We start from the raw sequence: 72,089 nt of genomic DNA on the forward strand, positions 1-72,089 counted from the left end.
TTATTAACATTTGAAAAGTTAATAAGCAAGAGATTTGAAAAACTAAATTTGTTTACTGAATAAATTAAAATAGTTATGACTATTTGAACAATTATCTATTTAAAATCATTATGAACTTTTGTTTTGTCATAAAATAATTGTTTTAGTTCATAAAAGCTTATCAAAAATAAAATAGTACTACTTTATTAATATTTCAAAAATTAATAAGAGATTTAAAAAATAAATTAGTTTACTGAATCAATTCATATAATTATGGCCATTTAAACAACTATCTATTTCAAATTATTATTACCTTTTGATATCTTAAAACAATTATTTTTTAACATACAAGCTTATTTGAAATAAAATAATAATAATTTATTAACATTTCACGAATTAATAAGAGATTCAAAAAAAATTTATTTACCAAACTAGTTCAAATAGTCATAACTATTTGAACAATTTTCTATTTCAAATTGTTATAACTTGATGCTCTACCATAAAACAATTGTTTCTGTTCATATAAGCTTATTTGGAATAAAATAATACTAATTTAGTAAAATTCTAAAAATTAATAATTAAGAGATTTAAAAAATAAGTCCATTTGCCGAACTAGTTGAAACAGTTAAGACTATATAAACAATTATTTTATTTCAAATTATTATGATCTTTTGTTTTGTCATAAAACAATTATTTCAGCTTATACAAGCTTATTCGTAATAGAATAAAACTAATTTATTAATATTTCAAAAATTTATAAGTGAGAGATTTAGAAAATAATTTTATTTATCGAATCAGTTCAAATAATTAAAACTATTTCAATCATTATGACCTTTTCTCTTGTAATAAAATAATCATTTCAAGTCCTATAAGCTTGTTTGAAGTAAAATAATACTAATTTATTAATATTCCAAGAATTAATGAGTAAGAGAATTTAAAAAAAAGAATCTATTTATTGAATAAGTTCAAATAGTTATGATTATCTAAATAATTATCTATTTCAAAATATTATGACCTTTCATTTTGTCATAAAATAATTGATTATGTTCATGCAAGTTTATTTAGAATAAAATAATATAAATTTATTAATGTTCCAAAAATTAATAAGTAAAAATTTTAAAAATAAATCTATTTTCTGAACACATTCAAAAAGTTATGACTATTTGAACAATTATCTATTTCAAATCATTATGACCTTTTGTTTTGTCATAAACCAGTTGTTTTAATTCATACAATCTTATTCAGAATAAAATAATACTAATTTATTTATTCCAAAATTAATATGTAAGAGATTTAAAATTTAAATTTGTTTACAAAGTGAGTTCAAACAATTATGACTATTTGAACAATTATTTATTTCAAATTGTTATTATCTTTTGTTTTGTCATAAAACAATTGTTTCTATTCATACAAATTTATTAGAAATAAAATAATACTAATTTATTAATATTATAAAATTGATGAGTTGGAGATTTAAAAAATAAAGTTATTTATTGAACAAGTTCAAATAGTCATGTCTATTTAAACTATTATCTATTTCAAATCGTTATGACATTTTCTTCTATCGCAAAACAATTGTTTTTGTTCATAAAAAATTGTTCAAAATAAAATAATACTAGTTTATTAATATTTCAAAAATTAATAAGAGATTTAAAATCAAAATTTGTTTACTGAACCAGTTCAAATAGTTATGACTATTTGAACAATAAGCTATCTCAAATCGTTATGATCTTGTTTTGTTATAAAACAATTATTTTTGTTCCTACAAGCTTATTCAGAGTAAAATATTGCTAAACTAATAATATTCTAAAAATTAATAAGTAAGAGGTTTAAGAAATAAATATGTTTGCTAAATCAATTCAAATAGTTAAGACTATTAGAATAATTATCTATTTCAAATTGTTCTGACCTTTTGCTTAGTCATAAAATAATTGTTTTAGTTCATACATGCATATTTGAAATAAAATAATACTATTTTATTAACATTCATAAAATTGATAAGCAAAAAATTTTAAAAAATAAATCTGTTTACCAAACAAGTTTAAATGTTATGACTATTTGAACAATTTTCTATTTAAAATCGTTATGACCTTTTGTTTTATCAATATATAATTGTTCCAAAATTACTTTATTAATATTTTAAAAATTGAGAAGTTGGAGATTTAAAAGATAAATTAGTTTGTCGAATCAATTTAAATAATTATGGCCATTCGAACAATTATCCATTTCAAGTTGTTATGAACTTTTTTTATCATAAAACAATTATTTTCATCATACATGCCTATTCAAAATAAAATAATACTAATTTATTTATATTTCAAAACTTAATAAGTAGGAGATTTTTCAAAAAAATCTGTTTACTGAACTAGTTTAAATAAGTATGACTATTTGAACAATTATATATTTCAAATCTTTATAGCCTTTTATTTTGTCATAAAACAATTATTTATGTTCATACATGCTTATTCAGAATAAACTAATACTAATCTAATAATATTATGAAAATTAATAACTAAGAGATTTTAAAAAATAAATTTATTTACTGAACCAGTTCAAATTGTTAAGGCTGTATGAATATTTATCTATTTCAAATCGTTATGACCTTTTGTTTTGTAGTAAAACAAATGTTTTCTGTTTATATAAATTTGTTTCAAATAAAATAATATTAATTTATTAATATTTTAAATATTAATAAGAAATTTAAAAAATAAATCTATTTGCCAAATCAGTTTAATTGGCTATAACAATTTGAACAATTATTTATTTCAAAATGTTATAACTATTTGTTTTGTCATAAGGCAATTGTTTCTATTGATACAATCTTTTTTGGAATAAAGAAATCCTAATTTATTAATATTCTAGCAATTAATAAGTAACAAATTTAAAAAATGAATCTATTGACCTAACCAATGTAAATTGTTATGATCGTTTGAACAATTGTCTACTTTAAATCGTTATGACCTTTTGTTCAGTCATAAAATAATTATTTTTTTCATACAGGCTTATATGGAATAGCATAATTCCAATTTATTAATATTCCCAAAATTAATAAGTAAGACATTTAAAAATTGAATTTGTTTATCAAACAATTTCAAATAGTAATGACTATTTGAACAATTACCTATTTCAAATCGCTATAACCTTTTGTTTTGTCATAAAATAATTTTTTCTCTTCATACAAGATTATTTCAATTAAAATTATAGATATTTATTAATATTCAGACACTTAATAAGTAAAATATTTCAAAAATAAATTTGTTTACTGAATAAGTTCAAATAGTTGTGACTATTTGAATAATTATCTATTTCAAATCATTATCACTTTTTGTGTTGTCATAAAAAAATTATTTTGGTTCGTTTAAGCTTATTTGAAATAAAATAATTCTAATTTATTAATATTCCTAAAATTAATAACTAAGAGATTTAAAAAATGAATCTATTTATCGAATAAGTTCAAATAGTTATTGCTCTTTGAACAATTATCTATTTCCAATTGCTAGAACCTTTTGTTTCATCCTAAAACAATTTTTTCTTTTCATACAAGCTTATTTCAAACAAAACAAAATAAATTTATTAATATTTAGACAATTAATAAGTAAAAGATTAAAAAAATAAATCTATTTTTTGAACAAGTTCAAATAGTTATGACTATTTGAACATTTATCTATTTCAAATGTTATGACCTTTTTTTGTCATAAAACAATTGTTTCTATTCATATAAGTTTATTTTGAATAAAATAATATAAATTTATTAATATTCCAAAAATAAATAAGTAAAAATTAAAAAAAAAGTCTATTTATAAAACATGATCATTTATGATTGTTTGAACAATTATTTATTTCAAATAGTTAGACCTTTTGTTTTGTCATAAACCAATTGTTTCTAGTCATACAAGCTTATTTGAAACAAAATAATACTAATTTATTAATATTCCAAAATTAATAAGTAAAAGATTTAGAAAATAAACCTATTTACTGAGCAAGCTCAAATAGTTATGACTGTTCGAACAATTATTTAGTTCAAATAGTTATGATCTTTTGTTTTGTCATAAAACGATTATTTCTATTCATACAAGCCTATTCATAGTAAAATAGTACTAATTTATTCATATTCTAAAAATTAATAGGTGAGACATTCAAAAAATAAATCCGTTTACAGAACAAGTTCAAATAGTCATGTCCATTTGAATAATTATATATATCAAATCATTATGACCTTTTGTTTTGTCATAAAACTATTGTTTTGTTCATACAAAATTATTTAGAATTAAAATAATACTGATTTATTAATATTTTAAAAATTAATAAGAGATTTAAAAGCTAAATTTGTTGTTTATCGAGCCAATTCAAACAGTTATGACTATTTGAATAGTTATTTGTCTCAAATCATTATGATCTTTATTTTGTCATAGAACAATTGTTTCTTTTCATATAGGCTTATTCGAATTAAAATAATACTAATTTAATAATAGTCAAAAAATTAATACGTAAGAGATTTAAAAAATAAATGTGTTAATCAGTTCAAATAGTTAAGACTAATAGAATAATTATCTATTTCAAGTTGTTTTGAGCTTTTGTTTAGTCATAAAAAAATTATTTCAATTCACACAAACTTATTCGAAATAAAATAATACTAATTTATTAAAATTCAAAAAATTAATAAGGAAGCAATTTGAAAAAATAAATCTGTTTATCGAATAAGTTCAAATAGATATGAATATTTAAACAATTATCTATTTAAAATTATTTTAACCTTTTGTTTTGTCAAAAACAATTGTTTTAGTTCATAAAAACTTATTCAAAACAAAATAATACTATTTTATTAATATTTAAAAAATTATTAAGCAAGAGATTTAAAAACTAAACTATTTTCTAAACCAATTCAAATAGTTATGACTATTTGAACAAATGTCAAGCTTAAATCGTTATGATCTTTGTTTTGTCATAAAATAATTGTTTTTGATCATACAAGCTTATTTAGATAAAAATAGTACTAATTTAATAATATTTAAAAAATGAATAAGCAAAAAGTTTAAAAATATAAATGTGTTTGCCAAATTAGTTTAAATAGTTAAGATTGTTAAAATAATTATCTATTTCAAATCATTTTAACCTTTTGTTTTGTTATAAAGTAATTATTTCAATTCATACAAGCTTATTCAAAATAAAATAATACTAATTTATTAACATTCAAAAAATTAATAAGTAGAAGATTTGAAAAAATTAATCTATTTATTGAACAAGTTAAAATAGTTATGATTATTTGAATAATTATCTATTTAAAATCATTATGATCTGTTGTTTTCTAATAAAATAATTGTTTTAGTTAATAAAAGCTTATCGAAAATAAAAATAACACAACTTTATTAATATTTCAAAAATTAATAAGTAAGAGGTTTAAAAATAAATCAATTTACCGAATTAGTTCAAATAATTATGGCCATTTGAATAGTTATCTATTTCAAATCACAATTACTTTTATTTTTTTCATAAAACAATTATTTTTTAGCATACAAGCTTCTTTGAAATAAAATCATTATTACCTTTTGTTTTGTCATAAAATAATTATTTTTCAACATACAAACTTATTTGAAATAAAATAATACTAATTTATTAATATTTCAAGTAGCAAGAGATTTGAAAAATAAATCTATTTGCTAAACTAGTTCAAATAGTTATGACTATTTGAGCAATTATCTATTTCAAATTGTTATAACCTTTTGTTATGCCATAAAGCAATTATTTTTGTTCATACAAGTTTTTTCAGAATAAAATAATACTAATTTAATAATATTCTGAAAATTCATAACTAAGAGATTTAAAAAATAAATTTGTTTCCTAAACTAGTTCAAATAGTTAAGACTATATGAACAATTATCTATTTCAAATTGTTATGACCTTTTATTTTGTCATAAAACAATTATTTCAACTCATAAAAGTTTATTTGAAATAAAATAAAACTAATTTATTAATATTACAAAAATTTATAAGAGATTTAAAAAATAATTTTAATTACTGAACATGTTCAAATAATTATAACTATTTGAACAATTATTTATTTCAAATAATTATTACCTTTTGTTTTGTCATAAAACAATTATTTCAGCTCATAAAAGTTTATTCAAAATAAAATAAAACTAATTTATTAATATTACAAAAATTTATAAGTAAGAATTTAAAAAATAATTCTATTTACTGAATCAGTTCAAATAATTATAACTATTTGAATAATTATTTATTTCAAATCATTATTACTTTATGTTTTGTCATAAAACAATTGGTTTTGTTTATATAAGTTTGTTCGAAATAAAAAATACTAATTTATTAATATTTAAAAAATTAATAAGTAAGAGATTTAAAAAATAAATCTGTTGATCGAACCATTTTAAATAGTTTTGACTATTTGAATAATTATCTATTTCAAATCATTATAACCTTTTTTTTGTCATCAAACAATTGGTTTTATTGATACTATTTTATTCAAAATAAAATAATACTAATTTAATAACCAAGAAAATTAAAAAATAAATCTAATTGTCAATCCAGTTCAAATAATTAAGACTATATAAGCAATTATCAATTTCAAATCGTCATGACCTTTTTGTTTTGTCATAAAACAATTAGTTTGTTTGTACAAGCTTATTCGGACTAAAATAATACAAATTTAATAATATTTTAAAAATGAATAAGTAAGAGATTTTAAAAAACAAATTTGTTTATCGAACCAGTTCAAATGGTTAAAATTATTAGAACAATTATCTATTTCAAATCGTTTTGACCTTTTGCTTTGGCATAAAACATTTGTTTCAGTTTATACAAGCTTATTTGGAATAAATTAATACTAATTTATTAACATTAAAACAAATAAGAAAGAGATTTTAAAAAAATCTATTTACTAAACAAATGCAAATAGTTATTACTATTTGAAAATTGTCTATATAAAATTGTTTTGACATTTTGTTTTGTCATAAAACATTTTTTTAGTTAATACAAGCATATATGAAATAAAATAATATTAATTTATTAATATTTATAAAATTAATAAGTAAGAGATTTAAAAAATAAAATTGTTTACTGAATTAGGTGAAGTAATTATGGCCATTTGAACAATTATCTATTTCAAATCATTATGACCTTTTGTTTAGTTATAAAACCATTGTTTTTTATCATACAAGTTTATTCAAAATAAAATAATACTAATTTATTAATATTTTGACAATTAATAAGTAAGATATCTAAAAAATAAATCTATTTATCAAACCGGTTTGAATAGTTTGACTATTTGAACAATTATCAATCTTAAATCATTATGATCCTTGTTTTGTCATATAACAATTGTTTCTGATCGTAGAAGCTTATTTAGTTAAAAATAATGCTAATTTAATAATATTTTAAAAATTAATAAGTAAGAGATTTAAAAAATAAATGTGATTGTCAAACCAATTCAAATATTTAAAATTATTAGAACAATTATCTATTTCAAATCATTCTTACTAGTTATAAAATATTTGCTTCATATCATACAAACTTTTCAAAATAAAATAATCCTAATATATTAACATTCAGAAAATTCGTAGGCAATAGATTTGAAAGAATAAATATGTTTATCAAACAAGTTTAAATAGCTATAACTATTCGAACAATTACTTATTAAAATCATTATGACCTTTTATTTAACATAAAACAATTGTTTCAATTCATAAAAGCTTATCCAAAATAAAATAATACTAATTTATTAATATTTCAAAAATTAATAACCAATAGATTTAAAAAATAAATATATTTTTTGAATAAATTCAAATAGTTACAACTATTTGAACAATTGTATATTTAAAATCATTATGATCTTTTGTTTTGTATTAAAACAATTGTTTCAATTCATACAAGCTTATTGAAAATGAAAAAAAATAATTTATGAATATTCTAAAAATTAATAAGTAAGTGAGTTAAAAAGTGAATATGTTTACTGAATTAGTTCAGATAATTATGGCCATTTCAATAACTATCTATTTCAAATTGTTATAAACTTTTGTTTTGTAATAAAATAATTGTTTTTTTATTATACAAGCCTATTCGAAATAAAATAAAACTAATGTATTAATATTTCAAAAATTAATAAGTAGAAGATTTAAAAAATAAATCTATTTACCGAACTAGTTCCTATCTGAATAATTACTTATTTCAAATCATTATAACCTTTCGTTCTATTATAAAATAATTGTTTAAGTTCATATAAGCTTATTTGAAATAAAATAATACTAATTTAATAATATTCCAAAATTAATAACTAAAAGATTTAAAAAATAAATCTGTTTGCTAAAGCAGTTCAAGCAATTAAAACTATATGAACAATTAACTATTTCAAATCATTATGACCTTTTTGTTTTGTCATAAAACAATTATTCAGTTCACATAAGCTTATCTGAAATAAAATAATACAAATTTATTAATATTTCAAATAATACATGATTTAAAAAGTGAATCTACTTATCAAATGATTTCAAATAATTATGGCTATTACAATGATTATCTATTTTAAATTGTTATTAACCTTTTGTTTGGTCATATAACAAATGTTTTTGATCATTCAAGCTTATTCAGAATAAAATAATCTTTAAAAAATTAGTAAGTAAGAGATTTAAAGAATAAATCTATTTATCGAACTAGTTCAAATAGTTATGACTATTTGAACAATTGTATTCTTCAAATCGTAATAACCTTTTTTTCTATCATAAAACAATTATTTCTATTCATATAAGCATATTCGGAATAAAATAATACTAATCTAATAATATTTCAAAAATTATTAACTAAGAGAATTAAAAAAATAAATTTGTTTGCCAAACTAGTTCAAATATTTAAGACTATATGAGCAATTATGTATTTCAAAATGTTATGACCTTTTGTTTTGTCATAAAACAATTTATTCAATTCATACTAGCTTATTTAGAGTAAAATAAAGTGAATTTATTAATATTTCAAAAATTAATAAGTAAGAGATTTAAAAAATAATTTTGTTTACCTAACCAGTTCAAATAATTATACCTATTTAAACAATTATCTATTTCGAGTCATTATGACCCTTTGTTTTGTCATTCAACAAATGTTTTTGTTCATATAAGTTTGTTTAGAATAAAGTAATACTAATTTATTAATATTTGAAAAATTAATAGGAGATTTAAAAAATAAATATGTTTATCAAACAGTTCAAATAGTTATGACTATTTGAGAAATTATTTATTTCAAATCGTTATGACTCTTTGTTAATTATAAAACAATTGTTTCTATTCATACAAGCTTATTTGGTTTAAAATAATACTAATTTTTTAATATTTTGATAATTAATAAATAAAAAATTTTAAAAATAAATATGTTTACAAAACTAGATCAAATAGTCATATTTGAATAATTATTTATTTCAAATTGTTATGACCTTTTGTTTTGTCATAAAAGAGTTGTTTCAGTTCATATAAAGCCTATTCGAAATAAAATAATACCAATTTATTAATATTCCAAAAATTAATAATTTAGAGATTTAAAAAATGAACCTGTTTACAAAACAAATTTAAATAATCATGACTATTTGAACAATTATCTATTTGAAATTGCTATAACCTTTAGTTTTGTCATAAAATAATTTTTTCTATTCATACAAGTTTATTTCAAATAAAATAATACAAATTTATTAATATTAAGACAACTAATAAGTAAAATATTTAAAAAATAAATCTATTTATTGAACATATTCAAATCATTATGGCTATTTAAACAATTATTTATTTCAAATTGTTACGACTTTTTGTTTTGTCATAAAACAATTATTTCTATTCATACAAGGTTTTTTGGATTAAAATAATATTATTTTATTAATATTTTGACCATTAAAAAGTAAAAGATTTAAAAGATAAATATGTTTACCGAACAAGTTCAAATAGTCATGACTATTTGAATGATTATCTATTTCAAATCATTATGACATTTTGTCTTGTAATAAAATAATTGTTTTAGTTCAAATATGCTTATGTGAAAAAAAAAAAAAACCAATTTATTAATATTCCTAAAATTAATGAGTTAGAGAATTAAAAAATGAATCGGTTTATCAAACATGCTCAAATAGTTTTGACTATTTGAACAATTATCTATTTCAAAAATATTATAACATTTTGTTTTGTCATAAAACAATTGATTATATTCATGCAAGCTTATTTTGAAGAAAATAATATAAATTTCTTAATATTCTAAAAATTAATAAGTGAAAATTTTAAAAATAAATGTTTTCTTAACATTCAAATAGTTATGACTATTTGAACAATAATCTATCTCAAATTATTATCATCTTTGTTTTATCATAAAACAATTATTTTTGTTCATACAAGCATATTTAGAGTAAAATATTGCTAAAGTAATAATATTCTAAAAATTAATAAGTAAGAGATTTAAAAAATAAATGTTTTTGCCAAACCAATTCAAATAGTTAAAACTATTAGAAAAATTATCTATATCAAATCATTTTGACCTTTTGTTTAGTCATACAATAATTGTTTCAATACATACATGCTTATTAGAAATAAAATAATACTAATTTATTAACATTCAAACAATTAATAAACAAGGAATTTTAAAAAAAATTTGTTTATCGAACAAGTTCAAATAGTTATGACTATTTGTACAATTATCTATTTAAAATAAATATGAACTTTTGTTTTATCATAAAAAAATTGTTTCAGTTCATAATAGCTTATCCAAAATAAAATAATATTACTTTATTAATATTTTCAAAATTGATAAGTTAAAGATTTAAAAAATAAATCAATTTATTGAATCGGTTCAAATAATTTTAGCCATTTGAACAATTATCTATTTTAAATCATTATGAACATTTGTTTTGTCATAAAACAATTGTTTTTCATCATCCAAGGCTATTGGAATAAACTAATACTAATTTATTAATATTTCAAAAAATAATAAGTAGAAGATTTAAAATAATAAATATATTTACCAAACCATTTACTATTTGAATAATTATCTATTTCAAGTAATTATAACATTTCATTTTGTTATAAAATAATTGTTTTACTTCATATAAGCTTATTTGGAATAAAACAATACTAATTTAATAATATTCCAAAAATTAATAACTAGGAGATTTAAAAAATAAATCTATTTGTCGAAGCAATTCAAACAGTTAGGATTATATGAACAGTTATCTATTTCAAATCATAATGACCTTTTGTTTTGTCATAAAGCAATTGTTTTAGTTCATTCAAGCTTATTCAAAATAAAATAATACTAATTTGTTAATATTTTGAAAATTAATAAGTAAGTGATTTAAAAAGTAAATCTATTTACTGAATCAATTCAAATAATTATAGCCATGTCAATAGTTATCTATTTCAAATCGTTTGGTCATATAACAATTGTTTTTGATCAATCAAGCATGTTCAAAATAAAATAATACTAATTTATTAGTCTTTCAAAAATTAATAAGTAAGAGATTTAAAAAATAAATTGGTTTACCAAATTAGTTCAAATAGTTATGACTATTTAAATATTGTTTACTTCAAATCGTTATAACTTTTTGTTTTGTCATAAAACAATTATTTTTGTTCAAAAAAGCTTATTCGGAATAAAATACTACTAATTTAATAATATTCCAAAAATTAATAACTAAGAGAATTAAAAAATAAATTTGTTTGCCTAACCATTTCAAATATTTAAGACTATAAGAACAATTATCTATGTCAAATCTTTATGACCTTTTTTTTTGTCATAAAATAACTTTTTCAATTCATACTAGCTTATTTGGAGTAAAATAAAATGTATTTATTAATATTTCAAAAATTAATAAGTAAGAGATTTAAAAAATAATTTTGTTTAGCTAACCAGTTCAAAAAATTATGACTATTTGAATAATTATCCATTTCAATCATTATGACCTTTTGTTTTGTCATAAAACATATGTTTTTGCTCATATAAGTTTGTTTGGAATAAAATAATATTAATCTATTAACTTTTCAAAAATTAATAAAAGATTTAAAAATAATCTATTTCTCAAACTAGTTAAAATAGTTATGACTATTTAAGCAATTATTTATTTTAAATTGTTATGACTTTTTGTTCTATTATAACACAATCATTTTTTTTTCATACAAACTTATTCAGATTAAGATAATACTAATTTATGAATATTTCAACAATTAATAAGTGAAATATTTAAAAATAAATATGTTTACCGAACTAGATCAAATAATCATGACTATTTGAATAATTATCTATTTTAAATCATTATGACCTTTTGTTTTGTCATAAAAGAATTGTTTTAGTTCATATAAGCTTATTCCAAATAAAATTATTCTAATTTATTAATAATCCAAAAATTAAAATTAAAGAGATTTAAAAATGAATTTGTTTATTGAATAAATTTTAATAATTATGACTTTCTAAACAATTATCTATTTGAAATTGCTATAACCTTTTTTTTTTGTCATAAAATAATTTTTTCTATTCATACAAGCTAATTTCGAATAAAATAATACAAATTTAGTAATATTAAGATAATTAAAAAATAAATCTATTACTGAACAAGTTCAAAATCGTTATGACTATTTGAATAATTATTTATTTCAACTTGTTATGACTTTTTATTTTGTCATAAAACAATTATTTCTATTCATACAAGCTTATTCGGATTAAAATAATATTAATTTATTAATATTTAGACAATTATTAAGTAAAAAATTTTAAAAGTAAGTATGTTTATCGAACAAGATCAAATAGTCATGAATATTTGAATAATTATCTATTTTGAATCATTATGACCTTTTGTTTTGTAATAAAACAATTGGTTTAGCTCATATAAGCTTATTTGAAGTAACATAATATTAATTTATTAATATTCCAAAAATTAACGAGTAAGAGAATTAAAAAAAGAATTTGTTTACCGAGTAAGTTCAAATAGTTATGACTATCTAAACAGTTATCTATTTCAAAACATTATGATACTTTATTTTGTCATAAAATAATTGGTTCTATTCATGCGAGCTTATTTCAAAGAAAATAATATAAATTTATTAATATTCCAAAAATTAATAAGTAAAAATTTAAAAAATAAATATGTTTTCTTAATACATTTAAATAGTTATGACTATTTCAATAATTATCTATTTTAAATTGTTATGACTTTTTGTTTTATCATAAACCATTTCTTTTTATTCATACAAGTTTATTCGGAATAAAATAATACTAATTTATTAAAATTTTAAAAATTAATAAGAAAAAGGTTTAAAAAATAAATCTATTTACCAAGCAAGTTGAAATACTTATGACTATTTGAATAATTATTTAATTCAAATCATTATGATCTTTTGTTTTCTCATAAAACAATTGTTTCTATTTATAAAAGTTTATTCAAAATAAAATAGTGCTAATTTATTAATATTATAAAATTAATGTGTTGGAGATTTAAATAGCATCTTTCCATTTATACTATCTTAGAAGGTATGTATAGGTAAAGGAAGCAATCTAGGACTGAAAAGTGCTTGGTTAGCGAGAGTAAGAGAGGGTTTCAAAGCTTTTTTTTAAAATCTGTTTGGTAAACTAATTTATTTTTTAAAGTCGCTTGCTCATTAATTTTTTGAATGTTAATAAATTAGTATTCTTTTATTCTAAATAAGGTTGTATGAACTGAAATAATTATTTTATGACTAAACAAAAAGTCAAAATAATTTGAAATAGATAATTGTTCTAATAGTCTTAAATATTTGAACTAGTTCGGCAAACATATTTATTTTTTAAATCTCTTACTTATTAATTTTTTGAATATTATTAAATTAGTATTATTTTAATTCGATAGGCTAATAATTTTTGAAATATTAATAAGTATTATTATTTTATTTCATGTAAGTTCTTATGAACTTAAACAATTGTTTTATGACAAAACAAAACGTCAAAAGAATTTTAAATTGATAATTGTTCAAATATTCATATCTATGTGAACTTGTTCGATAAACAAATTTATTTTTTCAAATCTCTTGCTTATTAATTTTTTGAATGTTAATAAATTAGTATTATTTTACTTTGAATAAGTTTGTATGAACTAAAATACTTGTTTTATGACTAACAAAAGGTTAGAACGATTTGAAGCAGATAATTGTTCTAATAGTCTTAACTATTTGAACTGGTTCGACAAACACCTATATTTTTTAAATTTTTTACCTATTAATTTTTTGAATATTATTAAATTAATATTATTTTAATCTGAATAAGTTTGTATGAAAAGAAATAATTGTTCTATGACAAAATAACGATCATTATAATTTGATATAGATAATTGTTCAAATAGTCATAACTATTTGAACTGGTTTGATAGACATATTTATTTTTTAAATCTCTTATTAATTTTTAAAATATTAATAAATCAATAATATTTTAATTCTAAATAATTCTTTATGAATAGAAACAATTTTTTAATGCCAAAACGAAATGTCATAATGATTTGAAATAGATAACTATTCAAATGGACATGACTATTTGAATTTGTTTGGTAAATAAATTTATTTTTCAAATCTCTTACCTATTAATTTTCAGAATATTAATAAGTTAGCACTGTGTTATTCCGAATAAACTTGTATGAATAGAAACAATTGTTTTAAGACAAAACAAAAGATCATAACTATTTGAAATAAATAATTGTTTAGATAGTCATAATTATTTATGCTTGCTTGGTAAATAGATTATTTTTTAAATCTTTTACTTATTAATTTTTGGAATATTAATATATTAGTTTTTTTTTTATTTTCAATAAACTTGTATGAACAAAAACAATTGGTTAAAGACAAAATAAAAGGTCATAGCTTTTTAAAATAGATAATTTTTCAAATAGTCAAACTATTGAATGTGTTCGTAAAATTGATTAATTTTTTAAATTTTTAGTTATTAATTTTTGAAATATTAATAAATTTATTTTATTTTATTCAAAATAAGCTTGTATGAACAAAAATAATTATTTTATGACAAAACAAAATGTCATAATGTTTTGAAATAGATAATTGTTTAAATAGTCATAACTATTTGAACTTATTCGGTAAACAAATTCATTTTTTAAATCTCTTACTCAATAATTTTCAAAATATTAATAAATTAGTATTAGTTTATTTTGAATAAGCCTATATGAACTGATACAATTGTTTTATGATGAAACAATAGGTCATAACGATTTGAAATATATAATTATTCAAATAGTTATGACTATTTAAACTTGTTAGATAAACATATTTATTTTTAAAATCTTTTACTTATTAATTGTCAAAATATGAAGAAACTAATATTATTTTAATCCAAATAAGCTTGTATGAACAAAAACAATTGTTTCATGACAAAACAAAAAATCAACAATTTGAAATAAATAATTATCCAAATAGTCATAACTATTTGAATTTATTTCGTAAAAAGATTTATTTTTAAATATTTTACTTATTAATTGTCTAAATATTAATAAATTTGCATTTTTGCATTTGAAATAAACTTGTATAAATAGAAAAAAATATTTTATGGTAAAATAAAAGCTTAGTGATTTGAAATAAATAATTATTCAAATAGTCATAACTATTTAAACTTTTTCGGTAAATAGATTTGTTTTTTAAATTTCTTATTAATTTTTAGAATATTAATAAATTAGAATTATGTTATTTTTAATAAGTTTGTATGAATAAAAACAATTTTTTTATGATAAAACAAAAGATCATAATGATTTGAAATAAATAATTATTTAAACAGTTATAACTATTTGTACTGGTCAAGCCAACAGTTTTATTTTTTAAATCCATAATAAATTAGCATTATTTTTATTCCAAATAAGATAGTATGAATAGAAAACAATTATTTTATGACAAAACAAATGATCATAATGATTTGAAATAAATAATTGTTTACATAGTTATAAATAATTGAACTAGTTTAGTAAATAGATTTATTTTTTAAATCTCTTACTTATTAATTTTCAAAATATTAATAAATTAATATTATCTTATTTCAAACAATCTTATATGAATAAAAACATTTGTTTTATGACAAAAAAGAAGGTCATAACAATTTGAAATAGATAATTGTTCAAATAGTCATAATTATTTGAATTGGTTCAACAAATAGAATTAATTTTTAAATCTCCTACTTATTGATTTTTGAAATATTAATATTTTTTTATTTTATTTTGAATAACTTAGTAAGAACTGAAAAAAATTATTTTACAACAAAATAGAAAGTCATAAAGATTTGAAATAAAGAAATGTTCATATAGCCTTAACTATTTGAACTAGTTCGGCAAACAAATTTATTTTTTAAATCTCTTAGTTATTAATTTCCAAAATATTATTACATTAGTATTATTTTATTTTGAATAAGCTTATATGGACAAAAATATAATTGTTTTATGATAAAACAAAATGTTATAACAGTTTGAAATATATAATTGAGCAAATAGTAATAACTATTTGAACTGGTTCGATAAACAAATTTATTTTTTAGATCTCCTACTTATTAATTTTTGAAATATTAATAAATTAGTATTATTTATTTTGAATAGCCTTGTATGATGAAAAACAATTATTTTATTACAAAATAAAAGTTCATAACGATTTGAAATGGATAATTGGTCAAATGGCCATAATTATTTGAACTAATTCAATAAACTGATTTATTTTTTAAATCTCTAACTTATCAATTTTTGAAATATTAATAAAGTAATATTATTTTATTTTTGATAAGCTTTTATGAATTGAAATAATTATTTTATGATGAAATAAAAAGTTATAATGATTTTAAATAGATAATTGTTTAAATAGTCAAAACTATTTGAACTTGTTCGGATACTGATTTATTTTTTTAATTTCTTCCTTATTAATTTTTTGAATGTTAATAAATTAGTATTATCTTATTTCAAATAAGCATTTATGAATGGAAACAATTATTTTATGACTAAGCAAAAAGGTCAAAATGATTTGAAATTTGTTCAGTAAATAGATTTATTTTTTAAAATCTCTTTCTTATTAATTTTATGAATGTTAATAAATTAGTATTAATTTATTCTTAATAAGCTTGTATGAACTGAAACAATTGTTTTATGACTAAACAAAATGTCAAAATGATTTGAAATAGATAATTGTTCTAATAGTCTTAACCAATTGAACTAATTCAATAAAAAAATTTGTTTTTTAAATCTCTTACTTATTAATTTTTGAAATATTATTAAATTAGTATTATTTTAATCAGAATAAGCTTATACAAACCAAACAATTTCTTTACGACAAAAGAAAAGGTAATAATGATTTGAAATAGATAACCGTTCATAGAGTCTTAAGTATTTGAACTGGTTTGACAATTAGATTTATTTTTTAATTTTCTTGGTTATTATGTTTTGGAATATTATTAAATTAGTATTATTTTATTTCAAATAAAATAGTATAAATAGAACAAATTATTTGATGACAAAATAAAATTTTATAATGATTTGAAATAAATAATTATTTAAATAGTTAAAACTATTTGAAATGGTTCGATAAACATATTTACTTTTTAAATCTCTTACTAATTAATTTTCTAGATATTAATAAATTAGTATTATTTTATTTCAAACAAACTTATATTAACAAAAGCAATTGTTTTATGACAAAACAAAAAGTAATAACAATTTGAAATAGATAATTGTTCAAATAGTTATAATTATTTGAACTGATTCAATAAATAGAATTATTTTCTAAATCTCTTACTTATAAATTTTTGAAATATTTATAAATTAGTTTTATTCTATTCCAAATAGCCTTGTATGAGCTTAAATAATTGTTTTATGATAAAACAAAAGGTCACAACAATTTGAAATAAATAATTGTTCATATAATTTTAACTGTTGGAACTGTTAGGCAAACAGATTTATTTTTTAAATCTCTTAGTTTTTATTTTCAGAATATTACTAAATTAGTATTATTTTATTTTGAATAAGCTTGTATGAATAGAAACAATTGTTTTATGACAAAACAAAAGGTTATAGTAATTTGAAATAAATAATTGTTCAAATAGTCATAACTATTTGACCTAGTACAGTAAACAAATTTTTTTTTTAAATTCTTATTAATAATGATTTGAAATAGATAGTTGTTCAAATAGCCATAATTATTTGAACTGCTTTATTTTTTAAATCTCTTACCTATTAACTTTCAAAATATTAATAAAGTAGTATTATTTTATTTTGGATAAGCTTTTATAAACTAAAACAATTGTTTTGTGACAAAACAAAAGGTCATAGTGATTTTAAGTTGATAATTGTTCAAATAGTCATAACTATTTGAACTTGTTTGATAAACAAATTTATTTTTTCAAACCTCTTACTTATTATTTTTTCAAATGGTAATAAATTAGTATTATTTTATTTCGAATAAGCTTGTATGAACTGAAACAATTATTATATGACTAAACAAAAGGTCAAAACAATTTGAAATAAATAATTATTCTAATAGTCTCAACTATTTTAACTAGTTTGGCAAACACTTTTCTTTTTTAAATCTCTTATTAATTTTTGGAATATTATTAAATTAGTATTATTTTTATTCAAATGAGCTTATATAATCAGAAACAATTGTTTTATAAGAAAACAAATATCATAACAATTTAAGATTGATATTTGTTTAAATAGTCATAACTATTTGAACTAGTTCAAAAAGCAGCTTTAGTTTTTAAATCTTTTACTTATTAATTTTGAAATATTAATAAAGTAGTATTTCGAAAGAGTTTTATGAACTAAAACAATTGTTTTATGTCAAAACGAAAAGTCATAATGACTTCAAATAGATAATTGTTCAAATAGTCAAATCTATTTAAGTTCCATAAATAGATTTATTTTTTTAAATCACTTGCTCACGAATTTTTTGAATGTTAATAAATTAGTATTAATTTATTCTGAATAAGCTTGTATAAACTGAAATAATTGTTTTATGACTAAACAAAAGGTTGGAACAATTTGAACTAGATAATTGTTATAATAGTCTTACTATTTGAATTGGTCCGACAAACATATTTATTTTTTAAATCTCTTTCTGATTAATTTTTGGAATATTATTAAATTAGTATTATTTTAATTTGAATAAACTTATATGGAAAGAAATAATTGTTTTATGACAAAATAAAGATCTTAATAATTTATGATAGATAATTGTTCAAATAGTCATAACTATTTGAACTGTTCAATAAACAGATATAGTATTTAAATCTCTTATTAATTTTCAAAATATTAATAGATTAGTATTATTTTATTTTGAATAATTTTGCATGAACAAAAATAATTTTTTTATGATAAACAAAAGGTCATAACAATTTGAAATAGATAGTTATTTAAATGGACATGATTATTTGAACTTATTTAGTAAATAGATTTATTTTTTAAGTCTCCTACCTATTAGTTTTTAGAATTTTAATAAATTAGTATTATTTTATTATGAATAAACTTGTATGAATAGAAACAATTATTTTATGATAAAACAAAAGATCATAACTATTTGAAACAAATAATTGTTTAAACAATCATAAGTATTTGAACTTGCTTGGTAAACAAATTTATTTTTTAAATCTTTTACCTATTAATTTTTGGAATATTAATAAATTAGTATTATTTTATTTTAAATATGCTTGTATGAACAGAAACAATTAGTTTATGACAAAACAAAATGTCATAACTATTTGAACGTGTTCAAAAAATAGATTTATTTTTAAAATTTTTTCTTAGTAATTTTTGAAATATTAATAAATTTATATTATTTTATTTGGAATAAGCTTGTATGAACAAAATTAATTGTTTTATGACAAAACAAAATGTCATAATGATTTGAAATAGAAAATTGTTCAAATAGTCATAACTATTTGAACTTGTTTGGTAAATAGATTCAGTTTTTAAATCTCTTACTCAATAATTTTCAAAATATTAATAAATTAGTATTATTTTACTTTGAATAACCTACATGAATTGATACAATTGTTTTATACGAAACAAACAGTCATAACGATTTAAAATAATAATTATTCAAATAGTTATTATTATTTGAACTTGCTTGGTAAACATATTTATTTTTAAAATCTTTTATTTATTAATTGTTGAAATATTAATAAATTAATAATATTTTAATCCGAATAAGCTTATATGAATAGAAACAATTATTTTATGGCTAAACAAAAAGTCATAACAGTTTGAAATAAATAATTGTTCAAATAATCATAATGATATGAACTTGTTCAATAAACAGATTTATTTTTTAAATCTTTTACTTATTAATTATTTTAATATTAATAAATTTATTTTATTTTATTCAAAATAGGCTTGTATGAATAGAAAATTTTATTTTATAACAAAAAAAAGGATATAGCAATTTCAAATAGATAATTGTTCAAATTGTCATAATTATTTAAACTTGTTTGATAAATAAATCATTTTTTAAATCTCTTAATTATTAATTTTCAGAATATTAATAAATTGGTCTTATTTTATTTCAACAAACTTATATGAACTGAAACAATTCTTTAATGATAAAACAAAAGGTCATAATGATTTGAAATGGATAATTATTCATATAGCCATGACTAATTGATCTAGTTTGGTAAATATATTTATTTTAAAATTTTTTTACTTATTAATTGCAAAAATATTAATAAATTAGTATTATTTGAATTGAATAAGCTTGTATGAATAGCAGCAATTGTTTTATAATAAAACAAAAAATCATAACAATTTGAAATAAATAATTTGTCAAATAGTTATAATTATTTAAACTGGTTTGATAAATAGATTTATATTTTAAATTTTTTATTAGTTTTTGAAATATTAATTGATTAGTTTTATCTTATTTCGACCAAACTTATATAAACAAAAACATTTTTTTTATGACAAAACAAAAGGTCATAATGATTTGAAATAGATAATTGTTCAAATAGCCATAATTATTTACATTGGTTAGGTAAATAGAATTTTTTTTAAAAATCTCTTAATCATTAATTTTTGAAATATTAATAAATTCATTTTATTTTATTCCAAATAAGCTAGTATGAATTGAAATTTTTGTTCTATGACAAACAAAAGATCATAATGTTTTAAAATAGATAACTATTATTATAGTCTAAAATATTTGAATTGGTTCAACAAACAAATTTATTAGATTAGTATTATTTTATTTTGGGTGAGCTTGTATGAATAGAAATAATTGTTTTATGATAGAACAAAAGGTTATAACAATTTGAAGTATGCAACTGTTTAAATAGTCATAACTATTTGAATTGGTTCAATAAACAAATTTATTTTTTTTAAATCTCTTACTTATTAATTTTTGATAAATTAAAAAATTAGTATCATTTTATTCCGAGTAAGCTTGAATGATTAAAAACATTTGTTATATGACCATACAAAAGGTAATAATGATTTGAAATAGATAATTATTGAAATGGCCATAATTATTTGAAACGATTTGGTAAATAGATTCACTTTTTAAATCTCTTACTAATTTTTGAAGTATTAATAAATTTGTATCATTTTTTTAATATACTTGTATGAACTGAAATGATTGTTTTATGGAAAAACAAAAGGTCGTAATAATATGAAATAGATAATTGTTCATGTAGTTAAAACTGTTTGAACTGTTTCAGTAAACAAATTTATTTTTTAAATCTTTTAGTTATTAATTTTTAAAAAATTATTAAATTAGTATTATTTTATTTTGAATAAGCTTGTATAAATTGAAACAATTATTTTATAATAGAACAAAAGGTTATAACGATTTGAAATAGGTAATTACTCAAATAAGATCGGGTTCAGTAAATAGATTTATTTTTTAAATCTCCTACTTATTAATTTTTGACATATTAATAAATTAGTATTATTTTATTTCGAATAAGCTTGTATGATGAAAAAACAATTGTTTTATGACAAAAAAAAGTTCATAATGATTTGAAATAGATAATTATTGAAATAGCCATAAGTATTTAAACTGATTCAGTAAATAGATTCACTTTTTAAATTACTTATTAATTTTTAGAATATTAATAAATTATTATTATTTTATTTCAAATAAGTTTGTATGAATTGAAGTAATTATTTTAAGACAAAACAAAAGGTCATAATGATTTTAGATATACAATTGTTCAAATAATTATAACTATTTGAATTTGTTTAGAAAATAGATTTATTTTTTAATATCTCTTACTTATTAATTTTGAAATATTAATAAATTATTATTATTTTATTTTGGATAAGCTTTTATGAATCGAAACGATTGTTTTATGACAAAACAAAGATCATAACAATTTTAAATAAGTAATTATACATATAGTCATAACTATTTGAGCTTGTTCGAAAAACAAATTTATTTTTTCAAATCTTTTGCTTATTAATTTTTCAAATATTAATTTATTAGGATTATTTTATTTTGAATAAGCTTGTATGATATGAAACAAATATTTTATGACTAAAGAAAGGTCAAAACAATTTGAAATAGATAATTATTCTAATAGTTTTAACTATTTGAACTAGTTTGATAAACACATTTATTTTTTAAATCTCTTACTTATTAATTTTTAGAATATTATTAATTTAGTATTATTTTTAACCAAATAAGCTTCTATGATAAGAAACAATTGTTTTATGACAAAACAAAGATCATAATGATTTGAGATTAATAATTGTTCAAATAGTCATAACTATTCGAATTGATTTGATAAACAGATTTATTTTTTAAATCTTTTACTTATTAATTTTTGAAATATTAATAAATTAGTATTATTTTATTTCGAATAAGCTTGTATGATCAAAAACAATTGTTTTATAATAAAACAAAGGTCATAATGATTTGAAATAGATAATTGTTCAGATGGCCATAATTATTTTAATTGATTAGATAAACAAATTTATTTTTTAAACCTCTTATTGATTTTGGAAATATCAATAAAATAGTATTATTTTATTTCGTATAAGCTTGTACTTATTGAAATAATTGTTTTACAACAAAACAAAAGGTCATAACCATTTTAAATAGACAACTGTTCAAATAGTAATAACAATTTGAACTTGTTCGATAAATAAATTTTTTTTTTAAAATCTCTTTTTTATTAATTTTTTGAATGTTATTAAATTAGTATTAATTTATTTTGATTAAGCTTGTATGAACTTAAACAATTGTTTTATGACTAAACAAAATGTCAGAACAATTTGAAATAGATAATTATTATAATAATTTTAACCGTATAAACTAGTTTGTTAAATAAATTTATTTTTCAAATCTCTTACTTATTAATTTTTGAAATATTATTAAATTTGTATTATTTTAATCTGAATAAGCTAGTACGAACAAAAAAAATTATTGTATGACAAAACAAATGGTCTTAACGATTTGAAATTGATAATCATTCATATAGTTTTAACTATTTGAACTAGTTCAACAATTAGATTTATTTTTTATTTTCTTGGTTGCTAAGTTTTAGAATATTATTAAATTAGTATTATTTTATTATGAATAAAATAGTATGGATAGAACCAACTGTTTGATGACAAAACAAAAGACTATAATGATTTGAAATAGATAATTATTCAAATAGCCAAAACTATTTGAAATGGTTTAGTAAATAGATTTACTTTTTAAATCACTTACTGATTAATTTTTTAAATATTAATAAATTAGTATTGTTTTATTTCAAACAAACTTATATGAACAAAAACAATTGTTTTATGACAAAACAAAAAGTAATAATGATTTGAAATAGATAATTGTTTAAATAGTTATACTTATTTGCACTAGTTTGGTAGATAGAATTATTTTTTAAATCTCTTATAAAATTTGAAAATATTAACAATTTAGTTTTATTTTATTTCGAATAAACTTGTTTGAGCTGAAAATAATTATTTTATGACAAAATAAAAGGTCATAATGATTTGAAATAGATAATTGTTCATATAGTCTTAACTGTTTGAACTGGTTCGACAAATGAATTTATTTTTTAAATCTCTTAGTTATCAATTTTCAAAATATTATTAAATTAGTATTATTTTATTTCAAATAAACTTGTATGAATAAAAATAATTATTTTATTATAGAATAAAAGGTTATAACATTTTGAAATAGATAATTATTCAAATAGTCATAACTATTTGAACTAGTTTAACATTTTGAAATAGATAATTATTCAAATAGTCATAACTATTTGAACTAGTTTAGTAAACAGATTTATTTTTTAAATCTCTTACTAATTCTTAAAATATTAATAAATTAGAATTATTTTATTTTAAATAAGCTTGTAGGTTAGAAAACAATTATTTTATGACAAAACAAAAGAAAATAACAATTTATTTCAAATAAGCTTGTCTGTTGAAAAACAATTGTTTTATGATAAAATGAAAGGTAATAATGATTTAAAATAGATTATTGTTCAAATGACAATAAGTCTTTGAACTAATTTGGCAAACGGATTTATTTTTTAAATCCCTTATTAATTTTTAAAATATTAAGAAAGTAGTACTATTTTATTTTGGATAAGCTTTTATGAACTGAAACAATTGTTTTATGACAAATCAAAACTTCATAATGATTTTAAATAGATAATTGTTGAAATAATCATAACTATTTGAACATGTTCGATAAACAAATTTATTTTTTCAAGTCTCTTGCTTATTAATTTTTTGAATGTTAATAAATTAGTATTATTTTATTTCAAATAAGCTTGTATGAATTGAAACAATTATTTTAGGACTAAACAAAAAGGTTAGAACAATTTGAAATAGATAATTGTTTCAATAGTCTTAACCATTTGAATTGATTCAACAAACACATTTATTTTTAAAACTTTTACTTATTAATTTTTAAAATATTATTAAATTAGTATTATTTTTATCCAAATAAATTTGTATGATCAAAAATAACTTTTTTATGACAAAACAAAGATCATAACAATTTTAGATTGATAATTATTCAAATAGTTGTAACTATTTGAACTGGTTTGAAAAACAGCTTTAGTTTTTAAATCTCTTGCTTAATAATCTTTGAAATATTAATAAAGTAGTATTATTTTATTTCAGATAAGTTTTTATAAACTAAAACAATTGTTTTATGACAAAACAAAATGTCATAAGGATTTTAAATAGATAATTGTTCAATGGTAATATCTATTTGAGTTTGTTCAGTAAACAGATTTATTTTTTCTAAATCTCTTATTAATTTTTCTAATGTTATAAATAAGTATTATTTTACTCCGCATAAACTTGTATGAATTGAAATAATTGTTTTATGACTAAACAAAAGGTTAGAACAATTTAAAATAAATAATTGTTCTAATAGTCTTAACAATTTGAACTAGTTTGGCAAACAAATTTACTTTTATTATTAAATTAGTATTATTTTAATTTGAATAAGCTTATATGAAAAAAAAACAGTTGTTTTATGACAAAATAAAGATCATAATGATTTGAGATAGATAATTATTCAAATAGTCATAACTATTTAAATTAGTTTGGTAAACAGATTTAGTTTTTAAATCTCTTATTAATTTTTAAAATATTAATAAATCAATATTTTTTTATTCTGAATAATTTTGTATGAATAGAAACAATTATTTTATGACAAAACAAAAAGTCTTAACAATTTGAAATAGATAATTGTTCAGATGGACATGACTATTTGAACTTGTTTGGTAAATAGATTTACTTTTTAAATCTCCTACCTATTAATTTTCAAAATATTAATAAATTAGTATTATTTTATTACAAATAAACTTATATGAATAAAAACAATTGTTTTATGACAAAATAAGAGATCATAACTATTTGTAATAAATAATTGTTCAGGCAATCATAACTATTTAAGCTTGCTCTATAAATAAATTTATTTTTTAAATCTTTTACTTATTAATTTTTAAAATATTAATAAACTAATATTATTTTATTTCAAATAAGCTTCTATGAATAGAAAAAATTGGTTTATGACAAAACAAAAGGTCATAGCTATTTGAAATAGATAATTGTTCAAATAGTCATAACTATTTGAACTTGTTCAGAAAATAAATTTATTTTTTAAATTTCTACTTATTAATTTTTGGAATATTAATAAATTTATATTATTTTATTTGGAATAAGCTTGCATGAAAGAAACAATTGTTTTATGACAAAACAAAAGGCCATAATGATTTCAAATAGATAATTGTTCAAATATTCATAACTATTTAAACTTGTTTGGTAAATAGATTCATTTTTAAGTCTCTTACGTATTAATTTTCAGAATATTAATAGATTTGTTTTATTTTATTTCAAATAAGCCTATATGAATTGGTACAATTATTTTATAATGAAACAAAAGTTCATAACTATTTGAAATAGATAATTATTGAAATAGTTATGACTATTTGGACTTGTTCAATAAACATATTTATTTTTAAATTATTTATTTATTAATTGTCTAAATATTAATAAATTAATATTATTTTAATTCGCATAAGCTCATATAGACAGAAACAATTGTTTTATGACAAAATAAAAAGTCATAATGATTTAATATAAATAATTGTTCATAATTATTTGAACTTATTCGATAAACAAATTTATTTTTAAAATTTTTTACTTTTTAATTGTTTGAATATTAAGAAATTTGTATTATTTTATTTAAAATAAGCCTGTATGAATAGAAAAAATTATTTTATGACAAAACAAAAAGTTATAGCAATTTGAAATAAATAATTGTTCAAATAGTCATAACTATTTAAATTTATTTAGTGAACAGATTCATTTTTTAAATCTCTTACTTATTAATTTTTGAAATATTAATAAATTAAAATTATGTTATTATAAATAAGCTTGTACAAGTAGAAACAATTGTTTTATGATAAAACAAAAGGTTATAATAATTTGAAATAGATAATTGTTCAAACAGTCACAACTATTTGCATTGGTCTTGCCAACAGATTCATTTTTTAAATCCATTACTTATTAATTTTTAGAATATTAATAAATTGGCATTACTTTATTCCGAATAAGATTGTATTAACAAAAACAATTGTTTTATGACAAAACAAATTATCATAACGATTTGAAATAAAAAATTGTTCAAATAGTTATAACTAATTGAACTGGTTTAGTAAGTAGATTTATTTTTTAATTCTCTTGCTTATTAATTTTTAAAATATTAATAAACTAATATTATTTAATTTCAAACAAGCTTATTTGAACAAAAACATTTGCTTTATGACAAAACAAAAGGTCATAATAACTTGAAATAGATAATTATTCAAATAGTCATAATTATTTGAACTAGTTTGGCAAACAAAATTATTTTTTAAATCTCTTATAGATTATTTTTTGAAATATTAATAAATTTTTTTTATTCTATTCTGAATAAGTTAGTAAGAACTAAAAAAATTATTTTATGATAAAACAAAATGTCATAGCAATTTAAAATAAAAAATTGTTCATATAGCCTTAACTATTTGAACTAGTTCAACAAACAAATTTATTTTTTAAATCCCTTAGTTATTAATTTTTGGAATATTATTATATTAGTATTATTTTATTTTGAATAAAATTTTATGAATAGAAATAATTGTTTCATGATAGAACAAAAAGTTATAAGAAATTGAAATATATAATTGTTTAAATAATCATAACTATTTAAACTTGTTCAGTAAAAAAATTATTTTTTAAATCTCCTACTTATTGATTTTTGAAATATTAATAAATTAGTATTATTATTTTGGATAGGCTAGTATGATGAAAAACAAGTTTTATTGTAAAACAAAAGTTCATAATGATTCGAAATAAATAATTATTCAAATGGCCATAGTTATTTGAATTGATTTGATAAACTAATTTATTATTTTATTACAAACAAGCTTTTATAAACTAAAACAATTATTTTATGATAAAATAAAAGGTTATAAGGATTTTAAATAGATAATTATTCAAATAGTCATAAATATTTGATCTTGTTTGGTAAACAAATTTATTTTTTTAAAAATTTCTTGCTTATTAATTTTTTGAATGTTAATAAATTAGTATTATTTTATTTTGAATAAGAATATATGAACTGAAACAATTATTTTATAACCAAAGGTCAAAATGATTTGAAATAGATAATTGTTCTAATAAACTTAACATTTTGAACTGGATTGGCAAACACATTTATTTTTTAAATCTTTATTAATTTTTAGAATATTATTAATTTAGTAATTTTTTACTCCAAATAAGCTTGTATGAATAGAAACAAATGTTTTTGGACAAAACACAGATCATAACAATGAGAGATAGATAATTTGTTTAAATATTCATAACTATTTAAACTGATTTGATAAAGAGATTTAGTTTTTAAATCTCTTATTAATTTTTGAAATAGTAATAAATTAGCATTATTTTATTCTAAATAATTTAGCATGAATAGTAACAGTTATTTTATGATGAAACAAAATGTCATAACAATTTGAAATAGATAATAGTTCAAATAGACATGATTATTTGAACTTATTTTGTAAACAGATTAATTTTTTAAATCTTCAACTTATTAATTTTTAGAATAATAATAAATTAGTATTATTTTATTCCAAATAAACTTGTATGAATAGAAACAACTATTTTATGACAAAACAAAATATCATAATGATTTCAAATAAATAATTGTACAAATAATCATAACTATTTGAACTCACTCAGTAAACTAATTTATTCTTTAAAACTTTTTAATTTAGGAATATTAATAAATTAATATTATTTTATTTCGAATAAGCTTGCTTGAACAGAAACAATTGGTTTATGATAAAATAAATGGTCACAATGATTTGCAATAGATAATTGTTTAGATAGTCATAACTATTTGAATATGTTCAGAAAATAGCTTTATTTTCTAAAATTTTACGTATTAATTTTTGAAATATTAATAAATTTATATTATTTTATTCAAAATAAGCTTCCATGAATAGAACCAATTGTTTTATGACAAAACAAAAGGTCATAATCTTTTGAAATAGATAATTGTTCAAATAGTCATAACTATTTGAACTTGTTCAGTTTGCATATTCATTTTTTTTAAATTCTTTTACTCTTTAATTTTTTGAATATTAATAAATTATTATTATTTTATTTCAAATAAGGTTATATGAACTGAAACAATTGTTTTATTACAAAACAAAAAGGTCACAATGATTTGAAATAGATAATTATTTCAAAAATTAATAAACAAGAGTTTAAAAAAATAAATATTTTTACTGAACAAATTCAAATAGTTATAACTACTTGAACAATTGTCTATTGGAAATTGTTATGACCTTTTGCTTAGTCACAAAAGAATTGTTTCAATTCATACAAGCTAATTCAAAATAAAATAATACTAACTTATTAATATTTCAAAAATTAATAAGTGATTTAAAAAATGAATTTGTTTAGCAAATTAGTTCAAATAATTATGGCCATTTTAACAATTATCTATTTCAAATCATCATTACCTTTTGGTTGGTCATATAACAATTGTTTTTGATTATACAAGTTTATTCAGAATAAAATAAAATAAATTTTTTAATATTTCAAAAATTAATATGTAAAAGATTTAAAAAATAATTTTGTTTACCTAACCAATTCAAATAATTATGACTATTTGAACAATTATCTATTTCAAATCATTATTACCTTTTTCTTTGTCATAAAACAAATGTTTTTATTCATATAAGTTTGTTCAAAATAAAAAATGCTAATATATTAATATTTCAAAAATTAATAAGAGATTTAGAAAATAAATCTATTTATCAAACTAGTTCAAATAGTTATGACCATTTAAGCAATTATTTATTTCAAATTGTTATGACTTTTTGTTCTATTATAAAACAATATTTTATGTTCATACATGTTTATTCGGATTAAAATAATACTAATTTATTAATATTCGACAACTAATAAGTAAAAATTTAAAAAATAAATATGTTTACCGAACTAGATCAAATAGTCATGACTTTTTGAAAAAAATATATTTCAAATTGTTATGACCTTTTGTTTGTCATAAAAAAATTATTTCAGGTCATAAAAAATTATTCAAAATAAAATAATATTAAGTTATTAATATTCTAAAAATTAATAACTAAGAGATTTAAAAAATGAATCTATTTATCGAACAAGTTTAAATAATTATGACTATTTTAATGATTATCTATTTGAAATTTCTATAACCTTTTGTTTTGTTAAAAAAATGATTTTTTCTATTCATAGAAGCTTATTTCGAATAAAATAATACAAATTTATTAATATTAAGACAATTAATAAGTAAAAGATTTAAAAAATAAATCTATTTATCGAACAAGTTCAAATCTTTATGACTATTTGAACAATTATGTTAGTTTTTTAGGTGAGATGGTGATCCAAGATGAGGGTAAATTGGATTTCTCCAAAATCTTCCCAAACAATGATTTCAAAATAATTGAATGAGGAATTAAAACAATAAGCACTTTTGATGAAAATATAATGCAAACAATAACAATTAATAAACCTAAAATAAAATATAAACAACAATAAATTGTAAGGAGATAGGGATAGAGAAATCAGACACAATGATTTATAGACGTTTGGTCCTTCTCCACAAGGCACCTACGTCCTCTTTACTTGGTTGTCCACACCAAGGCTTCAATCCACTATTCTTGAATTGAAATTACAAACCTATCTTTTTCTCTCTAAGGTTTAATATAAAAACCTTACACTCTTTACTTTCTAAGCTAAGTAACAGCCTCTTAATCCTACAAATTCAAGAAGATACCTTAGCTTTTGATTACAAAGTCACTTAATAAAAATGCAAACTTAAAACACCACTCAATGGCTAAGTATTTGCCTAATGAAGTACAAAGAAATATGATGAATGAACAACACAATATAGCTTGGATACAACAAATACAAAAGATATGGATTTTAAGCTTTAACAACTCTTGATTCTTTGAAAGAATGAAAATATAGCTTGTTGACTCTTGCTTTCTTTCTTCATCAATCTTCTTAGTGTGTTGGAGTGGCCAATATATAGAGAAATTGAAGAGTTAACCATTGGGCATGCTTGGGAGAAGAAAATAGCCATTGAAAGCTTGAGAAACTAGCCATTGGTGTTGTTTCAAGGATACCTGATTGATCCCTTCCATGAGGAATCAATTGGTTCACAGGCCATTTCATGCTTGAAAAACAAGACCCAATCGATCCCTTCCATAAACGGATCAATTCACTTTGGGAAGCCAAATCATGCCTTGCAAGCACTACTCGATCGATCCCTTCCTTTAGGGGATTGATTGGTTCAAAGGGGTGATCAATCCCCAACATAGGGTGATCGATCCCTTCTTCAACCAGAAGCACATTTTATGTAAAAATTCAATCAATTCCTTCTTGAGGGGATCAATCCTATCCATGGCTGGGTGGTTGTCTTTTGTTTTACACTCTACTCACTAATTTGATCATATATTGAGTTATACAAATCCAAATCACAAACTGTTTAAAGATTTAGAAACTAGACTTAAATAGCTTTCTATCCATTGAAATGTATCACCTAATTCATTGTATGCTTATGGTGAATTTTCAAAACTATCCCTTATGCAGTTTTTAGACAACTATAAAAATGTCTAGTAAAAATTCAAAATCTTTTCTTAGAAAATTTTGTTTTTGATTTTGTTTAATCCATTAGAAACTAGACTCAAAGAGCTTTCCAATATATAAAATTCAAATATTAAAACTTTGTGAATTAATACAGAAAATTAAAATAATTTCAATGTTGAAAAACTTTATTCTTGTAAAACAACTTTTTTAAGTTAATCTATTTCTCAAAATCAATATTATCAAAATTGTATTGAGTCCCAAATGAATAAGTTCACTTTAAAAACAACAATTGGACTTTCATTTAAGCTCAAATAAATAATGTTTAAAGATAGTTTTGATTTGAGAAATATGAAAACAAAGAAAGGTTTATTTAAGCTTTGAAAATCATATTATTTATTTAGTACAAAAATACAAAACTTAAGAACACATACTAAATAAATCTTTTTCAAAATCTTGATCAAGCTTATTTAGCTTATAGTTTTGTCATTCCAAAATAAGAATCAATTCAAGGCTAACAAATTATTTATTTCAAATTGTTATGACCTTTTGTTTTATCATAAAATAATTATTTCTGTTCATACAAGTTTATTCGGATTAAAATAATATTAATTTATTAATATTTTGACAAATAATAAGTAAAAGATTTAAGAAATAAATATGTTTACTGAGCAAGTTAAAATTGTCGTAACTATTTGAATAATAATTATCTATTTCAAATTATTGTGACCTTTTGCTTTGTAATAAAACAATTATTTTAGTTCATATAAGCTTATTCGAAATAACATAATACTAATTTCTTAATATTAAGAAAATTAATGAGAAAGAGAACTAAAAAATGAATCTATTTACTAAACATATTCAAATAGTTATGACTATCTAAACAATTATTTATTTCAAAACATTATGACTTTTTGTTTTGTCTTAAACAATTGGTTCTATTCATGCAAGCATATTTCAAATAAAATAATATAAATTTATTAATATTCCAAAAATTAATAAGTAAAAATTTAAAAAATAAATATGTTTTCTAAACATGTTCAAATAGTTATGACTATTTGAATAACTACCTATCTCAAATCATTATGACCTTTTTGTCTTGTCATAAACTAATTGTTTCTGTTCATAAAAACTTATTTTGAATAAAATAATACTAATTTATTAAAATTTCAAAAATTAATAAGTAAAAGATTTAAAAAATAAATTTGTTTATTGAGTGAGTTCAAATAGTTATGACTATTTGAACAATTATTTATTTCATATCATTATGATCTTTTGTTTTTTCATAAAACAATTATTTCTATTCATACAATTTTATTTGAAATAAAATAATACTAATTTATTAATATTCTAAAAATTAATAAGTAGGAGATTTAAAAAATAAATTTGTTTGTCGAACAAGTTCAAACAGTTATGTCCATTTGAACTATTATCTATTTTAAATCATTATCACATTTTGTTTTGTTATAAAACAATTGTTTCTATTCATACAAAATTATTCATAATAAAATAATACTAATTTATTAATATTTCAAAAATTAATAAGAGATTTAAGAACTAAATCTATTTATCGAACTAGTTCAAATAGTTATGACTTTTTAAACAATTTTCCATCTCAAATTGTTGTGATCTTTGTTTTGCCATAAAATAATTATTACTATTTTTATATGCTTGTTAGAAATCAAATATTGCTAAATTAATAATGTTATAAAAATTAATAAGAGATTTAAAAAATAAATGTGTTTGTGAAACCTGTTCAAATATTTAAGACTATTAGAATAATTATCTATTTCAAATCATTCTAACCTTTTGTTTAGTCATAAAATAATTGTTTCAGTTCATACAAGCTCATTTGAAATAAAATAATACTAATTTATAAACATTTAGAAAATTAATAAATGAAAATTTAGAAAAATAAATATGTTTAGCAATAAGTTCAAATAGTTGTGACTATTTGAACAATTATCTATTTCAAATAGTTATTCAAAATAAATTAATATTATTTTATTAATGTTTCAAAATTTGATAAGTTAGAGATTTAAAAAAATAAGTTAATTTATCGAATACATTCAAATAATTAAGGCCATTTGAACAATTATCCATATCAAATCATTAGAAACTTTTGTTTTCTCATAAAACAATTGTTTTCATCATACAAGCCTATTCAGAATAAAATAATACTAATTCATTAATATTCAAAGATTAATAAATAGGAGATTTAAAAGATAAATCTATTTACCGAACTAGTTTCTATTTGAACAATTATCTATTTCAAATCATTATAACCATTTATTCTATTATAAAATAATTGTTTTAGTTCATATAAGCTTATTCAGAATAAAAGAATACTAATTTATTAATATTAAAAAATAATAAGAGATTTAAAAAATAAATCTATTTATCAAACTAGTTCCTATTTGAACAATTATCTATTTCAAATCATTATAACCTTTTGTTCTATTATAAAATAAGTGTTGGCTTATTCAAAATAAAATAATACTAATTTAATAATATTTCAAAAATTAATAACTAAGAGATTTAAAAAATAAATCTATTTACTAAAGCAGTTTAAATAGCTAAGACTATATGAACAATTATCTATTTCAAATCGTTATGACATTTTGTTCTGTCATAAAATAATTGTTTTAGTTCATTCAAGCTTGTTTGAAATAAAACAACACTAATTTATTAATAATCCAAAAGTTAATAAGTAAGTGATTTAAAAAGTGAATCTGTTTACCGAATCAATTCAAATAATTATGGTCATTTCAACAATTATTTATTTCAAATTGTTATTGCTTTTTGTTTGGTCATATAACAATTATTTTTTCTCATACAAGTTTATTTAGAGTAAAATAATACTAATTTATTAATCTTTAAAAATTAATAAGAGTTTTAAAGAATAAATCTATTTACTGAACTAGTTTGAATAGTTTAAATATTTGAATAATTGTATACTTCAAATCATTATAACTTTTTGTTCTATCATAAAACAATTATTTTTGTTCATATAAGCTTATTTAAAATAAAATAATATTAATATAATAATATTAAAAAAATTAATAATTAAGAGATTTAAAAACTAAATTTGTTTGTAGAACTAATTCCAATAGTTAAGACTATATGAACAATTATATATTTCAAATCATTTTTGTCTTATCATAAAACAATTTTTTCCATTCATACTAGCTTATTTAGAATAAAATAAAATGAATTTATTAATATTTCAAAAATTAATATGTAAGAGATTCAAAAAATAATTTAGTTTACCTACCTAATTCAAATAATTATGACTATTTGAATAGTTATCTATTTCAAATCAATATGACCCTTTCTTTTGTCATAAAACAATGTTTTTGTTTATATAAGTTTGTTTGGAATAAAAAATACTAAACAATTAATATTTCAAAATTTAATAAGAGATTTGAAAAATAAATTTGTTTATCAAACTAGTTCAAATAGTTATGACTATTCGAGTAATTATTTCTTTAAATTGTAATGACTTTTTGTTTTGTTATAAAGCAACAGTTTTTGCTAATACAAGTTTATTCAGATTAAAATAATATGCATTTATTAATATTTTGATAATTAATAAGTAAAAAATTTTAAAAATAAATATGTTTACCAAACTAGATCAAATAGTCATGACTATTTGAACAAATATCTATTTTAGTTCATATAAGCTTTTGTCATAAAAAAAATTTTTAGTTCATATAAGCTTATTCAAAATAAAATAATATTAAGTTATTAATAGTCTAAAAATTAATAACCAAGAGATTAAAAAATGAATCTATTTACCGAACAAGTTTAAATAATTATGACTATTTCAATAATTATCTATTTGAAATCACTAAACCTTTTGTTTTGTCATTAAATGAATGTTTTCTATTCATACAATCTTATTTCAAATAAGATAAGACAAATTTATTAATATTAAGACAATTAATAAGTAAAATATTTAGAAAATGAATCTATTTACCAAACAAGTTCAAATCTTTATGACTATTTGAACAATTATTTATTTGAAATTGTCATGACTTTTTGTTTTGTCATAAAACAATTGTTTCTGTTCATACAAGTTTATTCGAATTAAAATAATATTAATTTATTAATATTTTGACAAATAATAAGTAAAAGATTTAAGAAATAAATATGTTTACAGAACAAGTTCAAATAGTTATGACTATTTGAACAATTATCTAATTAAAATAAATATGACCTTTTGTTTTATCATAAAATAATTGTTTCACTTTATGAAAACTTATCCAAAATAAAATAATATTACTTTATTAATATTTCAAAAATTGATTAGTTAGAGATTTAAAAAATAACTTTATGGAATTGGTTCAAATAATTATAGCCATTTGAACAATTATGTATTTTAAATCATTAGGAACTTTTGTTTTGTCATAAAACAATTGTTTTTCACCATACAAGCCTATTTGGAATAAAATAATACTAATTTATCAATATTTCAAAAATTAGTTAATAAGAGACTTGAAAACAAATCTATTTATTGAACCAGTTCCTACTTGAATAATTATCTATTTAAAATTGTTATAACCTTTTGTTCTGTTATAAATAATTGTTTTAGTTCATACAAGCTTATTTGGAATAAAATAATACTAATTAATAATATTTCAAAAATTAATAATTAAGAGATTTAAAAATAAACCTATTTGCTAAGGCATTTCAAACAGTTAAGACTATATGAAAAATTATATATCTCAAATCATTATGACCTTTTGTTTTATTATAAAATAATTATTTCAGTTCATATAAGCTTATTTGAAATAAAATAAAACTAATTTATTAATATTTTGAAATTTAATAAGTAAGTGATTTAAAAAGTGAATCTGTTTACCAAATTAGTTTAAATAATTATGGCCATGTCAACAATTATCTATTTCAAATCGTTATTACCTTTTGTTTGGTCATATAACAATTGTATTTGAACATTCAAACTTATTTGAAATAAAATAATACTCATTTATTAAGCTTTCAAAAATTAATAAGTAAGAGATTTAAAAAATAAATTTGTTTATCGAACTAATTCAAATAGTTATGACTATTTGAACAATTGTAAACTTCAAATCGTTATAACATTTTTTCTATCATAAACCAATTATTTTGGTTCATACAAGGTTATTTAGAATAAAATAATACTAATCTAATAATATTAAAAAAATTAACAACTAAGAGAGTTAAAAAATAAATTTGCTTATCGAACCAATTCAAATATTTAAGACTATATGAACAATTATTTATTCCAGATCATTATAACCTTTTGTTTTGTCATTAAATAAGCTTTTTTGAATTTATACAAACTTATTCAAAATAAAATAAAATAAAATTATTAATATTTCAAAAATTAATATGTAAGAGATTTAAAAAATAATTCTATTTACCTAACCAATTCAAATAATTATGACTATTTGAATAATTATCTATTTTAAATCGTTATGACCTTTTTTGTTTTGTCATAAAACAAATGTTTTTGTTCATATAAGTTTGTTCGAAATAACAAATACTAATCTATTAATATTTCAAAAATTAATAAGAGATTTTAAAAAATAAATTTATTTATCGAACCATTTCAAATAGTTAAGATTATGAACAATGATCTATTTTAAATCATTATGACCTTTTGTTTTGTCATAAAACAATTTTTTCAATTCATACTAGCCTATTCAGAAAAAAATAAAATGAATTTGTTAATATTTCAAAAATTAATGAGTAAGAGATTTGCAAAATAATTCTATTTACCAAACCAGTTCAAATAATTATAACTATTTAAACAATTATCTATTTCTAATTGTTATTATTTTTTGTTTTGTCATAAAATAATTGTTTTTGTTAATATAAGTTTGTTTGAAATAAAATAATACTAATATATTAATATTTAGATAATTAATTAGTAGGAGATTTAAAAGTAAATGTACTTACCAAACCAGTTCAAATAGTTTTGACTATTTGAATAATTTTCTATTTCAAGTAGTTATAACCTTTTACTTTGTCATAAAAGAATTGGTTCTATTCATACTATTTTAAATGAAATAAAATAATACTAATTTAATAATATTTTGAAACTTAATAACCAAGAAAATTAAAAAATAAATCTAATTGCCAAACTAGTTTAAATAGTTAAGATTATATCAATGATTATATATTTCAAATTGTTATAACCTTTTCTTTTTCTATAAAACAATTGTTTTGGTCATGCAAACTTATTCGGATTAAAATAATACTGATTAATAATATTTCAAAAATTAATAAGCAAGAAATTTAAAAAATAAATTTGTCTGAATCAATTCAAATGGTTAAGACTATTAAAATAATTTATCTATTTCAAATCATTCTAACCTTTTGTCGAGTTATAAAACAATTGTTTTAGTTCATACAAGCTTATTCAGAATAAATTAATATTAATTTATTAACATTCAAAAATTTGATAAGGAAGAGATTTAAAAAAATAAATCTGTTTACCAAATAAATCAAATAGTTATTATTATTTGAACAATAGTCTATTTCAAATCATTATAACCTTTTGATTGTTCATAAAACAATTGTTTCAGTTAATACAAGCTTAGATGGAATACAATAATACTAATTTATTAATATTTCCTAAATTAATAAGTGAAAAATTTAAAAAAATAAATCTGTTTACTGAATCAGTTAAAATAATTATGGCTATTTGAAAGATTATCAATTTCAAATCATTATGATTTTTTCTTTTGTCATAAAATAATTGCTTTTTATTATACAAGCTTATTCAAAATAAAATAATACTAATTTATTAATATTTAAAAAATTATTACATAACATATTTAAAAAATAAATCTGTTTACTGAACTAGTTTAAATAGTTATGACTATTTAAGCAATTATCATTATCAAATTGTTAAAATTTTTGTTTTATCATAAAACAATTATTTTTTTTATCATAGAGGGTTATTCGATTAAAAATAATACTAATTTAATACCATTTCAAAAATTAATTAGTAAGAGATTTAAAAAATAAATATGTTCGTCAAACTAATTTAAATATTTAAAACTATTAGATCTATTTCAAATCGTTTTGACCTTTTGTTTAGTCATAAATTATTTGTTTCATATCTTACCAGGTTATTCATAATAAAATAATCTAAACTTATTAACATTTAGAAAAATTAATAAGTAAAATATTTGAAAAAAATAAATCTGTTTACCAAACAAGTTCAAATAGTTATGACTATTTAAACAATTATTTTATTTAAATCTTTATAACCTTTTGTTTTAACATAAAACAATTGTTTCAGTTCATTAAAGCTTATCCAAAATAAGGTAATGCTAATTTCTTAATATTTCAAAAAAAAAAGAAGCAAGAGTTTAAAAAAATAAAATTGTTCACCAAATAAATTGAAAAAGTTACAACTATTTCAACAATAGTTATTTAAAATCGTTATGACATTTTGTTTTGTCATAAAATAATTATTTCAGATCATACAAGCTTATTTGAATAAAATAATACTAATTTATTTATATTTTGAAAATTAATAAGTGATTTAAAAAGTGAATCTGTTTACCAAATTAGTTCAAATAATTATGGCTATTTCAACAATTATCTATTTTGAATCATTATTACCATTTGTTTTGTCACATAACAATTGTTTTGTCACATAACAATTGTTTTTATCATACAAGCTTATTTGAAATAAAATAATACTGATTTATTAATCTTTAAAAAATTAATAAGTAAGTGATTTAAAAAATAAACCTGCTTATCGAACTAGTTCAAATAGTTATGACTATTTGAAAAATTATATACTTCAAATCGTTATAACCTTTTGTTTTGTCATAAAACAATTATTTCTATTCATACAAGTTTATTCAAAATAAAGTAATACTAATCCAATAAAATTTCAAAAATTAATAACTAAAAGGTTTTAAATATAAATTTATTTGCCAAACCATTTCAAATAGTTAAGACTATATGAACAATTATCTATTTCAAATTGTGATGACCTTTTGTTTTGTCATAAGACAATTTTTTCAATTCACTAGCTTATTCAAAAAAAAATAAAACAAATTGTTTAATATTCCAAAAATTAATAAGTAAGAGATTTAAAAAATAATTTTATTTACCTAACCAGTTCACATAATTATGACTATTTGAATAATTATCTATTTCAAATTGTTTTGACCTTTTGTTTTGTTATAAAACAAATGTTTTTGTTCATATAAATTTGTTTGAAATAAAATAGTACTAAATCTATTAATATTAAAAAAATTAATAAGAGATTTTAAAAATAAATTGTTTATCAAATTAGTTCAAATAGTTATGACTATTTAAGCAATTATTTATTTTAAATCATTATGAGCTTATTCGGATTAAAATAATACTAATTTACTAATATTTCAACAATTAATAAGTAAAAAATTAAAAAAAATAAATATATTTGCTGAACTACATCAAATAGTCATGACTATTTGAACAATTATATATTTCAAGTCACTATGACCTTTTGTTTTGTTAAAAAAAAAATTTCAATTGATATAAGCTTATTTGAAATAAAATAATACTAAGTTATTAATATTTCTAAAATAAATAATTAAAAGATTTTAAAAATGAATATGTTTATCGAACAGGTTTAAATAATTATGACTATTTGAACAATTATCTATTTGAAATCACTATAACCCTTTTGTTTTGGACATAAAATAATTTTGTTCTGTATATACAAGCTTATTTCGAATAAAATAATACAAATTTATTAATATTAAGACAATTAATAAGTAAAGGATTTAAAAAATAAATCTATTTACTAAATAAGTTCAAATTGTTATGACTATTTGAACAATTATTTATTTCAAATTGTTATGACTTTGTGTTTTGTCATAAAATAATTGTTTCTGTTCATACAAGCTTATATAGATTAAAATAATATTAATTTATTAATATTTGGATAATTAATAAGTAAAAGATTTAAGAAATAAATATGTTTATCAGACAAGTTCAAATAATCGTGACTTAATTATCCTTTTCAAATCATTGTGACCTTTTGTTTTGTAATAAAACAATTGTTTCAATTCATATAAGATTATTTGAAATAAAATAATACTAATTTATTAATATTTCAAAAATTAAAAAGTAAGAAAATTAGAAAAATAAATTTGTTTACCAAACAAATTCAAATAGTTACAACTATATAAAAAATTATCTATTTTAAAATATTATGACCTTTTGTTTTGTCATAAAAAAATTGGTTCTATCGATGCAAGCTTATTTTGAATAAAATAATATAAATTTATTAATATTTCAAAAATTAATAAGTAAAAATTTTAAAAATAAATCTATTTTCCAAACACAATCAAATAGTTATGACTATTTGAACAATTATCTATTTCAAATCATTATGACCATTTGTTTTGTCATAAACCAATTTGTTCTATTCAAATATGCTTATTTGGAATAAAATAATTTTAATTTATTAATATTCCAAAACTAATAAGTAAAAAATTTAAAAAATAAATATATTTACCGAGCGAGTTCAAATAGTTATGACTATTTGAACAATTATATATTTCATGTCATTATGATCGTTTGTTTTATCATAAAAACAATTGTTTCTATTCATAAAAGTTTATTCATAATAAAATAATAATAATTTATTAATATTCTAAAAATTAATAAGTTGAAGATTTAAAAATTTAATTTGTTTACTGAACAAGTTCAAATAGTTATCTCCATTTGAACTATTATCTATTTTAAATCGTTATGACATTTTGTTTTATCATAAGACAATTATCTCTATTCATACAAAATTATTTAGAATAAAATAATACTAATATATTACTATTTTGAAAATTAGTAAGACATTTAAAAACTAAATCTCTTTACTGAATCAGTTCAAATAATTATGATTATTTGAACAATTATCTATCTCAAATCATTATGACCTTTATTTTGTCCTAAAACATTTATTTCTATTCATACAAGCTTATTTGGAGTAAAATATTGCTAAATTAAAAATATTCTAAAAATTAATAAGTGTGGATTTAAAAAATAAATGTGTTTGCTGAATCAGTTCAAATAGTTAAGACTATTAGAACAATTATCTATTTCGAATCATTTTGGCCTTTTGTTTAGTCATACATAATTATTTCAGTTCATATATGCTTATTCAAAATAAAATAATACTAATTTATTAACATTCAAAAAATTAATAAGTAAAAAATTTTTTAAAAATAAAAATGTTTACCGAGCATGTTCAAATAATTATGACTATTTAAACAATTATCTATTTAAAATCATTCTGACCTTTTATTTTATCATAAAACAATTGTTTTAGTTCATAAAAGCTTATCAAAATAAAATAATATTACTTTTGTAATATTTAAAAAATTGATAAGTTAGAGATTTAAAACATAAATCAGTTTATCGAATCAGTTCAAATAATTATAGCCATTTGAACAATTTTCTATTTCTAATCGTTATGAAATTTTGTATTGTCATAAAACAATTGTTTTTCATCATACAAGCCTATCAGGAGTAAAACTAATACTAATTTATTAATATTTCAATAATTAACAAGTAGGAGATTTAAAAAATAAATATATTTACCAAATCAATTCAAATAGTTATGACTATTTGGACAATTATATATTTCAAATTGTTATAACATTTTGTTCTGTTATAAAACAACTATTTTTCTTCATCAAGCTTATTCGGAATAAAATAATACTAATGAAATAATATTCTAAAAATTAGTAACTAAGAGATTTAAAAAATATATTTGTTTGCCGAACCAGTTTAAATAGTTAAGATTATATGAATAATTCTTTGTTTCAAGTCATTATAACCTTTTGTTTTGCCGTAAAACAATTTTTTCAATTCTTACTAACTTATTTGGAATAAAATAAAATAAACTTATAAATATTTCAAAAATTAATCAGTAAGAAATTTAAAAAATAATCCTATTGGTCGAACAAATTAAAATAATTATGATTATTTGAACAATTATCTATTTCAAATTATTATAACTTTTTACTTTGTCATAAAACAAATGTTTTTATTCAAATAATTTTGTTCGAAGTAAAATAATATTAATTTATTAATATTTTGAAAATTAATAAGTAAGAGAATTAAAAATAAATTTGTTTACTAAACTAGTTTAATTAGTTATAAGTATCTGAACAATTATTTATTTTAAATCGCTATGACCATTTATTTTATCATAAAAAAATTGTTTCTATTCATATAGTCTTATTCGGAATAAAGTAATGCTAATTTATTAATACTCAAAAAATTAATAAGTAACAAATTTAAAAAATGAATCTATTGGCTTGACCAGTGTAAATAGTTATGACTATTTCAACAATTATCTATTTCAAATCATTATAACCTTTTATTTTATTACAAAACAATTTTTTCTGTTTGTACAAACTTATTTAAAATAACATAATTTTAATTTATTAAAATTTTGAAAGTTAATAAGTAATAGATTAAAAAACTAAATTTGTTTATCGAACAAGTTCAAATAGTTATGACTATTTGAACAATTATCTATTCGAAATCATTATAACCTTTTGTTTTGTCATAAAACAATTTTTTCTATTCATACAAGCTTATTTCAAATAATGTAATACAAATTTGTTAATATTAAAAGAATTAATAAGTAAATGATTTAAAAAATAAATTTGCTTATCGAGTAAGTTCAAATAGTTATGACTATTTGAACAATTATTTATGTTAAATCATTGTGACTTTTTGTTTTGTTATAAAACAATTGTTTTTGTTGATACAAGCTTATTCGGATTGAAATAATATTATATTTTAAAAATAAATATGTTTATTGAACAAGTTCAAATAGTTCTAACTATTTGAATAATTATCTATTTCAAATTGTTATGATCTTTTGTTTCATCATAAAACAATTGTATCAATTCATATAGGCTTATTCGAAATAAAATAATTTAAAGTTATTAATATTTTGAAAATTAATGAGTAAGAGATTTAAAAAATGAATCAGTTTACCGTAACTAAGAGATTTAAAAAATAAATTTGTTTATTGAAGTAGTTCAAATAATTAGGACTACATGAACAATTATCCATTTCAAATCATTAAGACTTTTTGTTTTGTCATAAAATAATCATTTTAGTTCATACAAGCTTATTCAAAATAAAATAATACAAATTTATTAATATTCCAAAAATTAATAAGTAAATGACTTAAAAAGTGAAATTGTTTACGAAATCATTTTAAATAATTATGGCCATTTCAACAATTATCTATTTCAAATTGTTATTACCTTTTGTTTGGTCATATAACAAATGTTTTTAATCATCCAAGATTATATAAAATAAAATAATACTAATTTATTAATTTTTTAAAAATTAATATGTAAGAGATTTAAAAAATAAATCTATTTACCAAACCAGTTCAAATAGTTATGATTATATGAATAATAGAACAATTGTATACTTCAAATTGTTATAACCTTTTGTTCTATCATAAAACAATTATTTCTATTCATACAAGCTTATTTGGAATAAAATAATACTAAACTAATAATATTTCAAAAATTAATAACTAAGAGAATAAAAATTAAATTTGTTTGCCTAACCAGTTCAAATATTTAAGACTATATAAACAATTATCTATTTCAAAACGTTATGACATTTTGTTTTGTCATACAACAAGTTTTTTCAATTCATACTAGCTTATTCAAAATAAAATAAAATGAATTTATTAATATTTCAAAAATTAATAAGTAACCGATTTAAAGAAATAAATTTGTTTACCTAACTAGTTAAATCATTATGACCTTTTGTTTTGTCATAAAACAAATGTTTTTGTTCATATAAGTTTATTTGGAATAAAGTAACTAATTTATTAATATTTCAAAAATTAATTACATATTTGAAAAATAAATCTATTTACAAAAATCAATTCAAATAGTTATGACTAATTGAAAAATTATTTATCTTAAATCATTATTACATTTTGTTATGTTATAAAACAATTGTTTCTATTCATATAAGCTTATTCGGATTAAAATAATACTAATTTATTAGTATTTCAACAATTAATAAGTAAAAAATTTTAAAAATAAATATGTTTACCAAACTTGATCAAATAGCCATGACTATTTGAATAATTATCTATTTGAAATCGTTATGACATTTTGTTTTGTTATAAAAGAATTGTTTCAGTTCATATAAGTTTATTCGAAATAAAAAAAATGCCAAATTATTAAAATTTTAAAAATTAATAATTAACAGATTTAAAAAATGAATCTATTTACTAAACAAGTTTAAACAATTATGACTATTTGAATAATTATCTATTTGAAATCGCTATAACCTTTTGTTTTGTCATAAAATAAATTTTTTTGTTCATACAAGCTTATTTTGAATAAAATAAAATAAAATAATTATTAAGATAATTAATAAGTAAAAGACTTAAAAAATAAATCTATTTATCGAACAAATTCAAATCATTATGACATTTGAACTATTATCTATTTCAAATCATTATGGTATTTTGTTTTGTCATAAAATAATTGTTTCTATTCATACAAAATTATTAAGAATAAAAAATACTAATTTATTAATATTTCAAAAATTAATAAGAGATTTAAAAACTAACTTTGTTTATTAAACCAGTTCAAATAGTTATGACTATTTAAACAATTATCCATCTCAAATAGTTATGATCTTTGTTTAATCATAAAATAATTGTTTTTGTTCATACAAGCTTATTCAGACTAAAATATTGCTAAATTAATAATATTCTAAAAATTAATAACTAAGAGATTTAAAAAAATGTGTTTGTTAAACTAGTTCAAGTAGTTAAGACTATTAGAACAATTATCTATTTCAGATCATTCTATTCATACATGCTTATTCTAAATAAAATAATACTAATTTATTAACATTCAAAAAATTAATAAATAAGAAATTTTAAAAAATAAATCTATTTATTGAACAAGTTCAAATAGTTATGATTATTTGAACAATTATCTATTTACAATAAATATGACCTTTTGTTATCATAAAACAATTGTTTTCAATTCATAATAGCTTATCAAAATAAAATAACATTACTTTAATAATATTTCAAAAATTGATAAGTTGAGATTTAAAAAATAGGTCAAGTTATCGAATTGTTTCAAATAATTATAGCCATTTGAGCAACTATCTATTTCAAATTGTGATGAACTTTTATTTTGTCATAAAACAATTGTTTTTCACCATACAAGCCTATTTGAAATAAAATAATATTAATTTATTAATATTTCAAAAATTAATAAGTAGGGGATTTAAAAAATAAATCTGTTTACCAAACCAGTTCTAGTTTGAATAATTATCTCTTTCAAACTGTTATAACCTTTAGTTCTGTTATAAAATAATTGTTTCAATTCACATAAGTTTATTCAAAATAAAATAATACTAATTTAATAATATTTCAAAAATTAATAACTAAGAGATTTAAAAAATAAATCTATTTGCCAAAGCAGTTTAAACAGTTAAAACTATATAAATAATTATATATTTCAAATTGTTACAACCTTTTGTTTTGTCATAAAATAATTGTTTAAGTTCATACAAGCTTATTGAAATAAAATAATATTAATTTATTAATATTTCAAAAATTAATAAGTAAGTGATTTAAAAAGTGAATCTGTTTACTGAATCAGTTTAAATAATTATAGCAATGTCAATAATTATCTATTTCAAACTGTTATTACCTCTTGTTTGGCCATATAACAATTGTTTTTGAACAATCAAGCCTATTTGGAATAAAATAATACTAATTTCTTAATCCTTCAAAAATTAATAAATGATTTAAAAAATAAATCTGTTTACCGAACTAGTTTAAATAGTTCACTATTTGAACAATTGTAAACTTCAAATTGTTATAACATTTTGTTTTGTCATAAAATAATTATTTTTGTTCATACAAGCTTATTCAGAATAAAATAATATTAATCTAATAATATTATGAAAACTAATAATTAAGATAATTAAAAAATAAATTTGTTTGCCAAACCAGTTCAAATATTTAAGACTATATGAACAATTATCTATTTCAAATTGTTATGACCTTTTGTTTTATTGTAAAATAAGTTTTTCCTTTTAAGTTCATACTAGCTTATTTGGAATAAAATAAAATGAATTTATCAATATTTCAAAAACTAGTAAGTAAGAGATTTAAAAAATAATTTTGTTTACCTAACCAGTTCAAATAGTTATGACTATTTAAATAATTTTCTATTTCAAATCGTTATGACCTTTTGTTTTGTTCTAAAACAAATGCTTTTGTTCATATCAATTTGTTTAGGAATAAAGTAATACTAATCTATTAATATTTCAAAAATTACTAAGAGATTTAAAAAATAAATCTATTTATCAAACTAGTTCAAATAGTTATTACTATTTCAGCAATTATTTATTTCAAATTGTTATGACTATTATAAAACAATTATTTCTATTCATACAAGCTTATTTTGATGAAACTAATACTAATTTATTAATATATCAAGAATTCATAAATAAAAAAATTTTAAAAATAAATATGTATATTGAAATAGATCAAATAATCATGACTATTTGATTAATTATTTATTTCAAATCATTATGACCTTTTGTTTTATCATAAAAGAATTGTTTCAGTTCATAGAAGCTTATTCAAAATAAAATAATCTATTCATACAAGCTTATTAGGATTAAAGAAATACTAATTTATTAATATATCGACAATTAATAAGTAAAAAATTTAAAAAATAAATATGTTTACCGAACTAGATCACATAATCATGACTGTTTGAATAATTATCTATTTCAAATCGTTATGAACATTTTGTTTTATCATAAAAGAATTGTTTTAGTTCAAATAAGCTTATTCGAAATAAAATAATACTAATCTATTAATAATCTAAAAATTAATAATAAAGAGATTTAAAAGATGAATCTGTTTACTGAACAAGTTTAAATAATTATGATTGTTTGAACAATTATCTATTTGACATTGCTATAACCTTTTGTTTTGTCATAAAATAATTTTTTCTATTCATACAAGCTTATTTTGAAAAAATAATACAAATTTATTAATATTAAGACAATTAATAAGTAAAAGATTTAAAAAATAAATCTGTTTATTGAATAAGTTCTAATCATTATAACTATTTGAGCAATTATTTACTTCAACTTGTTATGACTTTTTGTTTTGTCATAAAACAATTGTTTCTGTTCATACAAATTTATTTGGATTAAAATAATATTAATTTATTAATATTTTAATAAGTAAAAGATTTAAAAAATAAATATGTTTACAAGCAACTTCAAATGGTCATGACTATTTGAATAATTATCTATTTCAAATTATTGTGACATTTTCTTATGTAATAAAAGAATTATTTCAGTTCATGTATGCTTATTTGAAGTAAAATAATATTAATTTATTAATATTCCAAAAATTAATGAACAAGAATTAAAAAAAGAATCTATTTATCAAGTAAGTTCAAATAGTTATGATTATCTGAATAATTATCTATCACAAAACATTATGACCTTATGTTTTATCATAAAACAATTGATTTTATTCATGCAAGTTTATTTTGAATAAAATAATTTAAATTTACTAATATTCCAAAAATTAATAAGTAAAAATTTCAAAAATAAATCTGTTTTCTGAACACATTCAAATAGTTATGACTATTTGAACAATTATCTATTTCAAATCATTATTACCTTTGTTTTATCATAAACCAATTGTTTCTGTACATAAAAACTTATTTGAAATAAGATAATACTAATTTATTAAAATTTTAAAAATTAATAAGTAAAAGATTTACAAAATAAATTTGTTTACCGAGCAAATTCAAATAGTTATAACTATTTAAATAATTATTTATTTCAAATCATTATGATCTTTGTTTTGTCATAAAACATATGTTTCTATTTGTACAAGTTTATTCGAAATAAAATAATACTAACAAACTAATATTTTAAAAATTAATAAGTTGGAGATTTAAAAAAAAATTTGTTTACCGAACAAGTTTAAATAGTCATGTCCATTTAAACTATTATCTATTTCAAATATTATGACATTTTGGTTTTTCGTAAAACAATTGTTTCAATTCAAACAAGCTTATTTCGAATAAAATAATATTAATTTGTTAATATTTCAATATTAATAAGTAAAAATTTAAGAAATAAATTGTTTTCTGAACACGTTCAAATAGTTATGACTCTTTAAACAATTATCTATTTCAAATAGTTATGACCATTTATTTTGTCATAAACCCATTCTTTCTATTCATACAAGCATATTCAAAATAAAATAATACTAATTTATTAATATTCCAAAAATTAATAAGTAAAAAATTTTAAAAATAAATCTATTTATCGAGCTAGTTCAAACCGTTATGACTGTTTGAATAATTATTTATTTCAAATAGTTACGATCTTTTGTTTTGTCCTAAAACAATATTTTCTATTCATACAAGTTTATTTGGAACAAAATAATACTAATTGATTAATACTTTAAAAATTAGTAGGTAGTAGATTTAAAAAATAAATCTATTTATCAAACAAGTTCAAATAATCATGTCCATTTGAATAATTATCTATTTCAAATCGTTGTGACATTTTATTTTCTCATAAAACAATTGTTTCTGTTCATGCAAAATTATTCAGAATAAAATAATATTGATCTATTAATATTTTGAAAATTAATAAGAGATTTAAAAACTAAATTTGTTTACTGGAACAGTTCAAATAGTTATGACTAATTGAACAATTATCTATATCAAATTGTTATGCTCTTTATTTTGTCATAAAACAATTGTTTCTTTTCATACAAGCTTATTCATATTAAAATAATATTAATTTAATAATATTCCAAAAATTAGTAAGTAAGAGATTAAAAAAATAAATGTGTTTATTGAACCAATTCAAATAGCTAAGTTTTGTCATAAAACATATGTTTCTATTCATACAAGATTATTCGAAATAAAATAATACTAATCAATTAATTTCTAAAAATTAATAGGTTGGAGATTTGAAAAAAAAATCTGTTTATTGAATAAATTTAAATAGTCAGGTCCATTTGAATTATTATCTATTTCAAATCGTTATAACATTTTATTTTGTCATAAAACATTTGTTTCTATTCAAACAAGCTTATTTCGAATAAAATAATATAAATTTATTAATATTTCAAAAATTAATAAGTAAAAAATTTTAAAAGTAAATCTATTTACCAAGCTAGTTTCAAATCGTTATGACTGTTTGAATAATTATTTATTTCAAATAATTATGATATTTTGTTGTGTCCTAAAACAATTGTTTCTATTCATAAAGTTTATTTGAAATAAAATAATATTAATTGATTAATAAACCTGTTTACTAAACAAGTTCAAATAGTCATGTCTATTTGAATAATTATCTATTTCAAATCATTATGACCTTTTATTTTGTCATAAAACAATTGTTTTGGTTCATGCAAAATTATTCAAAATAAAATAATATTGATCTATTAATATTTTGAAAGTTAATAAGAGATTTAAAAACTAAATCCGTTTACTGAAATAGTTCAAATAGTTATGACTATTTGAACACTTATCTATATCAAATTATTATGATCTTTATTTTGTCATAAAACAATTGTTTCTTTTCATACAAGCTTATTCATATTAAAATAACTCTTAATTTAATAATATTCCAAAAAAGAGTAACTAAGAGATTTAAAAAAAATATGTTTGCCAAACTTATTCAAATAGTTAAGACTATTAGAATAATTACCTATTTCAGATCGTTTTGACCTTTTGCTTAGTCATAAAATAATTATTTTAGTCTATACAATCTTATTCAAAATAAATTAATACTAATTTATAAACATTTGAAAAATTAATGAGCATGAGATTTAAAAGAGTAAGTTTGTTTATTGAACAATATAAAATAGATTTGAATATTTGAAAATTAATGATTTAAAGTCATTATGACCTTTTGTTTTGTCATAAAATAATTTTTTTAGTTCATAAAAACTTATCCGAAATAAAATAATACTACTTTATTAATATTTAAAAAATTAATAAGCAAGATTTTTAAAAACTAACACTCTTTTCCAAACCAATTCAAATTGTTATGACTATTTGAATAAATATCAATCTCAAATTGTTTTGATCTTTGTTTTCTTATAAAATAATTGTTTTTTATCATAAAAGCTTATTCACATAAAAATAATACTAATTTAATAATATTCCAAAAATTAATAAAAGATTCAAAAAATAAATATATTTGTCGAACTAGTTTAAATAGTTAAGACTATTAGAATAATTATCAATTTCAAATCGATGTAACCTTTTCTTTAGTCATATAATAATTGTTCAATTCATACAAACTTATTCAGAAGAAAAAAACTAATTTATTAACATTTAAAAAATTAATAAGCATGAGATTCGAAAAAATAAATCTGTTTACCGAGTAAGTTTAAATAGTTATGACTATTTGAATAATTATCTATTTAAAATTATTTTGACCATTTGTTTTGTCATAAAACAATTGTTTTAGTTCATAAAAGCTTATCCAACATAAGATATACTACTCTAGTAATATTTCAAAAATTAATAAGTAATAGATTTAAAAAAATAAATCAGTTTACCGAATCGGTTCAAATAATTATGGCCATTTAAACAACTATCTATTTCAAATTGTTATTATCTTTTATTTTGTCATAAAATAATTGTTTTTCAACATACAAATTTATTCAAAATAAAATAATACTAATTTATTAATATTTCAAGAATTAATAAGAGATTTAAAAAATAAATTAGTTTATTGAACTAGTTTAAATGGTTATGACTATTTGAATAATTAACTATTTCAAATTGTTATAACCTTTTATTCTATCATAAAACAATTGTTTCTGCTCATACAAGCTTATTCAAAATAAATAATACTAATTTAGTAATATTCTAAAAATGAATAACTAAGAGATTTAAAGAATAAATCCATTTGTTGAACCAATTCAAACATTTAAGTCTATATGAAATTTATTTATTTCAAATTGTTGTGACCTTTTGTTTTGTCATAGAATAATTATTTTAGCTTATACAAGCTTGTTCGGAATAGAATGAAACTAATTTATTAATATTTCAAAAATTTATAAGTAAGAGATTTAGAAAATAATTTTATTTATTTTACTAGTTCAAATAATTATAACTAATTGAACAATTATCTATTTTAAATCATTATTACTTTTGGTTTTGTCATAAAATAATTGTTTTTGTTAATATAAGTTTGTGCGAAATAAAAGAATACTAATTTATTAATATTTAGAAAATTAATCAATAAGAGATTTAAAAAGTAAATTTGCTTATCAAACTATTTCAAATAGTTTTAACTATGTGAATAATTATTTATTTCAAATCATTATAACCTTTTATTTTGTCAACAAACAATTGGTTTTGTTTATATTATTTTATTTGAAATAAAATAATACTAATTTAATAATATTCTAAAACTTAATAACCAAGAAATTACAAAATTAATTTAATTATCGACGTAGTTCAAATAATTAAGACTATATAAATGATTATCTATTTCAAATCATTATGATTGTTCCTTTTGTTGTAAAACAATTATTTTGTTCATACAAGCTTATTCGGATTAAAATAATACTAATTTAATAATATTTCAAAAATTAATAAGTAATAGATTTAAAATATAAATTTGTTTACCAAATCAGTTCAATTGGTTAAGACTATTAGAATAATTATCTATTTCAAATCGTTTTGACCTTTGATTTAGTTATAAAATAATTGTTTCAATTCATACAAGCTTATTTAGAATAAATTAATACTAATTTAGTAACATTTAAAAAATTAATAGAAAAGAGATTTAAAAAAATAAATCTGTTTACTGAACAAGTACAAATAGTTATTACTATTTGAACAATTGTTTATTTTAAATCATTATAACCTTTTGATTTGTTATAAAACAATTGTTTCAATTGATACAAGCTTAGATAGAATAAAATAATATTAATTTATTAATATTTCCTAAATCAATAAGTAAGAAATTTAAAAAATAAATATGTTTACCAAATCATTTAAAATAATTATGACCATTTGAATGGTTCAAGTTGTTATGACCTTCAAATTGTTTTTTATCATAATTATGTCCAAATTTATTAACATTTGAAAAATTAATAAACAAAAGATTTGAAAAAATAAATCTATTTACTGAACAAGTTCAAATAGTTATAACTATTTGAATAATTATTTATTTAAAATCATTATGACCTTTTGTTTTAATATAAAACAATTGTTTCAGTTCTTAAAAACTTATCCAAAATAAAATAATACTAATTTCTTAATATTTGAAGAATTAATAAGCAAAATTCTAAAAAAATTAAATTGTTTACCAAACAAATTTAAATAGTTATGACTATTTGAACAATTATCTGCTTAAAATCATTATGACCTTTGGTTTAGTCATAAAACAATTGTTTTAGTTCATACAAGCTTATTTGAAATAAAATAATAGTAATTTATTAATATTTCAAAAATTAATAAGTGATTTAAAAATAATTTTATTTATTGAATCAGTTCAAATAATTATGGCCATTTCAACAATTATTAATTTGAAATCAATATTACCTTTTGTTTTGTCATATAATAATTATTTTTTATCATACAAGCTTATTTAGAATAAAATAATACTAATTTATTAATCTTTCAAAAGTTAATAAGTAAGAAATTTAAAAAATAAATCTATTTACCGAACCTATTAAATAGTTATGACTATTTGAACAAATGTATAGTTTAAATCAGTTGTTTAAAAAATATACATTTTGTTCTGTCATAAAACAATTATTCATGTATATACAAGCTTATTCAAAATAAAATAATACTTATAATAATACTCCAAAAATTAATAAATAAAAGATTTAAAAAATAAATTTGTTTGCCAAACCAATTCAAATAATTAAGACTATATGAACAACTATCTATTTCAAATCATTATAACCTTGTGTTTTGTCATAAAACAATTTTTTCAATTCATTCTAGCTTATTTGGAATAAAATAAAATGAATTTATTAATATTGAAAATTAATAAGTAAGAGATTTAAAAAATAATTCTACCTAACCAATTCAAATAATTATTATTATTTGAACAATTATCTATTTCAAATCATTATGACCTTTTGTTTTGTCATAAAACAAATGTTTTTGTCCATTTAAGTTTGTTCGGAATAAATTAATACTACTCTATTAATATTTTGAAAATTAATAATAGATCTAAAAAATAAATCTTTTTATCAGACGAGTTGAAATAGTTATGACTATTTCAATAATTATTTATTTCAAATTGTTATGACTTTTGTTCTTTTATAAAATAATAGTTTTTATTCATACAAGTTTATTAGGATTAAATAATACTAATTTATTAATATTTCAATAATTAATAAGTAAAAAATTAAAAAAAGATATGTTTACCAAACTAGATCAAATAGTCATGACTATTTCAATAATTATCCATTTCAAATTATTATGACTTTTCTTTTATCATAAAAAAATTATTTCAGTTCATATAAGCTTATTCGAAATAAAATAATACTAAGTTATTAATATTCCAAAAATTAATAATTAAGAGATTTAAAAAATGAACTTATTTGCTAAACCAATTTAAATAACTATGACTATTTGAATAATTATCTATTTGAAATGGCTATAACCTTTTCTTTTGTCATAAAATGATTTCCTCTATTCATACAAGCTTATTTTGAATAAAATAATATAAATTTATTAATATTAAGGCAATTAATAAATAAAAGATTTAAAAAATAAATCTATTTACCAAACAAGTTTAAATTGTTATGACTATTTGAACAATTATCTATTTCAAAATTTTATGACTTTTTGCTTTGTCATAAAAACAATTTTTTCTGTTCATACAAGCTTATCCGGATAAAAATAATATTATTTAATTAAGATTTTAATAATTAATAAGTAAAATATTTAAAAACTAAATATGTTTATCGAACATGTTTAAATAGTCATGACTATTTAAATAATTATCTATTTCAAATCATCATGACCTTTTGTTTTGTAATAAAATAATTGTTTCAATTAATATAAGCGTATTTGCAATAAAATAATAATAATTTAATGAGTAAAAGAATTTAAAAAATGAATCTATTTACTGAGCAAGTTCAAATAGTTATGACTATGTAAACAATTATCTATTTCAAAATATTATGATCTTTTGTTTTGTCATAAAATAGTTGATTCTATTTATGCAAGCTTATTTCAAATAAAATAAAATAAAATAATTAATATTCCAAAAATTAATAAGTAAAAATTTTTAAAATAAATATATTTTATAAACATGTTCAAATAGTTATCACTATCTGAACAATTATCTATTTCAAATCATTATAACCATTTGTTTTGTCATAAACCAATTGTTTCTATTCATACAAGCTTATTAGAATAAAATAACATTAATTTATTAATATTCTAAAAATTAATAAGTAAAATATTAAAAAAATAAATTTATTTACCAAGCAAGTTCAAATAGTTATGACTATTTGAACAATTATTTATTTCAAATCATTATGATCTTTTATTTTATCATAAAATAATTGTTTCTATTCAAGCAAGTTTATTAAGAATACAATAATACTAATTTATTAGTATTCTAAAATTAATAAGTTTGAAAGTAAATCTATTTATCGAACAAGTTCAAAAAGACATATCAATTTGAACTATAATCTATTTCAAATTGTTACGATATTATGTTTTATCGTAAAACAATTATTTATATTCATACAAAATTATTCAAAGTAAAATAATACCAATTTATCACTATTTCAAAAATTAATAAGGATTTAAAAATAAATGTGTACACTAAACTGGTTCAAATAGTTAAAATTATTAGAACAATTATCTATTTCAAATCATTTTTGACCTTTGTTAGTCATAAAATAATTGTTTTAGCTCATACATGCTTATTCGAAGTATAATAACACTAATTTATTAACATTTAGAAAATTAATAAGAAATTAAAAAAATAAGTTATGACTATTTGAACAATTATCTATTTAGAATCATTATGACCTTTTATTTTATCATAAAACAATTGTTTAATTGCATAAAACCTTATACAAAATAAAATAATATCACTTTATTAATATTACAAAAATTGATAAGTTAAACATTTCAAAAATAAATCAGTTTATAGAATCAATTCAAATAATTATGGCAATTTGAACAGTTATCTATTTCAATTCGTTATGAACTTTTGTTTTGTCATAAAACAATTGTTTTTCGTCATTCAAGCCTATTCGAAATAAAATAATTCTAATTTACTAATATTTCATAAATTAATAAGTGAGAGATTTGAAAAACAAATCTGCTTATTGAACTAGTTCAAATAGTTATGACTATTTCACTAATTATATATTTCAAATTGTTATAACCTTTTATTATGTCATAAAACAATTATTTTTCTTCATATAAGTTTGTTTGGAATAAAATAATACTAATGTAATAATATTCTAAAAATTAATAACTAAGAGATTTAAAAAATAAATTTGTTTATTGAATCAATTCAAATAGTTATGACCTTTTTATTTTGTTGAAATAATAATTGTTGAATAAAATAACACTAATGTGATGATATTCTAAAAATTAATAAAAGGTCATAACAATTTGAAATAAATAATTGAAAAACCTTTTATTTTGTCGTAAAACAAATTTTCAATAATTAATAAGTAAAAGATTTTAAAATAAACATGTTTACCGAACAAGTTAAATAGTCATAACTATTTGAATAATTATCTATTTTAGTTCATTATAACCTTTGTTTCATCATAAAAGAATTGTATCAGTTCATATAGTTTTATTCAAAATAAAATAATACTAATTTTTTAATATTCCAAAAATTAATAAGTAAGAGATTTAAAAAAACGAATCTGTTTATTGCACAAGTTCAAATAGTTATGACTATTTGAATAATTATCTATTTCAAATTGTTATGACAGTTTGTTTTATCATAAAACAATTGTTTTTGTTCATATAAGTTTATTTTGATTAAAATAATATAAATTTATTAATATTTCCAAAAATTAATATGTAAAAATTTAAAAAATAAATATGTTTTTTGAACATCTTCAAATAGTTATCACTATTTAAACAATTATCTACTTTAAATAGTCATGACCTTTTTTTTTTGTCATAAACCAATTGTTTCTGTTCATATAAGCTTATTCAAAATAAAATAATACTAGTTTATTAATATTCTAAAAATTAATAAGTAAAAGATTTTAAAAAATAAATCTGTTTACTAAGTAAATTTGCCATAAAACAATTGTTTCTATTCATATTTATTTTGAATAAAATAATACTAATTTATTAATATTATACAAAATAATAAGTAGTATATTTAAAAAATAAATCTATTTACTGAACAAGTTAAAATAGTCATGTCCATTTCAACAATTATTTATTTCTAATCATTATGACTTTTTGTTTTGTTGTAAACCAATTATTTCTGTTCATACAAAATTATTCAAAATAAAATAATACTGATTTATTAATATTTTGAAAATTAATAAGAGATTTAAAAACTAAATCTATTAACAAAACTAGTTCAAATAGTTATGACTATTTGAACAATTATCTATCTCAAATCGTTATGATATTTATTTTGTCATAAGACAATTGTTTCTTTTCATACTAGTGTATTTAGATTAAAATAATTCTAATTTAATAATATTTCAAAAATTAATAAGTAAGAATTTACAAAATAAATATATTTGCCTAACTAATTCAAATAGTTAAGACTATTAGAACAATTATTTATTTCAAATCATTCTAACCTTTTGTTTAGTCATAAAACAACTATTTCAATTCATACAAGCTTATTTGGAATAAAATAATACTAATTCTTTAACATTTGAAATTTAATAAGCAAGAGATTTAAAAACATAATTCCATTTGTTGAATTATCTCAAATAATTATGACTATTTGAATAATTATCTATTTCAAATCGTTATTACTTTTTTTTGTCACAAAACAAATGTTTTTGTTCCTATAAGTTTGTTCAAAATAAAATAATATTAATTTATTAATATTTTAAAATTAATAAGAGATTTAAAAAATAAATTTGTTTACCAAATCAGTTCAATTAGTTATATCTATTCGAACAATTATTTATTTCAAGTTGTTATGACCATTTGTTTTGTCATAAAACAATTGTTTTTGTTCATATAGTCTTATACGGAATAAAGTAATGCTAATTTATTAATATTCTAAAAATTAATAAGTAACATGTTTAGAAAATGTATTTGTCAGCATGATGAATGCAAACAATTATGATTGTTTGAACAATTATCTATTTCAAATTGTTATAACATTTTTTTTGTCACAAAATAATTGTTTCTATTTGTACAAGCTTATTCAAAATAACATAATTCTAATTTATTAATATTTCAAAAATTAATGAGTAAGAGATTTAAAAAATGAATCTGTTTACTAAACAAGTTCAAATAGTTGTGACTATTTGAAAAGTTATCTATTTCAAATTGCAATAACCTTTTCTTTTGTCATAAAATAATTTTTTATTCATACAAGCTTATTTCAAATGTGTTTACCAAATAAGTTCAAATAGTTATGACTATTTGAACAATTATTTATTTCAAATCGTTATGACTTTTTGTTTTGTCATAAGACAATTTTTTTTTCTCATACAAACTTATTCATATTAAAATAATATTAATTTATTAATATTTTGACAATTAATAAGTAAAAGATTTAAAAAATAAATATGTTTACTAAACAAGTTCAAATAGTAATAACTATTTGAATAATAATCTATTTCAAATCATTATGACATTTTGTTTCATCATAAAACAATTGTATCGGTTTATATACACTTATTTGAAATAAAATAATACTAACTTATTAATATTCCAAAAATTAATGAGTAAGAGATTTAGAATATGAATCTGTTTACTAAACAAGTTCAAATATTTATCACTATTAACTATTTGAAGCAATTATCTATTTCAAATCATTATGACCTTTTTTTTTTGCCACAAAACAATTGTTTCTATTCATACAAGCTTATTCTGAATAAAACAATATAAATTTACTAATATTCCAAAATTAATAAGTAAAAGTTTAAAAAATAAATCTTTTTTTTAAACACATTCAAATAGTTATGAATATTTGATCAATTATCTATTTCAAATCATTATGACATTTTGTTTTATCATAAACCAATTGTTTCTGTTAATAAAAGCTTATTCAAAATAAAATAATACTACTTTATTAAAATTCAAAAATTAATAAGTAAATGATTTAAAAAATAAATATGTTTTCTAAGCAAGTTCAAATAGTTAGGACTCTTTAAACAATTATTTATTTCAAATTGCTATGATCTTTTGTTTTGTCACAAAATAATTGTTTCTATTCATACAAGTTTGTTCAAAATAAAATAATACTAATTTATTAATATTCTAAAAATTAATAAGTTTAAGATTTAAAAAATAAATCTATTTATTGAACAAGTTCAAATAGTTAAGTCCATTTGAACTATTATCTACTTTAAATCATTATGACATTTTTTTGTCATAAAAAATTATTTCTATTCATTCAAAATTATTTAGAATAAAATAATACTAATTTATTAATATTTCATAAATTAATAAGAGATTTAAAAACTAAATATGTTTACCGGACCAATTCAAATAGTTATAACTATTTGAAAGATTATCTATGTCAAATCGATGAGATCTTTGTTTTATCATAAAATAATTGTTTCTATTCATAAAACTTATTCAGAGAAAAATATTGCTAAATAATAATATTCTAAAAATTAATAAGTAAGAGATTTAAAAAATAAATGTGTTTGCTAAACCAGTTCAAATAGTGAAGACTATTAGAACAATTATCTATTTCAAATCATTCTAACCTTTTGTTTAGTCATAAAATAATTGTTTCAATTAGTACATTCTTATTCAAAATAAAATAATACTATTTTATTAACATTTAGAAAATTAGTAAGCAAGGAATTTAAAAAAAAAATTTGTTTACCGAACAAGTTCAAATAGTTATAACTATTTGAATAATTATCTATTTAAAATTGTTATGACCTTTTATTGTATCATAAAATAATGGTTTCAGTTTAAAAAAGCTTATCCAAAATAAAATAATATTAATTTATTAATATTTCAAAAATTGAGAAGTTGAAGATTTAAAAAAAATTAGTTTATCAAATTAGTTCAAATAGTTATAGCTATTTGAACAATTATCTCTTTAAAATCGTTATGAAGTTTTGTTTTGTCATAAAACAATTGTTTTTCATCATACAAGCCTATTAGGAATAAAATAATACTAATTTTTTAATATTTAAAAAATTAAGAAGTAGGAAATTATCTGTTTATTGAACAATTCAAACAGTTATGACTATTTGAATAATCATATATTTCAAATTGTTATAACTTTTTGTTTTGTCATAAAACAATTATTTATGTTCATACAAGCTTATTCAAAATAAAATAATACTAATATAAAAATATTTTGAAAATTAAATAACTAAGAGATTTAAAAATAAATTTGTTTGCCAAACCAGTTCAAATAGTTAAGGCTATATGAATAATTATCTATTTCAAATCATTATAATCTTTTGTTTTGTCGTAAAACAAATGTTTTTGTTCATATAAGTTTGCTTGGAATAAAATAATATTAATTTATTAATATTTTAAAAATTATTAAGAGATTTAAAAAATAAATTTGTTTACCAAACTAGTTTAATTAGTTATAACAATTTGAACAATTATTTATTTCAAATAGTTATGACCATTTGTTTTGTCATAAAATAATTGTTTCTATTGACATGTCTTATTTCGAATAAAATAATGCTAATTTATTAATGTTCTAAAAATTAATAAGTAACGAATTTAAAAAATTAATTTGTTAGCCTAACCAATGCAAATAGTTATTATTGTTTGAACAATAATTTATTTCAAATTGTTATGACATTTTATTTTGTCACAAAATAATTGTTTCTGTTCGTACAAGCTTAATCAGAATAACATAATTCTAATTTATTAATATTCCAAAAATTAATAACAAAGATATTTAAAAACCAAATATGTTTATTGAACAAGTTTCAATAGTTATGATTATTTGTACAATTACCTATTTCAAATCACTAGAACCTTTTGTTTTGTCATAAAATAATATTTTCTATTCATATAAGCTTATTTCAATTAAAATAATGCAAATTTATCAATATTTAGACAATTAATAAGTAAAAGATTTTAAAAAATAAATTTATTTACCGAATTAGTTCAAATAGTTTGACTATTTGAATAGTTATTTATTTCAAATAATTGTGACTTTTTTTTTTCATAAAAAAATTGTTTTTGTTCATACAAATGTATTCGAGTTAAAATAATATTAGTTTATTAATATTTTGATAATTAATAAGTAAAAGATTTTAAAAATAAATATATTTACTGAACAAGTTCAAATAGTCATAACTATTTGAATAATTATCTATTTCAAATCGTTATGACCTTTTGTTTTGTCATAAAACAATTGTATTAGTTCATATAGGCTTATTAAAAGTAAAATAATACTAATTTATTAATATTCCAAAAATTAATGAGGAAGAGATTTAAAAATGAATCTATTTACCAAACAAGTTCAAATAGTTATGACTATTTGAACAATTATCTATTTCAAATCATTATGAAATTTTGTTTTATCATAAAACAATCATTTCTATGCATACAAGCTTATTTTGCATAAAATAATATAAATTTATTAATATTTCAAAAAATGAATAAGTAAAATTTTAAAAATTAGATCTATTTTCTAAACATGTTCAAATAGTTATGACTATTTAAACAATTATCTATTTAAAATAGTTATGACCCTTTGTTTTGTCATAAATCAATTGTTTCTATTCATACAAGCATATTTGAAATAAAATAATACTATATTATTAATATTCCAAAAATTAATAAGTAAAAGATTTAAAAAATAAATCTATTTACCGAGTAAGTTCAAATAGTTATGATTGTTTGAACAATTATTTATTTCAAATACTTATGATCTTTTGTTTTTTCATAAAATAATTCTTTCTACTTATACAAGTTTATTCAAAATAAAATAATGCTAATTTATTAATATTCTAAAAATTAATAGGTAAGAGATTTAAAAAATAAATTTGTTTACCAAACAAGTTCAAATAGTTATATCCATTTGAACAATTATCTATTTTAAATCATTATGACCTTCTATTTTGTCATAAAATAATTATTTCTTTTCATGCAAATTATTCAAAATAAAATATTACTGATCTATTAATATTTTGAAAATTAATAAGATGTTTAAAAACTAAATCTGTTTACTGCAACAGTTCATATGGTTATAATTATTTGAACAATTATCTATCTCATATCACTATGATTAGGTCATAAAATGATTGTTTCTTTTCATACAAGCTTATTTGGTTTAAAATAATACTAATTTAATAATATTCAAAAAATTAATAAGTAAAAGATTTAAAAAATAAATGTGTTGCCAAGCCAGTTCAATAGTTAAGACTATTAAAACAATTATATTTTCAAATCATTCTGACTTTCTATTTAGTCATAAAATAATTATTTTAGCTCAACAAGCTTATTTAGAAAAAATAATACTTATTTATTAACATTCGAGAAAATAATGAGCAAGAGATTTAAAAAAATAAATTTGTTTACCAAACAAGTTTAAATAGATTTTACTATTTGTATAATTATTTATTTAAAATTGTTAAGACCTTTTATTTTGTCATAAAACAATTGTTTTTGTTCATAAAAACTTATCCAAAGTAAAATAAAACTACTTTATTGATATTTTAAAAATTAATAATCAAGAGATTTAAAAACTAAAATTGTTTTCCTAACCAGCTCAAATATCAATCTTAAATTGTTATGATCTTTATTTTCTCATAAAATAATTGTTTTGGATCATACAAGCCTATTTAGATAAAAATAATACTATTTTTAAAATATTTCAAAAATAATAAGAGATTTAAAAAATAAATATGTTTGCCGAACTAGTTCAAATAGTTAAGACTATTAGAATAATTATCTATTTGAAATCATTTTGACATTTTGTTTAATCATAGAATAATTGTTTTAGTTCATATAGGCTTATTTGGAATAAAATAATACTAATTTATTAACATTCAAAAAATTAATAAGCAAGAGATTTGAAAAAATAAAATTGTTTACCGAATTAATTAAAATAGTTATGACTATTTGAACAATTATCTATTAAATTCATTATTTATTTTGTCATAAAATAATTGTTTTAGTTGATAAAAGCTTATCCAAAATAAAATAATACTATTGTATTAATATTTCAAAAATTAATAAGAGATTTAAAAAATAAATTAGTTAACTGAATTAGTTCATATAATTATGGCCATTTAAACAACTATCTATTTCAAATTCTTATTACCTTTTGATATCATAAAACAATTATTTTTCAACATACAAGTTTATTTGAGATAAAATAATACTAATTTATTAATATTTCATGAATTAATAAGAGATTCAAAAAATAAATATATTTACCAAACTAGTTCAAATAGCCATAACTATTTGAACAATTATCTATTTCAAATTGTTATAACTTTTTGTTCTATCGTAAAACAATTATTTTTGTTCATACAAGCTTATTCAGAATAAAATAATACTAATTTAGTAAATTTTTTAAAATTAATAACCAAGAGATTTAAAAAATAAGTCCATTTATCAAACCAGTTGAAACAATTAAGATTATATGAATAATTATTTATTTCAAATTATTATGACCTTTTGTTTTGTCATAAAATAATTATTTCGGCTTATACAAATTTATTCGGAATAGAATAAAACCAATTTATTACTATTTCAAAAATTTATAAGTAAGATATTTAAAAAATAATTATATTTACCAAACCATTTCAAATCATTATGACCTTTTCTTTTGTAATAAAATAATCGTTTCAATTCCTATAAGCTTATTTGAAGTAAAATAAAACTAATTTATTAATATTCCAAGAATTAATAAGTAAGAGAATTAATAAAAGAATATGTTTATTGAATAAGTTCAAATAGTTATAACTATTTAAATAATTATCTATTTCAAAATATTATGACCTTTCATTTTGTCATAAAATAATTGATTTTGTTCATGCAAGTTTTATTTCGAATAAAATAATATAAATTTATTAATGTTTCAAAAATTAATAAGTAAAAATTTAAAAAATAAATCTATTTTCTAAACAGGTTCAAATAGTTATGACTATTTGAAAAATTATTTATTTCAAATTGTTATGACCTTTTGTTTTGTCATAAACCAATTGTTTCTATTCATACAATCTTATTCAAAATAAAATAATACTAATTTATTTATTCCAAAAATTAATAAATGAAAGATTTAAAATTTGAATCTATTTACTGAGTGAGTTTAAATAGTTATGACTATCTGAACAATTATTTATTTCAAATAGTTATTATCTTTTGGTTTGTTATAAAATAATTATTTCTATTCACACAAGTTTAATCAGAATAAAATAATCCTAATTTATTATTATTATAAAATTGATGAGTTGGAGATTTAAAAAGTAAAGTTCTTTACTGAATAAGTTCAAATAGTCATGTCCATTTGAACTATTATCTATTTCAAATCATTATGATACTTTGTTTTGTCATAAAACAGTTGTTTTTATTCATATAAAATTGTTCAGAATAAAGTAATACTAGTTTATTAATATTTCAAAAATTAATAAGAGATTTAAAAACTAAATCTGTTTACTGAACTAGTTCAAATAGTTATAATTATTTAAATAATAAGCTATCTCAAATCGTTATGATCTTGTTTTGTCATAAAATAATTGTTTCTATTCATACAAGCTTATTCAAAGTAAAATATTGCTAAACTAATAATATTCTAAAAATTAATATGTAAGAGATTTAAGAAATAAATTTATTTACCGAACCAGTTCAAATAGTTAAGACTATTAGAACAATTATCTATTTTAAATCATTCTAAACTTTTGTTTAGTCATTAAATAATTGTTTTAGTTCATACATGCTTATTCAAAATAAAATAATACTATTTTATTAACATTCATAAAATTAATAAGCAAGAAATTTAAAAAATAAATCTATTTACCAAACCAGTTCAAATAGTTATGACTATTTGAATAGTTTTTTATTTAAAATTGTTATGACCTTGTGTTTTATCAATATATAATTGTTCCAAAATAAAATAATATTACTTTATAAATATTTCAAAAATTGAGAAGTTGGAGGTTTAAAAGATAAATCAGTTTATCGAATCAATTTAAATAATTATGGCCATTCAAACAATTATCTATTTTAAATTGTTATGAACTTTTTTTGTCATAAAACAATTGTTTTTCATCATACAAGCCTATTCAAACTAAAATAATAATAATTTATTAATATTTCAAAATTTAATAAGTAGAAGATTTAAAAAATAAATTTGTTTATTGAACTAGTTCAAATAAGTATGACTATTTGAACAATTATATATTTCAAATCTTTAGAGCCTTTTTATTTTGTCATAAAATAATTATTTATGTTCATACAAGCTTATTTGGAATAAAATAATACTAATCTAACAATATTATGAAAATTAATAACTAAAAGATTTTAAAAAATAAAATTGTTTACTGAACTAGTTTAAGTAGTTAAGGCTATATGAATAATTATATATTTCAAATCGTTTTGACCTTTTATTTTATTGTAAAACAAATGCTTTTGTTCATGTAAATTTGCTTGGAATAAAATAATATTAATTTATTAATATTTTGAACATTAATAAGACATTTAAAAATAAATCTATTTACCAAACCAGTTCAATTAGTTATAACAATTTGAACAATTATTTATTTCAAATCATTATGACCATTTGTTTTGTCATAAGGCAATTGTTTCTATTGATACAATTTTATTTGATATAAAGTAATCCTAATTTATTAATATTCTGACAATTAATAAGTAACAAGTTTAGAAAATGAATCTATTGGCATGACTAGTGCAAATAGTTATGATTGTTTGAACAATTGTTTATTTGAAATTATTATGACCTTTTGTCTTGTCATAAAACAATTATTTCTATTCATACAACTTTCTATTCATAAGACATTTAAAAGGTGCATTTGTTTATCAAACAAGTTTAAATAGTTATGACTATTTGAACAATTACCTATTTCAAATTTTATAATCTTTTGTTTTGTCATAAAATAATTTTTTCTCTTCATACAAGCTTATTTCAATTAAAATTATAGAAATTTAGTAATATTCAGACACTTAATGAGTAAAAGATTTAAAAAATAAATCTGTTTACTGAATAACTTCAAATAGTTATGACTATTTGAATAATTATCTATTTCAAATTGTTATGACATTTTATGGTGTCATAAAAAGTTATTTTAGTTCATTTAAGCTTATTCGAAATAAAATAATTGTAATTTATTAATATTTCAAAAATTAATAACTAAGATATTTAAAAAATAAATCTATTTACTGAATAAGTTCAAATAATTATGGCTATTTGAACAATTATCTATTTCAAATTGCTAGAACCTTTTGTTTTGTCCTAAAACAATTTTTTTCTATTCATACAAGCTTATTTCAAATAAAATAATACAAATTTATTAACATTCAGACAATTAATGAGTAAAAGATTTAAGAAATGAATCTGTTTATCAAACAAGGATAAATAGTTTATGACTATTTGAATATTTATCTATTTCAAATCATTATGATTTTTTTTCATAAAATAATTGTTTCTATTCATACAAGCTTATTTTGAATACAATAATATAAATTTGTTAATATTCCAAAAATTAAAAAAATAAATCTGTTTATAGAACATGATCAGTTATGACTATTTGGCCGTTTATCTATTTCAAATAGTTAGACATTTTGTTTCATCATAAACCAATTGTTTCTGGTTATACAAACTTATTCGAAACAAAATAATACTACTATATTAATATTCCAAAATTAATAAGTAAAATATTTAAAAAATAAATCTATTTACTGAGCAAGCTCAAAGAGTTATGACTGTTTGAACAACTATTTAGTTCAAATAGTTATGATCTTTTGTTTTATCATAAAATAATTGTTTCTATTCATACAAGCTTATTCGTAATAAAATAGTACTAATTTGTTAATATTCTAAAAATTAATAGGTATGAGATTTAAAAAATAAATATGTTTACTGAACAAATTCAAATAGTCATGTCCATTTGAATAATTAACTATTTTAAGTCATTATGACCTTTTGTAACGTCGTAAAATAATTCTTTCTGTTCATACAAATTTATTTAGAATTAGAATAATACTGATTTATTGATGTTTTGAAAATTAGTAAGAGATTTAAAACTAAATTAGTTTACTGAGCCAATTCAAATAGTTATGACTGTTTGAATAATTATTTATCTCAAATTGTTATGAGCTTTATTTTGTCATAGAATAATTGTTTTCTTTCATAAAATCTTATTTGGATTAAAATAATACTAATTTAATAATATTCTAAAAATTAATACATAAGAGATTTAAAAAATAAATATGTTTGCCCAATCAGTTCAAATAGTTAAGACTAATAGAACAATTATCTATTTCAAATCATTTTGACCTTTTGTTTAGTCATAAAACAATTATTTCAATTCATACAAAGTTATTCAAAATAAAAAGATACCATTTTATTAACAATAAAAAAACTAATAAGGAGGCAATTTGAAAAAATAAATCTGTTTATCGAATAAGTTCAAATAGACATGAATATTTGAATAATTATCTATTTAAAATTGTTTTGACCTTTTTTTTGTCAAAAAATAATTGTTTCAATTCATAAAAACTTAACTGAAGTAAAATAATACTATTTTATTAATATTTAAAAAATCATTAAGCAAGAGATTTCAAAAGTAATGTTGTTTTTTGAACCAGTTCAAATAGTTATGACTATTTGAACAAATATCAAGCTCAAATTGTTATAATCTTTGTTTTATCATAAAACAATTGTTTCTGATCATACAAACTTATTCAGATAAAAATAATACTAATTCAATAATATTTAAAAAATTAATAAGTAAGAAGTTTAAAAAATAAATATGTTTACTGAATTAGTTCAAATAGTTAAGACTATTAGAATAATTATCTATTTCAAATTGTTTTGACCTATTGTTTAGTTATAAAATAATTGTTTCAATTTATACAAGCTTATTTAGAATAAAATAATACTAATTTATTAACATTCAAAAAATGAATAATCAGAAGATTTCAAAAAATTAATCTATTTACAGAAAAAGTTAAAATAGTTACGATTATTTAAACAATTATCTATTTAAAATCATTAGGAACTTTTTTTTTTGATAAAATAATTGTTTTAGTTAATAAAGCTTATCCAAAATAAAATAACACTACTTTATTGATATTTTAAAAATTAATAGGTAAAAGGTTTAAAAAATAAATCAATTTATTGAATCAGTTCAAATAATTATAGCCATTTGAACAATTATCTATTTCAAATCGTAATTACCTCTATTTTTGTCATAGAACAATTATTTTTTAGCATGCAAGCTTTTTTGAAATAAAATCATTATTACCTTTTGTTTTGTCATAAAATAATTATTTTTCAACATACAAACTTATTTGAAATCAAATAATACTAATTTATTAATATTTTAAGAATTAACAAGAGATTTTAAAATAAATCTGTTTACTGAACTAGTTCAAATAGTTATGACTATTTGAACAATTATCTATTTCAAATGGTTATAACCTTCTGTTCTGTCATAAAGCAATTATTTTTGTTCATACAAGTTTATTCGAAATCAAATAATACTAATTTAATAATATTCTAAAAATTCATAACTAAGAGATTTAAAAAATAAATCCATTTGCCAAATTGGTTCAAATAGTTAAGACTATATAAACAATTACAATTTTCTATTTCAAATTGTTATGACCTTTTGTTTTGTCATAAAACAATTATTTTAGCTCATACAAGTTTATTTGGAATAAAATAAAACTAATTTATTAATATTATAAAAATTTATAAGAGATTTAAAAAAAAATTTATTTATCAAAACAGTTCAAATAATTATAAAAATTTGAAACAATCATTTATTTCAAATCATTATTATTTTCTGTTTTGTCAAAAAACAATTGTTTTTGTTCGTATAAGTTTGTTCAAAAATAAAATAATAATAATTTATTAATATTTAAAAAATTAATCAATAAGGGATTTAAACAGTAAATTTATTAATAAAACCATTTTAAATATTTTTGACTATTTGGATAATTATCTATTTCAAATTGTTATAACCTTTGTTTTGTCATTAAACAATTAGTTCTATTCATACTATTTTATTTGAAATAAAATAATACTAATTTAATAGCCAAGAAAATTAAAAAATAAATCTAATTGTCAAACCAGTTCAAATAGTTAAGACTATAACAATGATTATCAATTTCAAATCGTTATGACCTTTTGTTTTGTCATAAAATAATTATTTTGTCCGTACAAGCTTATTCAAATTAAAATAATATAAATTTAATAATATTTCAAAAATTAATAAGAGATTTAAAAAAATAAATTTATTTATCAAACCAGTTCAAATGGTTAAGACTGTTAGAAAGTTTTTTATTTCAAATCGTTTTTACCTTTTATTTAGTCATAAAACAATTGTTTCAGTTCATACAAGTTTATTCAGAATAAATTAATACTAATTTATCAGCATTCAAAAAATTAATAAGAAATAGATTTTTTAAAAACTCTATTTACTAAACAAATGTAAATAGTTATTACTATTTGAACAATTGTCTATTTAAAATCATTTTGACTTCTTGTTTTGTCATAAAATAATTTATTTAGTTGATACAAGCATATAAGAAATAAAATAATACTAATTTATTAATATTTCTAAAATTAATAAGTGGGAGATTTACAAAATAAATTTGTTTATTGAAACAGTTAAAATAATTATGGCCATTTGAATAATTATCTATTTCAAATTGTCATGACCTTTTGTTTTGTTATAAAACAATTGTTTTTTATCATACAAGTTTATTTGAAATAAAATAATACTAATTTATTAATATTTTAACAATTAATAAGTAAAACATCTAAAAAATAAATCTGTTTGCCGAATCAATTTGAAAAGTTATGACCACTAGAATAATTATCAATCTCAAATCATTATGATCTTTGTTTTGTCATATAACAATTGTTTCTAATCATAAAAGCTTATTTGCTTAAAAATAATACTAATTTAATAATATTTTGAAAATTAATAAGTAAAATATTTAAAAAATTATTTATTTGTTGAATCAGCTCAAATAGTTAAAACTATTAGAATAGTTATCTATTTCAAATCATTTTGACTAGTCATAAAATATTTGTTTCATATCATACAAGCTTATTCAAAATAAAATAATATTAATATATTAACATTTGAAAAATTCATAGGCAAGAGATTTGAAAAAATAAATTTGTTTATCAAACAAGTTTAAATAGTTATGACTATTTGAACAATTACTTATTTAAAATCATTATGACCTTTTAATTTGACATAAAAGAATTGTTTCAATTCATAAAAGCTTATCCAAAATAAAATAATACTAATTTATTAATATTTCAAAAATTAATAACCAATATATTTTAAAAAATAAATATATGTTCTAAATAAATTCAAATAGTTACAACTATTTGAACAATTGTATATTTAAAATCATTATCATCTTTTGTTTTGTACTAAGATAATTGTTTCAATTCATACAAGCTTATTCAAAATGAAAAAAAATAATTTATTAATATTCCAAAAATTAATAAGTGAGTTAAAAAGTGATTTTGTTTACTGAATCAGTTCAAATAATTATGGCCATTTCAACAATTATCTATTTCAAATCGTTATGAACTTTTGTTTTGTCATAAAATAATTGTTTTTTTTATCATACAAGCCTAGTCGAAATAAAATAATACTAATTTATCAATATTTCAAAAATTAATAAGTAGGAGATTTAAAAAATAAATCTATTTATCGAACTAGTTCCTATTTGAATAATTATGTATTTCAAATCACTATAACCTTTTGTGCTCTATTATAAAATAATTGTTTTAGTTCACATAAGCTTATTTGAAATAAAATAATACTAATTTAATAATATTCCAAAAGTTAATAACTAAGAGATTTAAAAAATAAATCTGTTTGCTGAAGTAGTTCAAATAGTTAAGACTATATGAATAATTACCAACTTCAAATCATTATGACATTTTTTTTTTTGTTATAAAACAATCGTTTCAGTTCATACAAGCTTATTTGAAATAAAATAATGCAAACTTATTAATATTCCAAAAACTAATAAGTGATTTAAAAAGTAAATCTATTTACTGAATCATTTTAAATCATTATTAACATTTTATTTGATCATATAAAAAATGTTTTTGATCATTCAAGCTTATTTAGAATAAAATAATCTTTCAAAAATTAATAAGTAAGAGATTTAAAATATAAATCTATTTATCGAACTAGTCAAATAGTTATGACTATTTGAACAATTGTATTCTTAAAATTGTAATAACCTTTTGTTCTATCATAAAACAATTATTTCTATTCATATAGGCTTATTCAAAATAAAATACTACTAATCTAATAATATTTCAAAAAGTAATAACTAAGAGAATTAAAATATAAATTTGTTTGTTGAACTAGTTCAAATATTTAAGACTATATTAGCAATTATCTATTATCTATTTCAAAATGTTATGACCTTTAGTTTGTTCAGAAAACAATTTTTTCAATTCATACTAGCTTATTCAAAATAAAATAAGTGACTTTATTAATATTTTAAAAATTAATAAGTAAAAGATTTAAAAAATAATTTTGTTTACCTAACCAGTTTAAATAATTATACCTATTTGAACAATTATCTATTTCAAGTTGCTATGTTTTGTCATTAAAGAAATATTTTTGTTCATATAAGTTTGTTTGGAATAAAGTAATGCTAATTTATTAATATTTCAAAAATTAATAAGGGATTTACAAAATAAATCTGTTTATTAAACCAGTTTAAATAGTTATGACTATTTGACAAATTATTTATTTCAAATTGTTATGACTTTTTGTTCTATTATAAAACAATTGTTTCTATTCATACATGCTTATTTGGATTAAAATAATACTAATTTATTAATATTTCAATAACTAATAAATAAAAAATTTTAAAAATGAATACATTTATCGAAATAGATCACATAGTCATGACTATTTGAATAATTATTTATTTCAAATTGTTATGACCTTTTGTTTTGTCTTAAAAGAATTGTTTCAGTTCATATAAGTTTATTCAAAATAAAATAATACCAATTTATTAATATTCCAAAAATTAATAATTTAGAGATTTAAAAAATGAATCTATTTACAAAACAACTTTAA

Source organism: Durio zibethinus, chromosome 1 (genome assembly GCF_047325235.1).
Source record: "Durio zibethinus cultivar Kanyao isolate XHJ-2024 chromosome 1, ASM4732523v1, whole genome shotgun sequence".
In the NCBI taxonomy this organism is placed as follows: Eukaryota; Viridiplantae; Streptophyta; class Magnoliopsida; order Malvales; family Malvaceae; genus Durio; species Durio zibethinus.